We start from the raw sequence: 71,936 nt of genomic DNA, 5'->3' as shown, positions 1-71,936 counted from the left end.
GTGGTGAAGATGGAGCATAGCCAGACTATATGATTTTGTAGGGATAACTTTCTTTGGCCTTGTTATTTTGAGAAGACATGATTGCTTTATTAGTAGGCTTGAAGTATTATTATTTTTATGACAAATGATAGACTATTGCTTTGAATCACTCGTGTCTTAATATTCATGCCATGATTAGACATATGATCAAGATTATGCTAGGTAGCATTCCACATCAAAAATTATCTTTTTTATCATTTACCTACTCGAGGACGAGCAGGAATTAAGCTTGGGGATGCTGATACGTCTCCGTCGTATCTATAATTTTTGATTGTTCCATGCCAATATTATTCAACTTTCATATACTTTTGGCAACTTTTTATACTATTTTTGGGACTAACATATTGATCCAGTGCCCAGTGCCAGTTCCTGTTTGTTGCATGTTTTATGTTTCGCAGAAACCCCATATCAAACAGAGTCCAAACGGGATAAAAACGAATGGAGCTTATTTTTGGAATATTTGGAAAATCTGCGAGAAAGATCAACACGAAACGGTGTCCGAGGTGGGCACGAGGTAGGGGGCGCGCCCCTGACCCTCGTGGTCCACCCGTAAGGCGGTTGATGCCCTTCTTCGGCCGCAAGAAAGCTAATTTTTGGTAAAAAATCACGGCAAAGGTTTCAGTCCAATCGGAGTTATGGATCTCCATATATACGAAACGGTGAAAGGGCAGCAGAGGAGAACGCAGAAACAGAGAGAGACAGATCCAATCTCGGAGGGGCTCTCGCCCCTCCCACGCCATGGAGGCCAAGGACTAGAGGGGAAACCCTTCTCCCATCTAGGAAGGAGGTCAAGGAAGAAGAAGACGAAGGGGCCCCCTCTCCCCTTCTCTTCCGGTGGCGCCGGAATGCTGCCGTGGCCATCATCATCACCACAATCTTCACCAACAACTTCACCGCCATCATCACCAACTCTTCCCCCCTCTATGCAGCGGTGTAACCTCTCTCTTACCCACTGTAATCTCTACTTAAACATGGTGCTCAACGCTATATATTATTTCCCAATGATGTATGGCTATCCTATGATGTTTGAGTAGATCCGTTTTGTCCTATGGGTTATTTGATGATCAAGATTTGTTTGAGTTGCATGTTTTATTATTGGTGCTGTCCTATGGTGCTCTCCGTGTTGCACAAGCGTGAGGGATTCCCGCTGTAGGGTTTGCAATATGTTCATGATTTGCTTATGGTGGGTGGCATGAGTGACAGAAGCACAGACCCGAGTAAGTAGGCTGTTTGCGTACGGGATAAAGGGGACTTGATACTTTAATGCTATGGTTGGGTTTTACCTTAATGATCTTTAGTAGTTGCGGATGCTTGCTAGAGTTCCAATCATAAGTGCATATGATCCAAGTAGAGAAAATATGTTAGCTTATGCCTCTCCCTCAAATAAAATTGCAATAATGATTACCAGTCTAGTTATCGATTGCCTAGGGACAAATAACTTTCTCGTGACAACAAACTCTTTACTAAAACTAATTTAGTTGTGTCTTTATCTAAACAGCCCCTAGTCTTTATTTACGTGCTCTTTACTTTCTTGCAAGCCTTTCCAAAAACACCTACAAAGTACTTCTAGTTTCATACTTGTTTCCGGTAAAGCGAACGTCAAGCGTGCGTAGAGTTGTATCGGTGGTCGATAGAAATTGAGGGAATATTTGTTCTACCTTTAGCTCCTCGTTGGGTTCAAGACTCTTACTTATCGAACGAGGCTACAATTGATCCCCTATACTTGTGGGTTATCAAGACCTTTTTCTGGCGCCGTTGCCGGGGAGCAATAGCGTGGGGTGAATATTCTCGTGTGTGCTTGTTTGCTTTATCACTAAGTAATTTTTATTTGCTGTTCTTAGTTGTTTTCTATCTTTAGTTATGGGTAGGAAACGCAAAATACCAAAAAAAATAGTTGTACCTACTGAACCAATGGTTGAAGAACCACTCAAAATCTATCACACTCCTAAAGCTTTTTACTTGGATCATCTTCGATCCCTTTGTGCTCGTGCTGAAACCCCAACTAGCTTAGTTGAGGGCAAATCTTTAGATGAGCATGCTTGTTATGCGCGACACCGAATATCTGAAAAAGGGAAAATTCTATTGGGTCAAATTCATCGTTTGCAATGCTATGCTTGGAATTTATGTTATATGTATGATGTTACTTGTTGTTCTGAAAACCCTAAGAAACACCTCCCCTACCAATGTGAGTTTATTGATAATGGAATCCTATCTTCGTATGCTAAGGGTGTTTATAATACTATGATATTCAACAAATTGAAGAATTTGTTGCTTTTAAGGGTGCTTATGAAATTGCTTCTTTGATTGAAACGTATGATGCTACTCTTTACAAATCTGAAAATTTTGACATACTTAAATATTGCTATGATAATTATGCTTCTAATGCCTATGTTGAACCATATATTGAGGACTACTCCGCTATCCAAGAAGAGACTAATATTTTGCAGGAGTCTATGGAAGAAGAAATTGATGAAACTGTGAGCTCATTGGATGAAAAAGATGATGAGGAGAGCGAAGAACAAAAGGAGGAAGAGCGGATTAGCTACCCGTTCCCACCTTCTAATGAGAGTAACTCTTCAACTCATACATTGTTTAGTTTCCCTTCGTGCTTACCGATGGATGATTGCTATGATGACTATTATGTTCCCGTTGATTCTCTTGAAATATCCCTTTTTGATGATGCTTGCTATGCTTGTGTCCAAGATGCCAATATGAATTATGCTTATGGAGATGAACTTGCTATAGTTCCTTATCTTAAACATGAAATTGTTGCTATTGCACCCACGCATGATAGTCCTATTATCTTTTTGAATTCTCCCGACTACACTATATCGGAGAAGTTTGCATTTATTAAGGATTATATTGATGGGTTGCCTTTTACCGTTGCACGCGATGATTTTGATGAATATAATATGCATGTGCTTGCTGCTCCTACTTGCAATTATTATGAGAGAGGAACTATATCTCCACCTCTCTATGTTTCCAACGCGATAAAATTGCAAGAAACTGTTTATACTATGCATTGGCCTTTACTTTGTGTGCATGAATTGTTCTTTTATGACATGCCAATGCATAGGAAGAGAGTTAGACTTCGTTGTTGCATGATATATGTTACTTTGTGCTCACTACTAAATCACAAATCATTGTTAATTAAAATTGGCTTGATATACCTTGGGATCCGGGTGGATTCACTACTTGAGCACTATATGCCTAGCTTAATGGCTTTAAAGAAAGCGCTGCCAGGGAGACAACCCAGAAGTTTTAGAGAGTCATTTATTTCTGTTGAGTGCTTTCATTTAGTTTAAAAACAACAAAAATAAAGAGGGGAACCCAAAACTTTTCCAAAAAAGAAAAGCGGAAGTGAGAAAGACAAGCATTGTTGAAGTGGGAGAGCTCCTTGAACTTTGTTCATGCTCATGGAAACTTTGTGAATCTTGATTACAGAAACTTTTCAACAAAAATAATTATTCCCTTGTACAATTCCATTGTATTATAAAAATAATGTGCCAAGGTTTGCCTTTAGGATGTTTACAATGCTTGTTGGTCTGTACGGTGCAGGACAGAAACTTTGGCTGTAGTGCGCGAATTTTAATTTTTTATTGGAACGTCAAATGGTTCCGATTCTTTTTGCATTGTCTTTCTATACAAATTTTTTATTTTCCCTAATTTTTGAAGAATTTTTAAAGTATCATAAGTATGGTGAATGTTCAGATTATTACAGACTGTTCTGTTTTAGACAGATTCTGTTTTTGATGCATAGTTTGCTTGTTTTGATGAAACTATCAATTTATATCAGTGGATTAAGCCATGAAAAAGCTATACTACAGTAGCTATAATGAAAAAACAAAATATTAATTGGTTTACAACAGTACTTAGAGTAGTGATTTGCTTTATTATACTAACAGATCTTACCGAGTTTTCTGTTGGAGTTTTGTGTGGATGAAGTGTTCGATGATCGAGAAGGTTTCGATGTGAGAAGAAGGAAGAGAGGAAAGAGCTCAAGCTTGGGGATGCCCGAGGCACCCCAAGTAAATATTCAAGGAGACTCAAGCGTCTAAGCTTGGGTATGCCCCGGAAGGCATCCCCTCTTTCTTCAACAAATATCGGTATGTTTTCGGATTCGTTTCATTCATGTGATATGTGCAAATCTTGGAGCGTCTTTTGCATTTAGTTTTCATTTTTCTTTTATGCACCATGCTGGTATGAGATGGTCCTTGGTTGATTTATAGAATGCTCTTTGCACTTCACTTATATCTTTTGAGTATGGCTTTATAGAATGCTTCATGTGCTTCACTTATATCATTTGAAGTTTGGATTGCCTGTTTCTCTTCACTTAGACAACCGCCATTTGTAGAATACTCTTTTGCTTCACTTATATTTGTTAGAGCGTGGGCATATCTTTTGTAGAAAGAATTAAACTCTCGTGCTTCACTTATATCTATTTAGAGAGATGACAGGAACTGGTCATTCACATGGTTAGTCATAAAACCCTACATAAAACTTGTAGATCACTGAATATGATATGTTTGATTCCTTGCAATAGTTTTGCGATATAAAGGTGGTGATATTAGAGTCATGCTAGTGGGTAGTTGTGGATTAGTAGAAATACTTGTGTTGAGGTTTGTGATTCCCGTAGCATGCACGTATGGTGAACCGTTATGTGATGAAGTCGGAGCATGATTTATTTATTGATTGTCTTCCTTATGAGTGGCGGTCGGGGACGAGCGATGGTCTTTTCCTTCCAATCTATCCCCCTAGGAGCATGCGTATAGTACTTTGTTTTGATACATAATAGACTTTTGCAATAAGTATGTGAGTTCTTTATGACTAATGTGGAGTCCATGGATTATACGCACTCTCACCCTTCCATCATTGCTAGCCTCTTCGGTGCCGTGCATTGCCCTTTCTCACCTCTAGAGTTGGTGCAAACTTCGCCGGTGCATCCAAATCCCGTGATACAATACGCTCTATCACACATAAACCTCCATATATCTTCCTCAAAACAGCCACCATACCTACCTATTATGGCATTTCCATAGCCATTCCGAGATATATTGCCATGCAACTTCCATCATCATCATATACATGGCTTGAGCATTTATTATCATATTGCTTTGCATGATTGTAAGATAGCTAGCATGATATTTTCATGGCTTGTCCATTTTTTTTGATGTCATTGCTATGCTAGATCATTGCACATCCCGGTACACCGCCGGAGGCATTCATATAGAGTCATATCTCTGTTCTAGTATCGAGTTGTAATATTGAGTTGTAAGTAAATAAAAGTGTGATGATCATCATTATTAGAGCATTGCCCCAGTGAGGAAAGGATGATGGAGACTATGGTTCCCCCATAAGTCGGGATGAGACTCCGGACTTTACAAAAAATAAAAGAGGCCAAAGAAGCCCAAATAAAAAAGAGGCCAAAGAAGCCCACCAAAAAAATATAAAAAATATAAAAAAAGAAAATAAAAAAATGAGAGAAAAAGAGAGAAGGGGCAATGTTACTATCCTTTTACCACACTTGTGCTTCAGAGTAGCACCATGTTTTTCATATAGAGAGTCTCTTGAGTTATCACTTTCATATACTAGTGGGAATTTTCATTATAGAACTTGGCTTGTATATTCCGATGATGGGCTTCCTCAAACGCCCGAGGTCTTCATGAGCAAGCAAGTTGGATGCACACCCACTTAGTTTCCAGTTTGAGCTTTCATACACTTATAGCTCTTAGTGCATCCGTTGCATGGCAATCCCTACTCACTCACATTGATATCTATTAATGGGCATCTCCATAGCCCGTTGATACGCCTAGTTGATGTGAGACTTTCTCCTTTTTTGTCTTCTCCACATAACCCCCACCATCATATTCTATTCCACCTATAGTGCTATGTCCATGGCTCACGCTCATGTATTGCGTGAAAGTTGAAAAGGTTTGAGAACGTCAAAAGTATGAAACAATTGCTTGGCTTGTCATCGGGGCTGTGCATGATGTGAATATTTTGTGTGGTGAAGATGGAGCATAGCCAGACTATATGATTTTGTAGGGATAACTTTCTTTGGCCTTGTTATTTTGAAAAGACATGATTGCTTTATTAGTAGGCTTGAAGTATTATTGTTTTTATGACAAATGATAGACTATTGCTTTGAATCACTCGTGTCTTAATATTCATGCCATGATTAGACATATGATCAAGATTATGCTAGGTAGCATTCCACATCAAAAATTATCTTTTTTATCATTTACCTACTCGAGGACGAGCAGGAATTAAGCTTGGGGATGCTGATACGTCTCCGTCGTATCTATAATTTTTGATTGTTCCATGCCAATATTATTCAACTTTCATATACTTTTGGCAACTTTTTATACTATTTTTGGGACTAACATATTGATCCAGTGCCCAGTGCCAGTTCCTATTTTTTGCATGTTTTATGTTTCGCAGAAACCCCATACCAAACGGAGTCCAAACGGGATAAAAACGGACGGATCTTATTTTTGGAATATTTGGATAATCTTGGAGAAAGATCAACGCGAAACGGTGTCCGAGGTGGGCACGAGGTAGGGGGGCGCGCCCCACCCCCCTGGGCGCGCCCCTGACCCTCGTGGTCCACCCGTAAGGTGGTTGATGCCCTTCTTCGGCCGCAAGAAATCTAATTTTTGGTATAAAAAATCACGGCGAAGGTTTCAGTCCAATCGGAGTTACGGATCTCCATATATATACGAAACGGTGAAAGGGCAGCACAGGAGAACGCAGAAACAGAGAGACAGATCCAATCTCGGAGGGGCTCTCGCCCCTGCCACGCCATGGAGGCCAAGGACCAGAGGGGAAACCTTTCTCCCATCTAGGGAGGAGGTCAAGGAAGAAGAAGACGAAGGGGCCCCCTCTCCCCTTCTCTTCCGGTGGCGCCGGAACGCTGCCGTGGCCATCATCATCACCACAATCTTCACCAACAACTTCACCGCCATCATCACCAACTCTTCCCCTCTCTATGCAGCGGTGTAACCTCTCTCTTACCCACTGTAATCTCTACTTAAACATGGTACTCAACGCTATATATTATTTCCCAATGATGTATGGCTATCCTATGATGTTTGAGTAGATCCGTTTTGTCCTATGGGTTATTTGATGATCAAGATTTGTTTGAGTTGCATGTTTTATTATTGGTGCTGTCCTATGGTGCTCTCCGTGTCGCGCAAGCGTGAGGGATTCCCTCTGTAGGGTTTGCAATATGTTCATGATTTGCTTATGGTGGGTGGCGTGAGTGACAGAAGCACAGACCCGAGTAAGTAGGTTGTTTGCGTATGGGATAAAGGGGACTTGATACTTTAATGCTATGGTTGGGTTTTACCTTAATGATCTTTAGTAGTTGCGGATGCTTGCTAGAGTTCCAATCATAAGTGCATATCCCTCAAATAAAATTGCAATAATGATTACCGGTCTAGTTATCGATTGCCTAGGGACAAATAACTTTCTCTTGACAACAAACTCTTTACTAAAACTAATTTAGTTGTGTCTTTATCTAAACAGCCCCTAGTCTTTATTTACGTGCTCTTTACTTTCTTGCACGCCTTTCCAAAAACACCTACAAAGTACTTCTAGTTTCATACTTGTTTCTGGTAAAGCGAACGTCAAGCGTGCGTAGAGTTGTATCGGTGGTCGATAGAACTTGAGGGAATATTTGTTCTACCTTTAGCTCCTCGTTGGGTTCGACACTCTTACTTATCGAACGAAGGCTACAATTGATCCCCTATACTTGTGGGTTATCAAGTCCCGAGCTGCCCACGAGGGTGGGGGTGCGCCCACCCCCTAGGCGCGTGGGCCTGCCTCGTGGACAGCTCGGGCACCTCCTTGACGTGAGACCGACGCCAAAAATTCCTATAAATACAGAAACCTCGGAAAATTAACCTAGACCGGGAGTTCCGCCGCCGCAAGCCTCTGTAGCCAGGAGAAATCAATCTAGGCCCTCTCCGGCACCCTGTCGGAGGGGGCCATCATCACCGGTGGCCATGGAGGAGTATCCCAGAGAGGCCATCATCGCCATGAAGGCCAAGGACCAGAGGGAGAACCTTTCCCCATCTAGGGGGGAGGCCATGGAGGAGGAAGCACAAGGGGGAGAACCTCTCCTCCTCTCTCTTGGTGGCACAGGAGTACCATCGGGAGAGGAATCATCGCCGCGGTGATCGTCTTCATCAACATCACCATCATCATCACCATCCCCATCTCTTTTACGCGGTCCACTCTCCCGCACCCCGCTGTAATCCCTACTTGAACATGGTGCTTTATGCCACATATTATGATCTAATGATGTGTTGCCATCCTATGATGTTTTGAGTAGATATCCTTTTTCTTTGGGTTGATTGATGATCTAGATTGGTACGAGTTGTATGTTTTATTTTGGTGCTGTCCTATGGTGCCCTCCGTGTCGCGCAAGCGTGAGGGATTCCCGCTGTAGGGTGTTGCAATGCGTTCATGATTCGCTTATAGTGGGTTGGTGAGTGACTGAAACACAAACCCGAGTAAGGGGGTTGTTGCGTATGGGAATAAAGAGGACTTGATGCTTTAAAGCTATGGTTGGGTTTTTACCTTAATGATCTTTAGTAGTTGCGGATGCTTGCTAGAGTTCCAATCATAAGTGCATATGATCCAAGTAGAGAAAGTGTGTTATCTTATGCCTCTCCCTCATATGAAACTGCAATAGTGATTACCGGTCTTGTTAACAATTGCCTAGGACAATTCCGCACACTGATCCACCATTATTCCAAACTCACTATTTATAATACTTAGTAATATATTCTAACTTTATGATAACAACACCTACTTTTATATTTTAGCTCTCCGATATCATACAAAGTTATCCTCTTCATACCCACAACGTAGTTTTATTTCTCGTTTCTAGTTGGAAGCAAACGTTCGGTGTACGTAGAGTCGTATCAGTGCCAGATAGGGCTTGAGAGAATATTGATCTTACCTTTAGCTCCTTGTGGGTTCGACAGTCCATACTTATCACTTCCACCTTTGGAAATTGCTACGATGATTCCCTGCATTTGGGGATTATCAGTGCTCAATGACGAGGCCATGGACAAGGTGCGCCCCATGCTTGCCTCCAGTTTCAACGAATGGGGAGAGACGGTGGCTTGGCCCGCGTCTCGCACTTGCATGGATCGGGCAGCCACTGAGGTCCCGATCTTCATTGATGCCCTCTGGGCTGGCCTGATTCCTCCCTTCTCCGCCTTCTTCAACGCGGTGCTTGAGCATTATCAGATCCACATGCTTCACCTCGACCCTCAATCTATGACCCTTCTTGCCGTCTTCGCCTTCTTGTGCGAGGCCATGGTGGGCATCGCTCCTTCCGTGGCCCTCCTCCGCCATTTCTTCTCATTGCATCTGACCGGTCCCCGGCAGAGCTCGGGGTGCGTGGGCTTCCAAGCCGTGGCCGCGACAGCGGGCGCGGGGATTGACTTCAAGCTTCCTCCATCCACAAGCGAGTTCCGTATACGATGGGTGTTTGTTGACGCCGGCGTGCTCAGCCCTCTGCTCCAAGTTTCGGCGGGGCCTGCTGTTCCAAACTCTGGCTGGGGCCATCAGACGCTCACGAGCCCCCGCCTTGCCCACGTCTGGGCCAGGCTGAGGTGGTTGAAGGATCGTGGCGTGACTGCGCCCATGGTGGTGAAGGAGTTCGTCAAGCGTCGAGTCGCTCCACTTCAGCGCCACTCCCGCCCGATGTGGGACTTGCTCAGCAGCCAGGACCATATGAGGTTTCAGGAGAAGGGGCTTCCTCTTGCGACGCGGCAAACGGTGCTCATGGTCCTATCGGGTGTCCCTCTGCCGAACGAGATGCCCAGGAATAGCTGCCTGCTGTACCGCTGCGAGAACAAAGCCGCATTTGCCGCGAGCATGCCTTCCTTTGATGAGTGGGGGCTGCGCCCAATCGGCCTGGTGGGGTCCCGCGAGAACCCCGTCGTCGTGGTTCCCTTCCTCGCTGCCGGTGCCGAGCTCGCCCCAGGTGAAGGTGCGGGAGGGCGAGCTCCGACGGGGGCCGGTGGCTCAAGTGCTGAGGAGCATATGCCGAGTGGTGATCCTGGGGCGTCGTCCTCGGGGGCCTGCGACCCCCCTCCTGAGGCGTCGGTCACTGAGGGGACGCGGCATGCGGCTCCCGAGGCCAAGGCTCCAGGAGCCTCGGGAGGTTGTGGTGAGACGGCGCTCGGCTGTTCGCCGCAACCGGGCACCCCTGAAGCCGTCCTTCCCAGCTCTTCTTCGGCCCCGCCGCGCACCAGCTGTCACGTTCAGTGCTTCGGTCGTCTTTGCATGGACTTCGAGGAGCTCCGTAAGAGGAAAGGATCCCCTAGTAGCAGCAATATCTTCGGGCCGTTGAAGCGACGAAAGTACATCGCCATTGATGCGTAAGTATCTTATTGTCATGGCTTCTTGCGTGTAGTCTTCTTATCCTGACGTCACTCCTTCAGGGCTCCTTCCGTTGAAGCTGTTGCGTCTTCTGAGAAGCGGCCTCCTCCTTCCTCAACTCCCCCATCGGCCTTGAGCATTCCTGGCCCGCCTGCCGCCCCCGGAGCAGGGTCGGTTGAGGGAGCGTTTCTCCCTCCGCGGCGCGTTGAGCCCGTGGCTTGGCCACCCCTCCCCCACAGTCTGGCGTGGAGCTTGGCGGGTGTGCCCAAGACTCCTCCTTTGCTCATGGACAGTTGCTGGCTGGCTTCGATCTTCGGCTCCTCTTCAAGCAGCGAGCCCCGATTGGCTCGGGCTCCTCGCGAGTACTGGCTGACGCCAGGTGCGGTGCCAGCCCCCAGCCCTCTGCCGGGAGGTGGTGCGCCATTTGGCGCCCCGCCCGCAGCCCCCGAGGTGGAGGACGAGGTGGGCCGAGCGTTCGAGCTCGAGCGCGGGCGGAGCGTAGTTCGTCACGAGCTCTTCCAGGAGGCGATGGGCGCAATGAGTCGACTTGGTGAAGAGCTCGTGGGTGTCGACTTGCGCCTTGAGGCTGAAGGTCTCCGGCTGGTGGAGGAGCGGCGCAAGCTGAGGGTGGCCATCAACCTCGGTCGCTATCAGCGTGACCTTGAGAATGCGAAGGCCGAGGCGTCCCTCAAGATTTCCCACGAAGCCCACTCGCGAGACTTGGAAGAGGCTCGCGAGGCTGACCGCCGTCGCGAGGCTGCGGAGAAGTGCGCGTGGGAGCTCCAGGCCTGGAGCGTGTCCCTTGAGCAGCAGGTGGAGGCGCGCAGGGCCGCTCTTGCATCGCTGAGGGGGACGCCCGCGGAGGAAGAGGAGGTCCGGAAACACGAGGAGGCGCTAGCCCTGAAAGCCGTGGAGCGTAGCCTCGAGCTCGAGCAACTGGAGACGAGGGAGAGTCAAGTTGCTCAAGCAGAAGATGCCGTCGGGGCTCGCGAGGCCAGAGTCGAGGAGGAGGTCGATCGCCGGGTGGCCGAGGTTCGCGCAGACCTGGAGGGTAGGTGCGACTTGAAGCTGAAGCTCGCGGGTGCGGAGGATGCGGGCAGGGCCGCTGCCCTTAGGCCCAGGTTGGATGAGGCCGAGAGGTGTACGGAGGCCACGGCCGCCGCCCTGGTTACGGCACAGGCGGACTTGGCCTCCGCCCGCGCCGAGCTGCTTTCTCTTCGGAGGCGGGTTGATGACGCTGAGGCCGTCGTGCGGCAAAACAGGGAGGAAGTGCTCCAACGACAAACGCTGGAGCGCGAGCATGCCCCCATGCTTCAGGATCTCCGGAACAGGGCCAATACCGCCCTGGGCCATATTTGCGACGAGGATGCACCGGCCCCTCACTCGAACGACTATGCCAGCCACCTGACCTTCTTCACCGAGGTGGTGATGCGCCTGGAGGCCCGATCTGACAGAGCTCGCCAGCTTGTGGAGGAAAGGGGTCGTGGCCTGCTTGAGCGCGCTTTCTCCCGTGTCTTCAGCCACCTTCTGAATGCCAACCCCGACTTTGATTTCGACGCCGCCATCGCCCCCGTACCCACGGCCGTCCGGGGCGACCTGGCACGTTGGGTTGAGGACAATGTGGACGCGTTGGTCAGGGCCTTCACTTCGGAGGACGACGCAGTGATGGTCGTCGCAGATGAAGGCGACATGGTCGACGACGGCGATGGGGGCGTTGCCAACGGCGGCGACGGTGCCGGCGAAGATGATGATGACGCGAGTGACGCGTCCGAGGGTGATGTAGCGAGTGACGTTTCTGGCTGACCCCATGTTCTCCTGTCGTTTCACCCTGTACACAAAACTCGGGCGTGGCCCTTGGAAAACTTGTAAGAGCATTTTGAGAGGGGGAGCCCCTCATGTAAGCAAGTTGCAGCCTTTACTTTCCTATGCGATAGCGAGTATGTGCCCTCGTGAACTCGTGAATCCAGGTGCGAGTTTTATGTCGTGGTTTACCTTAGTCAGTGCTAGCTTTGAGCTGGGTCCTGAGGCGTCGAGTTTCTGAGAATCCTGCGGAGCTTGTCGCCTCGTCAGAAGGGGCCCCACAAGAGGTGAGCACCAGTTGCAGCGCTGGCGCGCGCTTGGTGTGCGCGCGCTTCATGCAGTCCTGCTCGCAAGGAGCTCGTGAGGGGAAGGCGAAGGACATGAGTTCCAGACGAAACGAGATCCAGAAAGCAAGAAATTGCTCGAGCAAGAAAAGGCACCCCCCGCGCGCATCGACAAAAACTCGGCTTCAACTTAAATCCAGATCCAGAAAGCAAAGCTACATAAAGAGAGATCCAAAGCAAAAGGTCGCGTCCGGCACCTAGTCTAGTCTTTTGGTCTTCAAGTGTTCTCACCAGCGCGGAGCTAAGTGCTACCACTAGGCGTGGGTGGGAGCCCCAGGCCTGAGGCCGGCACCCCTGAGACTCCGAGGCGTGTACAGCCCCAACTCATTATTACGTGATAGTGTCATAGGCGGCGAGCTTCACAGGCATTGGGCCTTCTTCACAGGTACCGGCCTTGCTTCATATCGCCGGATGAGGGCCCCGCCTTGCGCCACCCTTGACCTCCTTTGAGCCGACCGGCTACCAGGACGACACAAAAGAGGGAAAGGGGACGCCAGCGGTACCCTCGGCGACCACATGTCCTCTGCCGGGGGAAGGGTCGTCGAAGCCTCCCCGGCAAAGGGCCTACCTCCGGGTGTCCCCTGGCTTCGCGCACCGTGGGGAGGGGCCTGGCTCCCGACCCCTCTCCTGCAGCCCCCAACGCGATCCCCCTGTTGGCAGGGAGGCCGCCGAGCTGGGGCCGCCGGCCGTTGTGGCGATCTGTTTCTCCTGCGACTCATGGTTAGCGTAAGCTTGCTCCTGAGGGATTAGGGGTACCCTGTAGTGATCGTTGCACACACGGTCGTGGTGGTCCCCCGGCGGCTCCTGGAAGGCTTCGACTCCTAGCGCCCCTTCTTCCCAATCTCCTCCAACGAACGAGCCGGGGTCGTCCTCCGGTGTGTACTCCTGGTCCGTCATGCGGGGTACGTAGGCTTCCGGGGCTGTTACCCCGAACACCTCGCCGTAGTGCCCCATACTCCATGTTGCCCGGCCCAGCGTGGCGTCCTGAGGATAGTACCGTGGCATCTCGCCGGGACCATGGGGGGCGACGCTTGTGCCCGTGCTTGTTGCGGGTGGTATGGGGGCGGCGGAGCCTCCGGCGCTGCCGGCCGCGCTGGTGTTGACGAAGCCCCCATGCGCGCCCGACGGCGCGTGGTTGCGGCGAGTCCCGCCATGAGTCTCCGTAACGGCCTGAGAAGGGAGTCGATAGCAGAAAGGCGGGGCCCCCGAGGCCGCGGCGTCCAGCAGCTCAGCAACGCGTTCCAGCAGCGCGTCCCGGCCGCTCTCCATCAGCCGGCACCGCAGCAGCTCCCTTGCCACGGTGAGTGTTGCCCACATGTTTCCCTGCTCTTGCCGCGAGTGCGGTGCCGTTGCCGCGGCGTGGCTTGCTGCCCTTGTAGCGGCTCGTACCTGTCATGGAGTGGGGGTGGACGACGCCTGGCCACGCCGCCCGCGCCCCGCAATGTTGGACGACGCCCGTGCCGCCTGGAGCGCGGGGCCGAGGTCTTCATGAGCGGGCGTCGTCGCCCGGGCCGGCCAGGCTGCCCAGCGGTCGGACTCAGCTCTTGGTCGCCGGACATCTTGACCGTGGAGCGTCGGCAAGTCGATTGGCAGGGAAGAAGCTCCGGCGCACCCCTACCTGGCGCGCCAAATGTCGGATGTGGGGTTCCGGCAAACCCTTAAGGTTCGAACACTGGGGTACGCGCAAAGTCTTTCCCTCCTACCGATCTACGCCCTAGCTCGCTAAGATTTCGCGGACAAACTCGACGAACTCGCAACACAGAAAGACACAAGATTTATACTAGTTCGGGCCACCGTTGTGGTGTAATACCCTACTCCAGTGTGGTGGTGGTGGATTGCCTCTTGGGCTGATGAAGAACAGTACAAGGGGAAGAACAGCCTCCTAAGGTTGAGGTGTTCTTGTGGCTAGGGTAAACTTAGCAGGTGAGAGCTGGATGAACTGCTCGATCCCCCCTACTGTGGTGGCTAGCTCTACTTATATAGGCCCTGGTCCTCTCCCCAAATATTGAGCGGGAAGGGAGCCAACAATGGCGGGCAAATTTGAAGGGGGACAGCTAGTACAAGCTATCCTGACAAAAGTGGTCTTCGCCTGCAAAAGGCTCTCGTGGTGACGCCGTCTTGGGCTCCACGATGACCTCCGTCTTGCCGTCCTTCTGGTCTTGGTCTCGTTGCACCGATATGGCAACCTTTGCCTGACGCCTCAGTACTCCTCGCCTGCACTGGCCTCCTTAGCACCAAAGAGGAAACAAGGACGCTGCGCGCGCTGGCGCCCGCCTGGTGCCGATCGTCATGGCTCACGTCACGAGAGCCTCGTGAGGTTTGCCTCGCCTTGATATCTCCGCTCCTCATGAGCCTGCGTGACTAGGCCACTCCTGAGGAGGTCTTGCGTCGTCCGCCTCGCGAGGCTTGGCCCCTCGCGAGGGTCTTGAATGCCTTGTTGATGAAGATGGGTCGTACGGCCTGCTGGCCTAGCCACGCCGTGGGCCAAAGGCAGACAAGTCTGGGGACCCCCATTCCCAGAACGCCGATAGTGCGTGAGTAATTCCATCGTAGGCTTGCTGGACGGTGATGGGTTGGATGAGATTTATCATGTAATCGAGTTAGTTTTGTTAGGGTTTGATCCCTAGTATCCACTATGTTATGAGATTGATGTTGCTATGACTTTGTTATGCTTAATGCTTGTCACTAGGGCCCGAGTGCCATGATTTCAGATCTGAACCTATTATGTTTTCATGAATATATGTGAGTTCTTGATCCTATCTTGCAAGTCTATAGTCACCTACTATGTGTTATGATCCGGCACCCCCGAAGTGACAATAATCGGGACCACTCCCGGTGATGACCATAGTTTGAGGAGTTCATGTATTCACTATGTGTTAATGCTTTGGTCCGGTACTCTATTAAAAGGAGGCCTTAATATCCCTTAGTTTCCATTAGAACCCCACTGCCACGGGAGGGTAGGACAAAAGATGTCATGCAAGTTCTTTTCCATAAGCACGTATGACTATACTCGGAATACATGCCTACATTACATTGATGAATTGGAGCTAGTTCTGTGTCACCCTATGTTATGATTGTTACATGATGAACTGCATCCGGCATAATTCTCCATCACCGATCCAATGCCTACGAGCTTTTTACATATTGTTCTTCGCTTATTTACTTTTCCGTCGCTACTGTTACAATCACTACAAAACCCAAAAATATTACTTTTGCTACCGTTACCATTACTTCCATATTACTTTGCTACTAAACACTTTGCTGCAGATATTAAGTTATCCAGGTGTGGTTGAATTGACAACTCAACTGCTAATACTTGAGAATATTCTTTGGCTCCCCTTGTGTTGAATCAATAAATTTGGGTTGAATACTCTACCCTCGAAAACTGTTGCGATCCCCTATATTTGTGGGTTATCAGATGCTCAAAACGCGACGCCTAACCGGCTAGAGGATTCACAGTCCTCAAGTGTAACAAGTCTTCAGGTCACGCGGACAGAAAGACTTCAGTGATGCCTAACACTCTTTGGCTCTGGGTGTTTTGGCCTTTGTCCTCGCAAGGATTTCTCTCTCTCAAAAGCTTCAGAGGTGGGTTGCTCTTAAACGACAAAAGTCGTGCACTAACTCTAAGCAGCCACCAATTTATGGTGTAGGGGGTGGGCTATTTATAGCCACTAGGCAACCCGACCTGATTTGTCCGAAATGACCCTGGGTCACTAAGGAACTGACACGTGTTCCAACAGTCAGATTTCAAACACACACGGCAGCTTGACTTGGGCTACAAGTAAAGCTGACTCATCCAGCTGTGGATAAGATTTGCTCTCATTGTCTTCACTCGAAGACATAGGATTTGGTTGAGCATCACTTCAGTCATTCTGACTTTGTTCACTTGGACCCCACTTAACAGTACGGTGGTTCCTATGACTCAACAAAGAAGAAAAGGAAACAGCGAAACAACTAAGTCTTCGCGCTCCATAGTCTTCATGCGATGTCTTCTCATGTCATAGTCTTCAATGTGAATATCTCCACATACCACCATTGTCTTCAATGTCTTCACACATTTTTAGGGGTCATCTCCGGTAGGTAAACCGAATCTATGAGGGACTACTACCTGTGTTATCCTGCAATTCTCACAAACACATTAGTCCCTCAACCAGGTTTGTCGTCAATACTCCAAAACCAACTAGGGTGGCACTAGATGCACTTACAGTTGGCCAGTCGTCGGCTTCTGCCCCCACGTAGGTAGTACGGGGGTGTTCGGGATGGAATCTAAACAATCTTGATCCAATTGTATGGTCCTTGAAGGAGTTGTTTAGCACAACGAACCAGGCAATCGGACTATGCGGCTTAAACGCCCTCACTTAGCCATAGGAGTTTTACAACAAAACATAGGCGCGACCCCTAGTTTTCGAACCAGAGTGCTATGAGTGTCTGATCGGGAAGTACCGACCCTTCGCATAATGCGGGAAAAAATCTCTAACGATTTTCAACCTCTCGAACAGCTAACCGGCTCTCGCCGTATCATGACAGTCAGTTTTCGGCTTTCTCTACTGAGGTGCTCCTTTGGATAAACCAGGGCACAATCGCAGTTGTTCTCCCTTTACTACCTTAGCCGATATAGCGGAATGTAAGGTAGCAAGCACAGGAGCCGGGCAACCCAACTATTGACCAAAGACATGATTCGAAGCCAATGCATATAATGCTAAATTCGGGATGCTGAACTGAAAAGTGTTCGGACTATTATCGCCATGTTGTGGGGTACTATAAAGCCCCTGGCAAATATGAAACGTACCAAAGCGTACAGGTGCGAAAAGATGAATTATTAAAGGAAAACAAAAAGAAAGCATAGGTGATATCTTGGGCTCTTAGACTTGAGCCACGAACTGTTTCCATTATAATTGGGTTAATGCGTCAAAGTGCACTAATACAAATAGTGCGATAAGCAGCCGGCTATTTAACACGCCATGACCAGAGGCGAGCTGCGTGTGGGTCCTGACAATAGGTAGAGTGACCTCTAGAACTTCCCCCATACGCCTGTGCTTCTTGCCATCCTGGTGTTTTTATCCTTTTACAAGACTGATAATTAGGCCGTCCAAGAGGGCCTATGTAAAAGAAACCTGAAAAGGGAAAAAGGAAATAGTAAAAGTATTTGTGTGCCCGGGATCAGTCAAGCCGAACTGTGGATCACAAGATTTCTGTGCCTCCATCGATGCCCATGGGATTTTGAGTGCGTAATTATGTACGCGTGGTACGAATGCCATTGCCTGATCGGGGCTGGGATGGAGGCCAAATTGCTAGTCGAGCTCTTGATGAGCCGCTCTGTCCTGGTGCAGCGTAGTTCGGACCCTCTTTATGATGTCCCGGGGCTCGGCAGCCAGATTACGGTTCTGCTTGAAAAGGCCGCTCTGGACTTCTGCTGCTAGGGCGGCGGTGTGCTCCTCTGTTCGGAGGGAGCGTTCTGTGTTTCCGTTGACCGTTATGACGCCACGTGGACCGGGCATCTTGAGCTTAAGATAAGCATAGTGCGGCACCGCATTGAACCGAGCGAATGTCGTTCGTCCGAGTAGTGCGTGATAACCACTGCGGAATGGGACGATGTCGAAGATTAACTCCTCGCTTTGGAAGTTGTCGGGGGATCCAAAGACAACCTCTAGTGTGATTGAGCCCGTACAGCGGGCCTCTACACCTGGTATGACTCCTTTGAAGGTAGTCTTCGTTGGCTTGATCCTTGATGGTTAATGCCCATTTTGCGCACTGTGTCTTGATATAGCAGATTGAGGCTGCTGCCACCGTCCATGAGGACTCTCGTAAGGTGGAATCCATCAATGATTGGGTCCAGACTAGTGCGGCTGATCCGCCATGCCTGATACTGGTCGGATGATCGCGACGATCGAAAGTGATCGGGCATGATGACCATGGATTAAATTTGGGGGTGACTGGCTCTATCGCATAGACGTCCCTTAGTGCGCATTTGCGCTCCCTTTTGGGGATGTGTGTAACATATATCATGTTCACTATTTTCAGTTGAGGGGGAAACTTCTTTTGCCCCCTGTGTTCGGCTGCCGGGGCTCCTCGTCGTCGTCCTCGCTTTGTGAGCCCTTTTCCTTGTTCTCGGCATTTAATTTGCCGGCCTGTTTAAAAACCCAACAGTCTCTGTTGGTATGATTGGCTGGTTTTTCTGGGGTGCCATGTATCTGGCACCGGCGATCGAGTATGCGGTCCAGACTGGATGGTCCCTGATTGTTCCTCTTGTATGGTTTCTTCCGCTGGTTGGACTTGGAGCCACTGAATCCGACGTTGACTGTAGTGTCGTCGGTGTTATCACCATTGCTTCGGTGTTTGTGTCTGTTACGTCGGAGCTTTCCGTTGTTGTTCTTAGCCTCGGAGGGGCCTGCCTCGCTGGCTATGTTTTTGCTGTGAGCCAACCAACTATCCTCGCCCGCACAAAAGCGGGTCATGAGTGCCGTGAGGGCTGCCATAGATTTTGGCTTTTCTTGGCCGAGGTGGCGGGCGAGCCATTCGTCGCGGATGCTATGTTTAAAGGCCGCTAAGGCTTCGGCATCCGGACAGTCGACGATCTGGTTCTTTTTAGTTAGGAACCTAGTCCAGAACTTCCTGGCTGACTCCCCGGGCTATTGAACTATGTGACTTAAGTTGTCGACATCTGGCGGCCAAACATATGTACCTTGGAAGTTGTCGAGGAAAGCTTCTTACAGGTCCTCCCAGCTGCCAATGGAATTTTCAGGCAAACTGTTTAGCCAGTGCCGAGCTGGCCCTTTGAGTTTTAGTGGGAGGTATTTGACGGCATGAAGATCATCCCTGCGGGCCATGTGGATATGGAGAATAAAATCCTCTATCCATACCGCGGGATTGGTTGTTCCATCATAGGATTCGATGTTTACGGGTTTGAACCCTTCTAGGAATTCATGATCCATTACTTCGTCAGTGAAGCAAAGAGGGTGCGCGGCGCCTCTATATCAGGCCGCATCGCGACATAGCTCTGATGGAGTCCGTCTGCGGCATTCGGCTCGGGCGTGAATAGGTTTGTCACGCCCGAATAGATAGTTGTCCCCGCGCCTTAAGTCACGTCCTCGCGATCCATAGATCGATCTTGTGTGTTCCGCTCTACTATCCAGTTCTTGGCGGAGGTCATATGTATGGCCCCGAGCTGACTTATACCTGCCTTTACGGCGGAGTGGGACAGTCTGGTTTTTGGCTCGGGTTGCAGTTTTATCCCGACCATGCGGTGGCCGATCAGCCGCGTTGCGTGATGCTGGTGCGGGATCTGGCGCCTCATCGTTGAACTGAGGTAGTAATCTGCGCTTCGGGTAGCTTTTGGCTGGGCGTTTAAGGCCGTATTCCTCGGCTGCCAGGACATCGGTCCATCTGTCATTGAGCAGGTCTTGATCAGCTTGAAGCTGCTGCTGCTTCTTTTTCAGGCTCCTCGCAGTGGCTATTAGCTGAAGCTTAAAGCGCTCCTGCTCCAGGGGTTCCTCAGGCACGATGAAGTCTTCGTTGCCGAGGCTCACCTCCTCCTCGGAGGGCGGACGGTAACTACTGTCCTCCGAGTCTTCTTCTATGGCCTGTTCGTCAGTGCTGGCATGCCCTAATTCCCGATTGTCTTGTTCGGCCGTTTGATCATTGGGTTCTTCTGTGTCTTCGGCACCATCCGGAGTGTTGTCGTCTCCTGTGCCGGTGTTGTTATCCCTGCTGCGGCGGGATTTAGAGCGGCGCCGCTGACGCTGGCGCTTTGGCTGTGTTTTAGGAGAGTCCTCCTTTGCTGGTTTTTCCTTGTCATCGCCGCTGTTATGTTTCGGCGTATCTACCATGTAGACGTCGTATGAGGAAGTGGCCGTCCATCGTCCAGTGAACGGCGGGTTTTGGGCCTCCTCGTCTCCAGCATCGTCGTCCATACCGTCGATGTCTTCAGAGTCATAGTCAAGCTCGTCGGTTAAGTCTTCGACAGTGGCTATGAAGTGGGTGGTGGGTGGGGACGAAATTCTCCTTCATCATCAGCCTCCAGTTCGAACCGGACATAATTCGGCTGTGATTCCCCCGCCAAGGACAAGTTTCTTAACGAATTTAGCACATCGCCCAAGGGCGAATGCTGGAAGATGTCTGCGGCGCTAAACTCAAAGATCGATAAGCGATCCAGCTCGGCGTCCGCGGATGCACATGGCTCGAAATTTATGACCAGAGACGAGTCCGGAGTTCCGGTGACAGTCTCTGTTTAATTTGCCGGCCTGTTTAAAAACCCAACAGTCTCTGTTGGTATGATTGGCTGGTTTTTCTGGGGTGCCATGTATCTGGCACCGGCGATCGAGTATGCGGTCCAGACTGGATGGTCCCTGATTTTTCCTCTTGTATGGTTTCTTCCGCTGGTTGGACTTGGAGCCACTGAATCCGACGTTGACTGTAGTGTCGTCGGTGTTATCACCATTGCTTCGGTGTTTGTGTCTGTTACGTCGGAGCTTTCCGTTGTTGTTCTTAGCCTCGGAGGGGCCTGCCTCGCTGGCTATGTTTTTGCTGTGAGCCAACCAACTATCCTCGCCTGCACAAAAGCGGGTCATGAGTGCCGTGAGGGCTGCCATAGATTTTGGCTTTTCTTGGCCGAGGTGGCGGGCGAGCCATTCGTCGCGGATGCTATGTTTAAAGGCCGCTAAGGCTTCGGCATCCGGACAGTCAACGATCTGGTTCTTTTTAGTTAGGAACCTAGTCCAGAACTTCCTGGCTGACTCCCCGGGCTATTGAACTATGTGACTTAAGTTGTCGACATCTGGCGGCCAAACATATGTACCTTGGAAGTTGTTGAGGAAAGCTTCTTACAGGTCCTCCCAGCTGCCAATGGAATTTTCAGGCAAACTGTTTAGCCAGTGCCGAGCTGGCCCTTTGAGTTTTAGTGGGAGGTATTTGACAGCATGAAGATCATCCCTGCGGGCCATGTGGATATGGAGAATAAAATCCTCTATCCATACCGCGGGATTGGTTGTTCCATCATAGGATTCGATGTTTACGGGTTTGAACCCTTCTAGGAATTCATGATCCATTACTTCGTCAGTGAAGCAAAGAGGGTGCGCGGCGCCTCTATATCAGGCCGCATCGCGACATAGCTCTGATGGAGTCCGTCTGCGGCATTCGGCTCGGGCGTGAATAGGTTTGTCACGCCCGAATAGATAGTTGTCCCCGCGCCTTAAGTCACGTCCTCACGATCCATAGATCGATCTTGTGTGTTCCGCTCTACTATCCAGTTCTTGGCGGAGGTCATATGTATGGCCCCGAGCTGACTTATACCTGCCTTTACGGCGGAGTGGGACAGTCTGGTTTTTGGCTCGGGTTGCAGTTTTATCCCGACCATGCGGTGGCCGATCAGCCGCGTTGCGTGATGCTGGTGCGGGATCTGGCGCCTCATCGTTGAACTGAGGTAGTAATCTGCGCTTCGGGTAGCTTTTGGCTGGGCGTTTAAGGCCGTATTCCTCGGCTGCCAGGACATCGGTCCATCTGTCATTGAGCAGGTCTTGATCAGCTTGAAGCTGCTGCTGCTTCTTTTTCAGGCTCCTCGCAGTGGCTATTAGCTGAAGCTTAAAGCGCTCCTGCTCCAGGGGTTCCTCAGGCACGATGAAGTCTTCGTTGCCGAGGCTCACCTCCTCCTCGGAGGGCGGACGGTAACTACTGTCCTCCGAGTCTTCTTCTATGGCCTGTTCGTCAGTGCTGGCATGCCCTAATTCCCGATTGTCTTGTTCGGCCGTTTGATCATTGGGTTCTTCTGTGTCTTCGGCACCATCCGGAGTGTTGTCGTCTCCTCTGCCGGTGTTGCTATCCCTGCTGCGGCGGGATTTAGAGCGGCGCCGCTGACGCCGGCGCTTTGGCTGTGTTTTAGGAGAGTCCTCCTTTGCTGGGTTTTCCTTGTCATCGCCGCTGTTATGTTTCGGCGTATCTACCATGTAGACGTCGTATGAGGAAGTGGTCGTCCATCGTCCAGTGAACGGCGGGTTTTGGGCCTCCTCGTCTCCAGCATCGTCGTCCATACCGTCGATGTCTTCAGAGTCATAGTCAAGCTCGTCGGTTAAGTCTTCGACAGTGGCTATGAAGTGGGTGGTGGGTGGGGACGAAATTCTCCTTCATCATCAGCCTCCAGTTCGAACCGGACATAATTCGGCTGTGATTCCCCCGCCAAGGACAAGTTTCTTAACGAATTTAGCACATCTCCCAAGGGCGAATGCTGGAAGATGTCTGCGGCGCTAAACTCAAAGATCGATAAGCGATCCAGCTCGGCGTCCGCGGATGCACATGGCTCGAAATTTATGACCAGAGACGAGTCCGGAGTTCCGGTGACAAAGGCGCCGTGTGACTTTAGGTCTGTGTTCGGCTCCAACGTCGTGAAATCTGCGGCCTCCGCGGTGAGGTTGAGCCTCCCATTTTCGGATGGTGCAATATGCTCCGGATCTACGGCCGGAGCAGTTACAGGAGCAATCTCTTGGATGCGGCCCGATGACAGATTTAGGTCATGTTCATCGGGGTGACTAGGAGCGGTTGCCGCGGTCTCGAATCCGGCGAAGATCAAATCTCCACGGATGTCCGCAACGTAATTCAAGCTCCCAAATCTGACCAGATGACCAGGGGTGTAGCTGTCGATCTGCTCCAGGTGGCCGAGCGAGTTGGCCCGCAGTACGAAGCTGCCGAACACGAAGATCTGTCCGGGGAGGAAGGTTTCCCCCTGGACAGCGTTGTTGACGATTTAAGGGGCCATCAAACCTTGTGAGGATGTCACAGTGGAACTCTCAATGAAAGCACCAATGTCGGTGTCAAAACCGGCGGATCTCGGGTAGGGGGTCCCGAACTGTGCATCTAAGGTCGATGGTAACAGGAGACAGGGGACAAGATGTTTACCCAGGTTCGGGCCCTCTCTATGGAGGTAATACCCTACTTCCTTCTTGATTGATCTTGATGAACATGAGTATTACAAGAGTTGATCTACCACGAGATCGTATTGGCTAAACCCTAGAAGTCTAGCCTGTATAACTATGGTAATGAGTATCTCTCCTTTCCGGACTAAGTCCTCCGGTTTATATAGACACCGGGAGGATCTAGGGTTACACAAGGTCGGTCACAAAGAAAGGAATCTACATATCGGGTCGCCAAGCTTGCCTTCCACGCCAAGGAAAGTCCTATCCGGACACGGGCGCAGTCTTCGATCTTCGTGTCTTCACGGCCCATCAGTCCGGCCCATGGCTAATAGACCGGTCGCCCGAGGACCCCTTAGTCCAGGACTCCCTCAAAAGGTGTGCAAGCTATTGAAATCTCTGTGTGTCCTGAAACAAGCGCCTAAGCAATGGCATGAGAAGTGCAATAGAACTTTGACATCTGTTGGCTTTGTTGTTATGAAGCTGACAAATGTGTATACTATCACCATGGTGGGGGCAAAGGAGTTATACTATGTCTATATGCCGATGACATGTTAATATTTGGGACCCAACTTAGAGTCATTAAGGAGGTCAAGACTTTTCTATCTCGTAACTTTGAAATGAAAGACCTGGGTGTGGCTGATGTTATCTTGAACATCAAGCTACTGCGATATACTGAGGGTGGAATTACACTTTTGCAATCCCACTATGTTGAGAAGATTTTGAGTTGTTTTGGATATTTAGACTGCAAACCTTCTACAACACCATATGATCCTAACGTGCGGATTCAAAAGTTTGAAGGCACAATTGTTGATCAATTGAGATACTCTCAAGTGATTGGTTCACTCATGTACCTAGCTTGTGCTACTCGACCTGACATCTCACTTGTTGTGTGCAAACTGAGCCGGTCTGTTCCCAATCCAGGAGATGTGCACTGGCATGCTATTGAGCGAGTCATGCGTTATTTGCAAGGTACTGTGAACTACGGAATTTACTATGTTGGGTACCCAATGGTACTTTAGGGGTATAGTGATTCGAATTGGATATCCGAAGCTGATGAGATGAAAGCCACAAGTGGTTATATGTTCACACTTGGTGGTGGTGTTGTTTCCTGGAAGTCTTGCAAGCAGATGATCTTAACAAGATCGACCATGGAAGCAGAACTCATGTCATTCGACACATCATGCGTCGAAGCAGAATGGCTTCGAGAGCTTTTGATGGGTTTGCCAATGGTTAGTAAGCAGTTCTGACTATCTTTATGAACTTTGGCAATCAGAGAGTGATTGGCAAGGCAAAAATTTCAAAGGACAACGTGCAATCCACAAAGCACATAAGAAGAAGATTGAAATCTGTTGGGCATTCAAGAAACTCCGGAGTAACAGCGTTGGATTATATCCAGACAGCTAAGAATCTAGCATATCCCTTTACAAAAGGGCTATCATGTATTATGATAGAAAATGCATCGAGGGAGACGGGCATTGAGACCCACGTAAGGTGCCATGGGGGTAACCCAACCTATGTAATCGGAGATCCCATGAATTAGCACCTGGGAAAACAATCCAGCGGTCAACTGATGAGAGTATCCTTACTAACCCACTCTGTTGAAGATGTTATGCTCTCGTAATCTGCAAGGCAAGTTGAATTTTGTCTTAATGTGTTCCAAAACTTGTGTAAGCAAGATGTTGTCCTACATATCATTCTTTGGAGGAGCACACCTATGTGAGCCCGACTGCTGGTCACATCTATGAGATAGGGTAATTTCTAGGAAGCTCATGAACAAGTTAGGAGTAATGACTAATAAGCTTCACCAGTGGGGTTTGCCTTTGGTAGCCACGTATCAACTAACAATAGGCAAAACTTTTGCATGCTAAACTGACAATTCAAGACATAGTCCATTGTTCAGTTGTGAAGAAGTCTAATCGTGTTGCTCTAGGTGGAAGTTCAACTTAACAATCTCCACTAAAAATTTTGGTATATCAAAACATTGTTTGGAACAGATGAAAAAACTAATGTGCCTCGAGATCTGGTGGGGGTTTATTGGATTATAGATGGGCTTTGGCCCATATAAGACAATAATCCATGGTTAATCTCTAAGCCCCATTTAGGTGCACGACAAGTGATGGGAAGTTTATTACCATACTACTAGTGGAGTTGAGAGTGAGACCCCTTCATCAGGGCTGCTCTACCATATGCCATTGGGAGCTTGAGAAGAGGAGCTGTACACGCGCGCTCCTCCTCCGCCGCCCGCCTCGCCACACCACGCCTCATCACGGGTTGCGGGAATGAGCCGAGCTGAGCTTAAACCTATGCGCTTTATTTTTGCCAGCCAGGAATGGTTAATTAATCATGGACACTGAAGTGCCACTGTCCAATATGTTGGACCGTGGGCTGTTCGCGGACACGGTCGTGGTCCTGAGCCCAGACCTATCTACCCGACGGCCTATATATTGAAGGAGTTGGCCAGTACGACCGACACATACTCACTCCCTCCTTGCGCAACCGTGGCTGCCATCTACCGTTCCTCTCACTGTGCTGCTTCCGGTGACCCCATCCCGACGACCGCGTGCATGGTTGGTTGGCAGAGCAGGTGCCTCCGGAATCCCGTCCTTTGAGGTGCCGCCTAGGAGAAGAGCGGGTTTTTTCGAGAGCGTATCGGCGCGACCGCTCTCGATCCGTCCCCATCTCCATCCGCCTCTGCTTCGACTACTTCCCCTGCATCGACTCCATGGCCACCGCTGCCGCCAAGAAGAAGGCCGCGGACGACGCCAAGGCTACCGCCGCCGCCGCATTGGCCTGGCCAACCAGAGGGTATGACTTGTTTATCCCCTATTTACCCGCTCATGTGCTAACCGCATACTCTGTGTTCATAGATGTTTCGTTTTTATGTACTTTATGTGCTCACATGCTTAGCTTTTGGTATGAGCTGCATACTGTGATTGCCATGTTTGTTATCTACTCGTGATTAGATTAATCGAAAAAGTGCTGATATTTCGAACAATTGTCTAGAAAAGGTTTGTGTGTTCCATTGAATAAAGAGGTGATCCTAAAAAAAAAGAATATCCAAAGAGGAATTCAGGTTGTTAGGCAAAAAGAGATTTAAAATCGTGACAAATAGCATGATCCGCCCCTGCGTGGGAATAGAGGCTAGATTCGGAGAGAGGGGAGGAGAGGGACGTATGTGTCAAAATATAAAGGAGCGGTGCCAATCAGCTCGCACGAGAATCCTAATCCACTTGAAAATCCTTCTTTTCTCTTGCGTTGAGAAGAAACCAAGAAGCGAAAATCGGCACCGTTCCCGTCGCCGCCTCGTCGCCTCCGTCGCCCGTCTTCCTTTTCCGCCGATTCGTGCCAAGGCGAGTCCGCGCCCACCACCACCACCACTCTCCTTCCCACTGGCTAGGGTTTTCGGTTTCTAGAACCTCACGCCCGCCCGCCCGCCCGCTCCATGCAAGCCCCGCCGCTCGCCGCGCTCGCCGGAGGCGCCTGGGCCTCCCATCGACCTGCCATATTAGCGGCGCCGGCGAGCCTCCGCCGTCCCAGGCGCGGCGCCCTCCGGCTGCCCGCGTGGAGGCCGGCCGGAGGCGGCCGGGCTCCGCGGCTCCCGGCCAAGGGCGCCGTGCTCGCCTCCGACACGGGGGCGGACGAGGAGGTCGCGGGGCCATCGCCCCTGCTCGACGTGCGCAGCGAGCAAGGTCTGCTGCTGCTCTCAAATGCATTTTTGACTCGCACATTTATTAAGTCTTGTAGAGGAGTGATCCCAGAAATCTCATCTCATCTCGTTCTTTTTCATTCATATGAAACCATCAGTTGCATGTGGTGTGCAGAGTTCGTTCTACGCGTCAGGAAGGAAGTGGAGAGAGGGAAGTTGCGTCCGGATGTTGCTGACAACTTTGAAAACCTGTACTACAACTACAAGAATGCGGTGAATATACTTCCTGTTTCCTGTCTGGTACAGTTAGATCCTTATTCACTTACTCATGACGTATATTCTGTGATTGCTTTGGCGTCTTCAGGTCCTACAAAATGGGGATCCAAATGCATATCAGATCATGCTTTCCAACATGATGGATTTATTTGACCGCGTTCTGCTGGATGAAGAGGTCCTATTTCTATGCCCGTTACCTTCCCAATTCGCTCTCACATTTTCTCTTTGTTCCAAGATGCACTTTTACACCAATCTTCGTGTTCTTTTGCAGAATCCATTTACGTTTCAGCCTTATCACAAGGCCATCAGAGAACCGTTTGACTATTACACTTTCGGTCAGAACTACATTAGGCCACTGGTAGATTTTAGGTAATGAAGAATCTGATCTGAGCACATATAAGAGGCCCTGTTTGGTTCATATAGTGTCATACGAAGTTTGCTGTACTTCTCATGGACATCTTCTGTGTGAACAGGAATAGTGATACATTATGCCTCATCAGACTCATTTGTTACAATATGATACTGCTTTCACAGGGTGCATATTAATTGTATTGCACATCTACTGTCACAGACCCTTACTTTTTTTTGTCATTCATGTCCCTTCACAGTCTATTGGACAAATACATATTTAATTTTCATGAATTATGATGAAAATTCTGGATGCTGTACACATATTTCCATCGTGCTGAAGAATTTATTTTGAAGATGATAATAAATCTGTGCTTTATATTGTAATGCACAGTATCTGATCTGCAATCTCCAGTTCCTGGAAGATGTATCTGCCTATTCTATTGCAACAAGTATTTATTTTATTTTTAACTAACATTAGTCATAATATATTTTTCGTGAACAGAACAGTGGTATTTGTTAACATACTCTAGTTTATTTTAATTACCATCATGTGGCAGGAGAGTTCCTACATTCATAATTTCATATGTATCCAAAATTGATCTTTGACCTATCAAACATGGTTTCCTTATGCTCAGGAACTCTTATGTCGGTAACATTTCTGTGTTCAGTGATATGGAGAATCAGCTTCGGCAGGTGAACTTGTCTAACCTTTGTCATATTTTCTCATGAAATGCCAATCACTAGCTTCTTGGGCGTCAAACCTTTTTAGTGTTCTAGTAAATGCAAACCATCATGATTTTTTAAGAAGAAAAGCAGAAACGCTACTATGAATGAGAAAATGGGTACCAGACTCCAAAGGTCACAAAATGATCGAGAGAGATGTTGCTTACTTGGTGAAATAGAGCAATGTAATCAAGTTTCCATATAGATGGCATCACCAGCCGATCCTTAAATTCTAGCAGAGAAAGCGTTTTAGTGCATCTTACCACATGGCACTCCCCAGCACCATATATTTATGTATCTAACTTATGTTACTCTTTCAATTCGCAATGTTAAATATTATTTACTGAACATGCATAAGCAAAATATTTTCTGATTTCTTATGTCATCGCAGGGTCATAATGTTGTTCTGATGTCTAATCATCAGACAGAAGCGGATCCAGCAGTTATTGCCTTGTCACTTGAAAGAAGCAATCCGTGGATTAGCGAGAACATAGTAAGGGAACTCTCTGAACGAACTACCATTTTCTTGTGAATCATCATAAGCTAACCGCATCGGTACCAAAAACCCCATTTGCTATAGGTTTATGTTGCTGGGGATAGGGTTCTTACAGATCCTCTTTGCAAGCCATTTAGCATGGGAAGGTCAGTTTGTATAATAATGCTAAATTGTTGTTTCTGCTTTCTTCTAATCCTGTTACCGGAAAGCATCAGCACCTAAACATTTTCTCATAACAGAAACCTCCTTTGTGTGTACTCAAAAAAGCATATGAATGATTTTCCTGAGCTAATTGAGATGAAGAGGAGGGCAAACACTCGAAGTCTCAAGGAAATGGCTTTGCTTTTACGGTACTATTTCCTTACAATAGGTGGTTATTTTCATCCTATTTTCCTGCCAGTAGCTAGCCTAATTGATGTGTATGTTTAACCACTACAAGTTAGTGACAGTGAACTCACTTTTAGTGTAAAACATGATATGAGTTTTGGTTTAAATCTAGTGCTGGTGCAGTGAAGATTGTTCAATTGCGCTCAAAGGCAAATAGAGTTAAGGAGATAACCACATGGGTACATAAGCAATATTGATTTCATGCTCACCATCATGGAACTGGCTTTGTTCTCTTTTAAGGGAAGACATGCTAGACTAGGATCACTTTTTGCATCAGAGGATAATGCTTATCTTTTATGATAATATGTAGTGGGGGTTCACATATAATTTGGATAGCTCCGAGTGGCGGTAGAGACCGTCCTGACCCTTTGACTGGAGAATGGCACCCGGTATGTTCTCTTCCCTGCTAGTCTATATGGTTTGGCTGTCTTATCATGTTACAGAGGTTGCTGTGTATGATTATGCATTTTTTCTTTCAATCCAATGACATTGTCATGACAAAGGAAGTGGGAGGGTACTATGAAAGAACCGCAACAAAGAGATTGATTTTGTTTTAGTTCCCCTTACCTTGACCTGTCTGCTACTTACAAAAACAAGGGCAGGCGCCATTTGATGCATCTGCAGTGGATAATATGAGGAGGCTTCTGGAGCATTCTGGCGTTCCTGGGCACATATATCCATTATCATTGCTATGCTATGAGATTATGCCTCCACCACAACAGGTATGGTTACTTGCCATATCTCGCCAGTTCAAATATTTTTACTCTTTTGAATTTTTGTTTTTATTTGAACAGATTGAGAAAGAGATTGGTGAGCAAAGAGTGATATCCTTCCATGGTGTAGGCTTGTCAGTAGCTGAAGAAATAAAGTATGGGGATGTTACTGCTCAATCTCGGAATGCTGATGTGGTTTGTATTCTTTCATGTTTCATTTCTGTATATCTATTGATATTCTTGCTCTAGTTTTTGTGAAGTGTTAGGCCTGTTATCGATAGGACCATTCTATATTGGTAGAACCATTCAATATTGGAAAAGCTTTTGGCGCCTGCAAATAGCTGGCTATACTGATACATTTGGGCTAGTTTGTAAGCTGCACATTCTGTTTGCCTTTTGCTTGTTTGCTGAGGCAGGGCATCGTTGCGGAGCCTCTAAACAATGTTCAGGTAGAAGAGTAATGTTAGATTAGCTTCTGTCGCTGTGATCGCCTTTGTACTGAGAACTACTGCTTACATCTAAACTCGGTAATGAGCCATTGTCAAAATTCATATACATAGTGTAGTCTATATGGTGGAAGTGTCTGAATATGTACGCTATTCATCAGTGATAGGCCCTTCCATTTGGAAGTCTTCTTAGAGTGAATAGGAACAAAGCTTTAAGTCATGAATGATTGGCTTGCTCTTGTTTTTGTTTGATGGGTGGGAATCAAGTTATTGTTGCGTTATTGCATAATTAGGTATTTGTTTCCACTGGTTTTTCTTCTGATTCTACATCACCAACTCTATCAATCTCCCTTGGGACTGGTGGATGCATTTCCATGTTGCAATGCGAATGTTGGTAATCTTGTGAATTTTAACTCCCGCTAGCCATTCTCTCTAGTCTGAAAATCTTGGTAAATAGAATCTGCAATCGGTGGCTTGTGCGACCCATGTTGCATGCGTCTGCAAAGGTTTATGATATATCATGAGCATCTGCAAAAATAGGATCATTGGCAACCTGTTCAGGACAAAAAAGCACTATGTGATAGTAACATGGTACTATTCACCTTTTTTTGTGCACGTTATAAGTAGTCATATTTTTGGTGAAATTTATACATTTCTTTTCCATACAGGGCACGGGATATACCATAACCTTTATACATGATTATTTTTCTTTTCTTTTGAAAATTCAAAAGGGCTGCATGCATTGTGGGTTCCTCATCCATCTGGTGGATAAAGATCTGCATTCCTGAAAATATCGTCCTGAAAATTATTGCACAGAAAACTTAGCGTAGTGCTTACAATTTCTTTAAGTTACTTTCAGCTTTTGCTCACTTATATTTTTTGTTGGACCTTGTGTTTCTTTGTTTAGTGTTTTTTCTTTGTTCCGGTGGGAAGAATGTTAAGTTGATTTATTAAATACAGGCAAGGGGGATATTCTCAGAGGCTCTGTACAATTCAGTTGTTGATCAATATAATGTCCTCAAGTCTGCTATCTTTAGAGACCGTGGAGCAGTTTCGTCAAACCCTGCCATCTCACTCTCGCAACCATGGCGATGAAACTAAGCTTTCTCAGGTTTGTTCTATACTGACCTGATCACCATCCGCTTCTCCCTCCATCCGGAATTACTTGTCGCTCAAACGGATGTATCTAGACATGCTAGATGCATCCTTTTCAGCGACAACTAATTCCGGATGGAGGTAGTATTTGTTTGTTGCATTAAACACACACATGCATTTATCCCAGTGCGACATTTGCCAGTTTGGTAATTTGACATACGTGAGTAGTTTGGGTTGGTGCAAAGTGCAATTTCACATGGACTTTTTGTGTACGTAGATTCCATTGCTTTATGTTTATGCTAGTCGATCAGCAAAGAAAGTGGAGCTCATAAATGCTGTAGCAGTTTTGCATATGCAGCTTGCATGAGAAATCAGAAGACCGTTGGTACCATGCAAGAAAATTGTGATTTCATATTTTTGTATGATGCATCTGATCTAGTAAGCGACCCCTGGAAAAGATAAACGATTGTAGTATAATGTATTGAACATAATAGCCATAGGAGTAACCGTTTCCATTCCTCATGTACTGCTCCATGTGTTGTTCCATTCCAAAGATGGTTTTCTTAGCTTAGAGGAAGTTAATTTGATGGATTGCATTTGCACAACAAATAATTTGCGGCTCCTTCAATTTTCAGGCCTGGATTTCTCATTTCTTTTCGATGGAGTAGATGAACTGCTATAGTGCAAAGTTGTGGGTTTTTGCTGGGAAGGCCTTGTTAAACTTTGATGTCGTCACAGTTACTAATCATGGATGAGGCTGCGACGGCGGCCCTGCAGACCCTGTAAGTTGTTGAAGTCGCGTGAAGGAAAAACCGTGTGATATGCTGCTGCCTACACCGTGCTCATGTGGTGACAAGAAGTCTGCGGCTATTGTCAGTCTAATCCTAAATAGCACGGCGGAACCCAGCAGCAGATGATGCATGTGTTCCATCTTTTGTGAAGAGCTACTGCTGTATGAGATGGCTATCATCTGGGCCAGATTGGTCCAGCAAATACAGATTGGTCCCTGGATCCTGGCAGGCAGTCGGCTCGATTTCCTTTTTGTGCTAAAAGTTAACTCGTCCTATTTTTTGATTAGTTTTGTGTACATATTAATTCTTTTGCTCCAAAATTTGGAGACACATGACATGATATATACATACAGAGCCCAATATGTGTCGCCTTCCTATTTGTCTTGGCTCCTAACTGTTGACCTTGCGTGGATGTAACCTGTGTTTTATCTGGAGGCGTCGGTCGCTCTCGTCTGAATTTATTACTGAAGCATTTGGATTTGGACGGCGACAGTAGGAAGATATGAATAGGTGTGGAAGAAAGATTATTTGTATGCGTGAGCGCGTTGAATTTTATAGGTCCAGAGCACGCGGTCGCAGGCAGGCAGGGCTCTGAAGACGCGGCAAGCCAACACAGCTGGAGTCTGAATCCTCCTGATCCTGAAAGAAGGAAGATTGATTAGGCGAGCATGGTTGATTTTCTCTTGCAACAAAGCTCGATTTCCTTCCTCATGGAATTCTGGCTGATCTTACAGTTGAGTTGGATCACCTGATGACACGATCACCAGGATTACGAAGACTATCATATCAGTAGATAATGAAGGATAATCAAATGATGACCACGCAATGTTAATAATTGCTGCTCTAATTGGTTAGCGTACGTGACCTTTGCCCGTCCAATTGGGTTTGCACCATTCCTTCCACCCACAGGAAGGCGAAAAGTAGAAGAGGGAAAACAGTAATCTAAAAAAAAAGAAAAAAGTAGTAGAAGAGGGAAAAAGGAGAAGTGGGGACGGAAGGAGCTCCAAGGTGGAATCCATTCCATCCTGAGACCTGAAATCCATCCATCACGCCCTTGGCCTTGGCAGCCGCAGCAGACGACTCGCCTACTCTGCGCCTGCCTGAGCCGGGGAAGGAGGAGGAGGAGGAGGGAGCCGCCGACGAATTGGGAACAAGGTGAGCCCCGACCCCGACCTCTGTCACCGCCGTCGTCGCTCTTCGCTTCGGGCTGCTGATTTATCCACCCTTCTCAGCCTGCCTACTCTTCTTCTTGCGCTTCCCTGCTACTAACACTGCTTCTGCCGCCGCCGCCGCCCCCAATCCCCATATCCAACTCAAAATTGTCCATCGTATGTATACTGCTCGTCTAAGCGCGATCAAACCACCACCGTCCCCCGATTTCCGTTTCTTTTCTTGCCAACTTGCGATGTGTTCCCTTCCCTTGTAAATCAATCGTACATACACAAAAAAAACTAAATACATAAACAAAGAGTACTACCTGTCCTGTCAGTCAACTTGTGTAGCAATCCATCTACGCGATACTTTACCAGTTCAGTTCAATCTCCACGGCCAAGAAATGGCCCTGCAAATTGCGTCGCCCCCCTTTTTTTTCTGGGCACCAAACAAGCAAGAAACCCTAGCTGTAGCATCACAAGGACAGGTTCTAGTTTCTGTCAGATATGCTCAAGAACGTAGGTAGGTTGTTCAGCTTCCGATAACCTCCCACCCGCAATCTACTACTGGCAGCTGTTCATGTTCTGGGCTGCTTGGATCCCCCTTCTTGGCTGATAGTGAATTGCAATTTTGGTGCTCGATTTCTTCTTTGCTATCTTGTCCTGATGTAGCACTTTACTTGCCTGCAGGATCACGCCAGGTATCGACTGACTGCCGGATCACTGTAACAAGATGAGCGACAATCTCATGGACAAAGTTAACGCCCTGGGCGAGCGCCTCAAGATCAGCGGCGCGGAAGTCAGCCGCAAGATGTCCACCGGCGTCACTAGCATGAGTTTCAAGATGAAGGAGTTCTTCCAAGGCCAGAACATGGCCGACAAGATTGTTGACGAGGCCACCTTGGAGACCATGGACGGCCCTGATTGGGCTACCAATCTTGAGATATGCGATATGGCCAACACCGAGAGGGTCAACAGCGTCGAGCTCATCCGCGCCATCAAGAGGCGAATCATGCTCAAGAGCCCGAGGGTGCAGTATCTGGCTCTTGTCCTCCTCGAGACCATTGTCAAGAACTGCGAGAAGGCTTTCTCCGAGATTGCTGCGGAGCGGGTCCTTGATGAAATGGTGAAGCTTATTGATGACCCGCAGACTATAGTCAACAACAGAAACAAGGCGCTCATGCTTATTGAAGCATGAGGGGAGTCAGGAGAGGAGCTCCGCTACCTTCCCGTGTATGAAGAAACATACAAGGTACTTATTGATGATCAACATACACGGAATGCTCTCTGGTTAAACTAGCTGATTTTACCGGAACACAGTGCTTTACTGCTGATCTGCCAAGAATCTGAGAAAGCTTATTTAGTTCCTTTTGAACTTTGGTTAATTGTGGATAACTAGATATTAAGTTACTTATGTTAATTGGAGGGATAATTAGGATGCATTTTCATAAACATTCCTTTAGTGCAGTTTACACTGCATCCATAGCACAATGTTGTGCCTGAAACTTGTATCATTAGACTGCCTGAAACTTATATCATTTGGTTTTCGTTGCAGAGCTTAAGATCTAGGGGAATTCGCTTCCCTGGCCGCGATGATGAGAGCCTTGCGCCAATATTTACTCCTCCCCGTTCAGTACCTGCAGCTGAACCATATTCTGATGCAGCACAGGAAGGGTATCAAGAAATTCCAGATGAAAGTTTTGCTCCAGTCCGTGCTGCCCCTTCTGTACAAGTCGACGAGGCTTTTGAGGTGGCTCGCAATAGCGTTGAACTTCTGTCCACAGTGCTATCATCATCTCCACAAAAAGAGGCTCTAGAGGTTAGTCTTTTCTTTTGCCAGTCAATTAGAAACTCCAGCTTAGGTGAGTAATTCATGTCGTTCAGCGTGGAATCTGTTATATAGGCAATGTGCAGTCTGTGATGTAGGCATCTCAAAAGGCAGGGTTGAAGTTTTGTTATCTTTATACATGACTATATGTTAAGGAAATTATATATTGGTTGCTAGCATTTTTTACATTTTAATCTTAATAGTAAATACAGCAACAATGGCCCTGGCCAATCAACCTGTTATCCCTTATTACCTCATCACAGTCTCGGTGCAGAGCAGTATCTGAAAGTAAGTAGTTAACTGACAGTTTGTTAAGAACTTCATTCTATTATTTTTATCTGCTATTCAGGTATCTAATTCAATATTGTATTAGTACGATGCTATCATCAACTCCCTGTCCTGATTTTCCACTGCACCTCACATACATGCAGGATGACTTGACTACCACCCTGGTCCAGCAATGCCAACAGTGTCAATACACAATCCAGAGAATCGTCGAGACTGCAGGTGATAACGAGGCTCAACTCTTCGAGGCACTGAGCATCCACGATGAACTCCAGAAAGTTCTGTCCAAGTACGAAGACCTCAAGGAGCCCATCGTCGCAGAGCCTGAGCCAGAACCAGCAATGATTCCAGTCACGGTGGAGCCTGAGGAATCCCCACGCGCTGTTGGCAAAGACACCCCCGCAAGGAAATCAGCTGGGTCCGGTGGTCGCTCTAGTGGCGGGGATGACTTGCTTCAGGATCTCGACGACATGATCTTCGGTAAGAAAGCCGGCACCTCCTCCCAGCAGGAAAGGACTCCCCGGAAGGAGAAGAAGGACGATTTCATCGGCTTGTGATCAACGGGTATATATGTATCTGTCCGGCTGAAACTTGTCATAAAGGTGTTGCGTGCTCAGTGCATTTCCAAACTATGATACAGCTTTGTGCTTGCGCGTCTATCTTCTCCTGTATCCCGGGGATTGCTGTACAGTGGTAGATGTCTAACGTGGCAGTGAGTTTCATGTGACATTCCTTTTCTTTCTGTGATTGTTATGCGGGCCAAATTATTGGAATGCTGGGGCTGCTCACATGCATCGCATGGGTAAGTATATAAGTTTGTACAACGTTCCAGTGGTACAAAGACGGGGTCTGCTCGTTCATCACAATTTTTGAAATCTGGAGTATATATTTTGTCACCAAGTTTCAGCGACGAACGAAGGCAGAACTATGCTTCTCTTCATTCATGTTCAGAATCGACAGGCTATAACATGACGCAGTAGCTCGCTTACAGGCCAGGAATAGCGCCCTTGGCACGCACAACAACGCCAACGGGCCTTCACGCTGATCACTGGCACCGGCCCATAGAGATTAGGTCGTCAGGGAACGACTAACTGGAGGCTACCTGTTTCCCACCCAAAAAAAAAACTGGAGGGTACCTTCCCTAAAAAAAAAGAAAAAAAATGGAGGTACCCCTTCGCGGGTGATCTCCAGCGGTCACTCGGGAGCGCACCGTGCAACATGTGGTGGTGCGTCCAGCTGCCGCCATGTGTCACACACTGAACGCACCCATAGAGAAGTTTTTTTTCACGTGTTTTAGAATTTCTTCTTCATTTTTTGGAGTTTTTCGATTTTGCATGGTCTTTTTTAATTTTTTTCTCGCATGAAGCACACTGCGTGAAAAACATAGACGTGCTTCATGATGAAGCACAACACACTTGTGTTCTACAGAAAAGCACAACCGTGCTTTGGTGTGAAGCACATTTGTGCTTTTCACAAGTGTATCTTTTGGAAAGTGAAGTACGGTTGTATTTCTCAAAAGTGGAGAATACAGTTCATAAAAAAGAACAACGGTGCTTGGCGTGAAGCACATATGTGCTTTTCAAAAAATGAAAAGCACAATTGTGCTTTTTGCTTCCCACAATTGTGTTTTCAAAAAGTGAAAAGCACAACTCTTCTCGTGAAGCACAATTGCAGTTGTGCTTCTCGCCGAAGCAGTTGTGTTTCTCGAAAAGTGAAAAGCACAATTATGCTTTAAAAAAAAGCATAGTTGTGCTTCAGGTAGCTGTGCTTCTCGCGGTCTCGAAAAATGAAAAACATAGTTGTGCTTTCAAAAAAGGGGAAAAGCATAATTGTACTTTAGGTTTCTTTTTTCCCGAGTTTCCTTTTGTCAGTCTTCAATCTTTTTTTGTGGTTTTTGTTTTTCGTGTTTTCATTTTTTTTATTTCTGGTTTTTTCTGTAAAAGAAAAACAGTTTGTTCAAACCTATTAATATGGGATTTACTTTCGAAGATCTTGACACAAGAAACACAACAGTGAATGGTTCATGATTTGGACGCACATTTAAGACATAAAACATTTTGGAAGAACAAATCAATGAAAAAGGTACAAAATTCCCAGGTTGCGACAAGGTCACACATGCATTGAGCTACTTGTCACCACAAGAGAGAGTGAGAGTGACCATTGCAAGGGGTACCCTCTAACTAATGATTTCGGGTCATCATAGTCGCCTACTAAAAGCATACAACCGGATCCCTCAAACCCTCCTTATAAATTTGGGCCGACGACCCGGTCACTTTTTTGCCACCCAACCGGACCCCTCAAACCGGCCCTATATATCCGGGACCCGCCATATCTAGCTCATATGTGGGACTCATATGGGGACGCCCAAACACGTCTGCCATGTTGAACTGGCGACAGGGGCCCACGCCAAAACCTATCATTTGAACGGGCGCCTCCTGTGGTTTTGTGAAGAGGCATTCATGTTGCCGCTCCGGCGGGCTCCCCGAGGGACCAAATCCGGCTATTTAAGCCAGATGGTGAGGCAACCCTAGCCAGCTAGCCCCGTCCCCATTACCATCCCTCTTGCCCGCACCACTGTTGCCTCTCCTCTCCCTCTTTCACTTACAATCTGACCTCACCGTTCGTCGTACGAAGAGAAATGACATTAACAAAATATTTCTCAGGGGGTGGGGGTGGGGGAGGGGGTTGGGTGGGGGAGTGTTGGAAAACGTAGTAGAAAACAAAAAGAATTCACGCCTATGCACACCCAAGATCAAAATGAAGATGCATAACGGGTTGGGATCACGATCGTTATCGTCACCGAGTTGCAGCGGAAGAAGAATGTGTCGGTGTAGATCGTACTTGGAGTCCCTCGAACCGTCGATGAACGATCCCGCGAAGTCCCCATTGTTGAGGATATAGACCTTAGAGTCACCCGCCAGGAGGGGCCGGGTTACTCGTATGGTCATTGCCAGAAGCCCGGAGCCAAGCTTGAAGACGATGGGCCAGAGATGGGCTAATACCCGGATATGGCTTAAGGCCCGTAATTACAATCATTGTTATGATAGAACTTGTAGTGTAAGGCAAGAATAGTTGAGAGTCCGAGCCGAACACTCTTATGAGCCGGCCGGGACTCTGAGAGCTGCAGGGCGTCAGCCTCCTTATATAAAGGGACGACCCAGCAGCGGTTTAGGGGCGACAACAATCTCATCGAGAGCCGGGCATAGCTGTTTAGCTCCCTGGTGATCGTAACCCTAATCAATACCACCTCAAACTGGACGTAGGCTTTACCTTCACCGTAAGGGGCCGAACCAGTATAAACCCTCGTGTTCCTTGTCCCGCATTAACCCCTTCAAGCTTCCTAGTTGCGATGGCTCCACGACGAAGTCCTAGCTCGAGGAATCTGCCGTGACAATTCCACGACAGTTGGCGCCCACCGTGGGGCCAGCGCACGGTGGATTTGAGTTCTTGAAGGGCAGCTTCGAAGGGCTCAAGGGATACGCTGTGGGCCGGATGACCAAGAGTCGTCGCGGCAAGCTCTACATCGACGATGCAAACTGGGGCCCCGACGCCGGCTCAATTGAGTACGGGTACCGGGTCCCCTTCGGCGGAATTCATGTTTTCATTGGCAAGATTGGTGAGCCGGGCCCTGAGCCGGGTCTCTGCGCTGATCTCATCGAGACGGCTCAGCTTGCGCGACCCGCCCAGGCCCGGCCTGCCTTAAGGCATGCTTTTGTGGGGTGCATCCATGGAGGACTCTCCGATCAATCTGGATCTGGTGATGAGATGGCTGCCGGCTCTGACGGCGAGTCGGCCACCGATGAGTCAAACTCGTTGTACCAACTTCAAGATGGCAGGCTCATGGGTTGTTCCGATGGTGACAGTATTCCGGACCTTTTTGAGCCACCAAGTCAGGTTGGAGTTTTTATGGCTGGTGCGCAGCCTGTTCAGAACCCCGCTGCTGGAGCGGGAAACCCGGTGCCTTCTCCGGCTCAGGTGCTAATGGATCTCACGGACAAGATGACGGCCCTGTTAACCGCCACGGTTGACCCGGCGGATCAAGCTCAGCATGATGCGGAGGTGGCACAGTTAAAATTGGATCTGATAAAAGCTAAAGAGGATCTTGCAGCGGAAGGGATCAGGCTGGCTGCGGAGCGGGCGGCTCTTGATGCCCAGACTCAGCTGATTCAGGCGCAGTCCTTCCAACTCACGATGGATCAGAACGCGGCCAATGAGGTCATGAGAAGGAGGCATCAAAAGGCCCAGTCTCGACTCCCACCGGTTTACGATCCACGCAACCTCTTCAACACGCCAGGTGCAGGGTCTAGTAACCCGCCAGGGGTCATAGCGCCCGGGTCTGGACCCCTTATTCAGCCACGAGTGATGGGGCCTCCCCAGGTGCCCCCTGCCCCGCCTCAGTATGTGCCAATACCCCCGGGTCATTATAATAACCCGCTGGAGAACATGGTCGCTGCGGCAGCACGGTTGGCGGCTCTCCCAGTTGACGGCGACTCTCCGACGGCTATTGAAACCCGCCGGGTCAGGGAACTCCTGCAGACGGCACTGGCACAGCAGGAGGCGTACTCCTACAGCCGGGATAGGATCCACTCGACCCCTCGTCCGGGGCAGAGCCCGAGTTACAGCCGGCACATGGTCTCAGCAACCGGCTCAAGTAACGTCCGACGCCATGACCCGCCCCCTGGCCATGGTCCGGCTCATAATGGAGCCTTTTATGCAGCAGAGCAGGACAAAGCGCGGCAAGAGGCGGAGCAAGTGCCTCAATTGACGGCTTACCAGACCCCCCCGGCTTATCCGACGACTTCCGTTGATGTGGGTATCCCTACCAGGACCGGGGGTGTCCCTTGTTTGGTGCCAGCTATCCGTAATGAACGTCTACCTAAGGACTTCAAGGGCCCTAGGAAGGTGCCTAACTACACAGCTGACTTACAGCCTGCAGCCTGGATCGAGAGTTATGAGATGGCCATGGAGCTACTGGAGGTCAGTGAGGCAGCCATGGCTAAGTACTTCACCATGATGTTGGATGGGACTGCCCGCACTTGGTTGAAAGGGCTACCACCGAACTCCATCGGATCTTGGGCTGAGCTGAAAGCCCGGTTCATCCAAAACTTCAAGGATACATATAGGCAGTCTACGTCAATTGTGGATTTGACTAACTGTAAGCAGCAGGAGGGTGAATCCACGACTCATTGGGTTCGCCGGGTCAAGGAGATCATACATTCATCAGATAAGATGGATGCCGGCTCTGCAGTCTTAATGTTGGAACAGAATTGTCGCTTCGTGCCCTGAAGATGAAACTCGGGCGGCTTAAGCGCGACTGCAGTGACATGGGCACGCTAATGGCGGCTCTTGTCAAGTATGCCGATTCTGATGGTACCAAGGATCCCCCTTTAGATGATGAAAGGGCAGGGAAGGGAAAGAAGAATGGCAATGGCAAGGGTCCCCAGCATAACCTGGGGAACCAAGGAGGAGGCAAGCGCAAGGCCGATGGCAGCCTAGAGTTTGTAGCCAACGCCAGCTCACAAGGTAATAACCAGCGACGCAAGGGGAGACCCCCTCCCCGCGGCGGCGGGTCAGGTCCGACGCTGGAGCAGCTGTTGAATGAACCTTGTCCAAGGCATGGCTCTAGAGAGAAGCCAGCGACTCATCTATGGAAGGATTGTGCAATCATGAAAGCCTTTAAAAACTAAAATGGCCCGGGCGGCGGCTCAGGCGCCGGCGGCTTTCATGGCCCGGGGGGCGGCTCAAATTTTGGTCCTCAGAGTGGTCAAGTGGGCTTTAATCAACAGTCTGGCCAGGGTCATCAACAACAGCAGGGGGGTTATCAGACCAATCCAAAGCAGCTTAGCGGTGGACAGTATCATGTGTTTACCACTAGTATGTGCAAGCGAGATCAGAAGCTTCACAAGAGGGCTGTGAATGCGGTTGAGCCGGCGGTCCCACGCTACTTGTGGTGGTCTGAGCAGCCTATAGTGTGGAGTAGGGAGGATCACCCTCCCCGGGTGGATAACCCGGGCCACTTGGCCTTAGTGGTGGCTCCTCAAGTGGGAGGATATAAGTTCACAAAGGTGCTCATGGATGGAGGCAGCAGCATCAACATCCTCTATTATGAGACCTTTCACCGTATGGGGTTGGTTGATAAGAACCTCAGCCAGTCAAACACCATCTTCCATGGTGTAGTACCTGGTAAGTCGGCTTATCCAGTTGGCAAGATCGAATTGGAAGTGGCCTTTGGTGATGAGAACAACTACAGGGTGGAGAAATTGACCTTTGAGGTGGTCAAGATAAGAAGTCCATACCATGCTATATTTGGACGGCCGGCTTACGCCAAGTTCATGGCACGGCCGTGTTATGTGTACTTACAGCTCAAAATGCCGGGTTACAATGGGACTATTACGGTTCACGGCAGCCGGAAAGTGGCTCTGGAGTGTGAGGAAGGCGACGCGGCTTATGCAGAATCTGTGTGTGCTACAGAGCAGTTGAAGTTTTACAAAGACAATGTTGACCCAACAGATATGACCTCTCTGAAAAAGCCAACCACAGAACAAGAGCCGGCAATGAAATTTAAGTCAGCTGATGAGACTAAACTTGTTGATTTTGTTCCAGGTGACTCATCTCAGCAGTTTAGCATCAGTGCAAATCTGGATCCAAAATAGGAAAGCGCGCTCATCGAGTTCATCCGTGAGAATAGGGACATCTTCGCGTGGAAACCTTCTGACATGCCAGGTGTACCTAGAGAACTCGCTGAGCATACTCTCAATGTTGATCCGAAATTTAAGCCGGTCAGACAGTTCCTTCGGCGGTTTAATGAGGAAAGGTGGAAAGCTATTGGTGAAGAAGTAGCTCGGCTCTTGGCGGTCGGGTTTATCGTTGAAGTTTTTCACCCAGAGTGGTTGGCTAACCCGGTGCTCGTACTCAAGAAGAACGGCACCTGGCAGATGTGTGTGGACTACACGGACTTGAACAAGGCGTGTCCGGCTGATCCTTTTGCCCTCCCCCGTATTGATCAAATCATTGATGCTACGGCAGGTTGTGCACGTTTAAGTTTCTTGGATGCTTATTCTGGTTATCATCAGATCAAGATGGCAGTTAAGGACCAGGAGAAGACGGCGTTCAGCACTCCCTTTGGAGCCTTCTGCTATGTGTCTATGCCCTTTGGACTCAAGTGTGCACAGGCGACTTACCAGCGTTGTGTGCAGAACTGTCTTCATAAACAGATCGGACGCAATGTTCACGCTTACGTGGACGATATTGTGGTTAAATCCATCAAAGAGGAAACCATGATAGATGATTTAAGGGAAACCTTTGATAATCTCCGGGTCTATAAGATGATGCTTAACCCGGCCAAGTGTGCCTTTGGTGTTCCTGCAGGCAAACTCTTGGGCTTCTTGGTTTCTGACAGAGGCATTGAGGCTAACCCGGAGAAGATCAAGGCCATCACCTCCCTGGCTAAGCCGGCGTGTATAAATGACGTTCAGCGCTTGGCGGGTCGCATCGTTGCGTTAAGCCGGTTTATAAGCCGTTTGGGTGAGAAGGCCATGCCCTTATATCATTTGATGAAGAAAACTGACAACTTTGTCTGGAATGATGCAGCTAATACCGCCTTTGAGGATTTGAAGAAGCAGCTGGCAGAGCCCCCAGTCCTTGCTGCTCCGATTGATAAGGAGCCCTTACTACTGTATGTGGCGGCAAACGCACGAGCCGTCAGTGTGGCTATTGTGGTGGAGCGCAAGGAGGAGGGTAAGGAGCATCCGGTTCAGCGGCCGGTTTATTATGTCAGCGAAGTGCTCATTGAGTCCAAGCAGCGGTACCCGCATTGGCAGAAGCTGGTATATGGTGTGTTCATGGCAAGCCGGAAACTTAAGCATTATTTTCAGGGTCATCCCATCACTGTGGTCAGCTCTGCCCCCCTTGGCGATATCATTCAAAACAGAGAGGCCACAGGGAGAATTGCTAAGTGGGCTATAGAACTTGGACCTCATGGTCTCAAATATGTGCCACGCACTGCTGTTAAATCTCAGGCCTTGGTGGATTTCATCAATGATTGGACAGAGTCACAAGTACCCGAGCAAAAGCCGGATAACACATATTGGACCATTCACTTTGATGGGTCCAGGCAGTTGGAGGGCTCGGGGGCTGGCGTTGTATTGGCTTCCCCTAAGGGTGACAAGTTCCATTATGTGCTACAGTTGATGTTCCCTTGCACTAACAATGCGGCTGAGTACGAGGCCTTGCTCCACGGTCTTCGGATGGCTAAGGAGATGAGCTTGAGCCGGGTAAGGTGCTTTGGTGACTCAGACTTGGTGGCTCAACAAGTATCAGGCAAGTGGGATTCTAAGGATCCTCTCATGGCGGCTTATCGCCACGAGGTTGATGCCATTGCTGGGCACTTTCAGGGCTACCAAGTGGAGCACATTGATCGCAGGAAGAACGAGGCGGCTGATGCTCTAAGCCGGCTGGGCTCTCAGCGAAAGCCGGTGCCGCCTAACACTTTCCTGGACGTCCTGTATAACCCTTCAGTTAAGTTGCCTACAGAGGAAGACTTGGCTATCCCTGACCCGGAGGCACGACTGGTGGCGGCTCTTCATGTCATACCAGACTGGACAATGCCATATCTGGCTTATATAACCCGGGGAGAGTTGCCTGAGGATGAAACTTTGGCCAGGCAAATAACCCGGCGGGCTAAGTCAATGATCGTTATCGATGGCGAGTTGCATCATCGCAGTGTTACAGGGGCATTTCAGCGTTGTATCTCCCCTGAGGAAGGTCAAGAGATCTTGCGTGAGATCCATGAAGGGGATTGTGGCCATCATGCCGGCTCAAAATCCCTTGTGGCCAAGGCTTTTCGTCATGGTTTTTATTGGTTGACGGCTCATGCTGATGCAGAGGACTTGGTCAGTAAATGTGATGGTTGCCAAAGGTTCTCACGACGGGCTCACGTGCTGGCTCAGGAGTTGAGGATGATCCCAATCACTTGGCCCTTTGCGGTCTGGGGGCTTGATATGGTTGGGCCTTTTAAAAGGTCCAAGGATAAGAAGACCCACCTCTTGGTGGCAGTTGATAAATTCACAAAGTGGGTGGAAGCTGAGCCAGTTAGCAAGTGCGATGCAGCCACGACGGTTCAATTTATGAAAAAGGTGATTTTCCGCTTTGGCTTTCCGCACAGCATTATAACTGACAATGGCACCAATCTTTCCAAAGGCTCCATGGAAGAGTTTTGTCAACGAGAGCATATCCGAATTGATGTTTCCTCAGTGGCTCATCCTCAATCCAATGGTCAAGCTGAGAGAGGTAATCAGGAGATTCTGAAGGGCATCAAGCCCCGGCTTTTGGTCCCTTTGCAGCGGACGCCGGGTTGTTGGGTGGAGGAGTTGCCCTCCGTCTTATGGAGTATCAACACTACTCCTAACATGTCTACAGGCTTCACGCCTTTCTTCATGGTTTATGGAGCAGAAGCAGTCCTTCCTAGTGACATCCGTCACGACTCACCTCGCGTGGCGGCTTACGTTGAGACGGATAATGAACAGGCGCGTCAAGATGCTCTTGACTTGTTGGACGAACAGCGTGATGTGGCAGCAGCCCGTTCAGCGATTTACCAACAAGACCTGCGCCGTTATCATAGCCGCCGGGTCAAATCCCGGGTCTTCCAGGAAGGCGACCTTGTGCTCCGGCTCATCCAGGATCAAACAGATGCACACAAGTTATCCCCACCTTGGGAAGGGCCCTTTGTGGTCAGCAAGAACTTGCACAACGGGTCATATTACCTCATTGACATTCGGGAGCACAAAGATTCACGTAAGTCGGAGGAAGAGACCCGTCGGCCGTGGAACATAGCTCAGCTTCGGCCTTACTGCACTTGAGCCACCGGCTCTCGTGGTGTACATATTTCTCTCAGCCATGTATATATTATGATAAGCAATAAAGCAAGACCTCTGTCCTTTTTTCTCCTCCAAATATGCACGTGTTGTTTACATGATGACTTAAAGGAGGATCCGGCTTATGATCGTATTCGAATCTAGCCGTAAGCGGTAAAGTCACTTGGGGGCTTCCTGTTCAAACATGGGTCGTATTCGAACCAAAGAGAACATAGCTGTCAATACCCATTTGATTGGCAAAGTGCCGAGCTCATTGGGAGGTTACTTTTGGTCATATTTGAATCATGGTTTACCCCCTCTAAGAACCGACGTGGATCGTATTCGAATCAGCGTCGTTAAACAATTCTAAAAGTCACTTGGGGGCTTCCTGTTCAAACATGGGTCGTATTCGAACCAAAGAGAACATAGCTGTCGGTACCCTCATGATTGGCATCGCCACACCCACTGGGGGCTATATGATCGTATCCGAATCTTGGCTTAACCCCTTTGGGCCGGGTCTCTGGTCGTATTCGAACCGGAAGCCCCTAAAGTTCCTCTGCTTTATCACAAGTTTACTCTGATTATGTCAAGGTGTGTACGGCCGGGTCTCACTTTACCGGCTTAACTTTGGTTTACAGTGTTCGTTGAACGCCATGGGTATCATTACGACAGGTAAATCGGAGTTAAGATACCAACCTTGTTACCCGGGTTATCTAAACCGGAAGTATGCTTACAGGCCGCTAAGTATATTATTACGGCTGTGTTAAGGATATAATTGAGGACCAGTCTTTTTTGATTCATATTCCGGGTTATCTATCCAAAACACCTGATTCTCAGGGCGGTAAGCTGCCTTGAGACTTGTGATTTGCCTTTCTATGCAGGTTATTTAAAGGCACCTCTTTGAGGTTGAGAAAAACAAAGGGATGGTTATAACCCGGAGAAATATCAAAGAGACAACTTCAAAGGACTTTCGCATTCAATACGTGCACGATGGCACGGCAGAAATGAACTGTTGCACCTATTCTATTACAAAAACTCATCAAGTCTAAGACGGGTGGAACATTGTTTGGTAAACCGCCAGCCGAGTCACGATGCCCGCTGAGTTGAAGTCTCCGGCTCGTTCTTGTCTTCTCCTCCGGCTGATCCCAACACCTGGAAGGTTGATGACTTCCAGTCGATGCCGCTGAGAGCTTCGAATTGGGCTTCCTCGTAAATTAACCCGGCCGGGTCAATCTCCGGGGCGAAGGTGTGCTGACGAGCCGGAGGGATCAGGTTGAGGGCTTCATAGCGAGGGGTTGGAATCCTCTGATTCTCCGCATCATAACCCGGCTGGTACTTGGTCAGATCCGTGTTGTTCCCGATAAGGGTGGCCACCGGGCGTACAGCCTTCACGCACGCTGCGAAGTCCTTCTGGTCGAAAATTGAGCCGTCCTCCTTCAGACTTGGATAGCCAAGGGCGATGTCCGCCGGGTCTAACTCCGGCAGGAATGCCTTGGCCCGGCTCAGCGCGGCGATCGCTCCGGCTCTCGCAGAGGCCCGTCGCAGCTCTTGGATCTGCTAAGGCAGAACGGCGAGCCGGCGCAGGACTTCTGCCAGGTGAGTCGGCACCTCGTTGGATAGGGCCACCACAGCTAAGGCGCGCTGTGACCCGGTGTAGAGCTGCTCCACCAGGGTGTACACGGCCTTTAGCTTGGTGACCACGCTCTGGTTGAGGTTGGCACTTCTGGGACCTGTTTAACAGAATCAGATAAGCCGGCGACAAGGATGAATCATGAGATGTAAACATTCTAACATGGATGAAAGCCGGTGAGGCGACTTACCGAAGATGGCGGCCACCATTTGGGAAACCTGGCGCTTTAGGCCGGAGAGCTCGGCGGTCTTCTCAGAGAGAGCCTTCTCCGCCTGTTCTGCCCGGGTCACCAGTGCGGCCTTCTCTTCGGCCCAGGCTTTTCTCTCAGCATCAAACTCGGTCTTCAACTTTTCTTGCGTGGCAATGCTGGATACAAACTTGGCGTTTGCCTTCCGGGTCTCCATCTCCTGCATCTTCAGCCGGCTCTTGAGATCCGCAAGGTCCGCCTCTAGCTTCTTGCCCACAGCCTGTATAAATTTCTGGGTTATGACATGAGCAGTTACTATATAAGTCCCAAGCACTTTCCAAGCAAAGACACTTGGCACTTGGGGGCTAATGCATATTGAACGTATCTATCTACATACTGCCGGCTCAATTGAGTAAGCCGGAACCTAAGTCTACAACATATTCAAATCATAAGTCGTCGACTTGGGGGCTAGCATGGCAAAGGTAACTATGCAGTAAGTAAGAAGATAGCAGAAGGATACCTCAGATTTTTGCTGGATCTAGTTTACCATGGCGACCTCGGCGTCCCGACTCTTGTGTACTTGGCTGATGTAGCCAGAGACGAGCTCTCCAATGCTCAGGTTGCTGTAGTTGGAGAGGTCCAGATTCGCCCGGTGGGGCTGCAGCAACTCCCCCTTAGCGGAGCACTTGGCCAACACGGTCGGTCTCCCCGGCTCAACAAACTCTGTCCGGGTGATTACCACGTCCGGATCGTCTGCTGGTGGAGCTGAGCCGGAGGCCTCCGGGTTAACCGAAGCTTCGGTCGTTGCCTTGGTAGTTGGGGCAGTGGCTTCAGGTGCTGTGTCCATTGGAGTGGTAGCTTCGGGGGCGGAGGCAGCTGGTGGTTCTTGAACCGTCACATCCGGCTCAGGCAAATCCGGCACTCCGGCTGATCTGGTCTTCTTTGCTCTTTTGGTGAGTTTTGCCTAGGCACTGAAAAGACAGAAGTGTTAAGCACACAAAGAGTAAGTACAGACAAAGATAATGTAAGATGGTTGTCATTACCCGGGCGCGGTCTTGAAAGTCGGAAGACTCGACTGCATAGAGTCGCCCGAAGAAGGGGAGGTCTCCTGATAATTGGAGTCAGAAGAATTGAGTGGCTGACGGATAACACCCGCCAACGGATGAAAAGGGTACAAGTGAGAAAAAACCTCAGTTCGACGCTTCCTTGTTGCGTCGGGTAACCCGGCGGAGAGATCGGTGTCCTTGTTGGTCCGGGTGTGACGCCGGCTTTCATGAACCTGTCGCTTCAAAGTAAATTGAGGGTCTTGGTAAGCTAAAGGATGTGAAAAGCTTACTTTCCGAGTTACCCTTCGGACTTTCAGCTGTGGCAAGGGCTCCGAGTCGGAGGAAAGTGACATTACCTCTTCAACCACCGGGTTACTGGCGCCGGTGTCATCCTGTCAATGAGCAAGTGTTGATAAGGAAAACAGCAACAAATAACAAGTACAGCAAGAATTTAAAGGCTTGGGGGTTACCTCTGACTCGGAGCTGTCGCTTAATTGCATCAGCTCCGAAGCAGTAGGCCTGCTTCCTTTTTTGCGAGGGGCGGCTTTCTTGGCGGCTTTCTTCGCCTTCCTGGCCTTCTTGGCCGCCTCATGGTCATATTTGACCCGCCAGAACTTATCATCAGCCTGAAAAATACAATGATGAATTATCAAAACGGTTCAGATGCAGGTTATATGCAGAAGGAGATAAAACATGAAAGTCAGCGGCTTACCGCTGGGGCTGGGTTGGTCTTGCAGAAGGGGGCTAACCCAGTCCTTCCGCAGTCTGCCAGGCTCTCATTTAAAAGAGCCTTGGTCATCTCCTCTGCAACGACTTCTGGAAGATCATTGCGGCTGTGCCTCTGAGGGTCATCCTTTCGTCCGGTGTACTCACACATTAAGCCGGGGCGGCGGCTCAATGGGATCACCCGCCATGAGATCCAGACCCGGACCAGGTCGATTCCGTTCAGACTATTACCCAGGAGAGCTTTGATTTTGTTGATCGTGGGGAGCAGAGGCTGGCGCTCCGCTTGAGTCAGCTTGTCCGACAGTGGGTGAGTCGGCTCCAGACGTGTTGGGCGAAAGCCGGGCAGCGGGCTTTCGTCAGCCGGGGATGTATCTTGGCAGTAGAACCAAGTCATGTTCCAATCCTTTGGGTGGCTCGGCGGCTGTGCGTAAGGGAAAAGACAGTCCCTACGCCGCTGGATGGAGATGCCACCTAACTCCAGACTTGGCCCATTGGCACACTCATTCTGACGGTTTAAGTAAAACAGCTCTCTGAAGAGCAGCAGACTCGGCTCTTCTCCAAGGTAAACCTCGCAGAAGACTTGGAAATTTCAGATGTTGGACACTGAGTTGGGTCCTATGTCTTGGGGCCGCAAGTCGAAGAAATTGAGCACGTCCCTAAAAAACTTTGAGCCGGGCGGTGCAAAGCCCCGGCTCATGTGATCTGCAAAATCACTACCTCCCCATCCTTTGGCTGTGGCCTTTCTTCTGACGGGTCAGGGGCACGGTAGGACATGATGTCTTTCTTGGGCAGATATCCCGACTTAACAAAATCAGCTAGGGTCTCGTTGGTCACGTTGGACCTCATCCAATTGCAAGTGATGGGAGCCTTGGGAGGCATGGTGAAAGTTGGCAGTCTATGACAAAAAGGAAAATGTCCGGGTTAATTATAAGCCGGAGATCTACAGTTCCAAACTAAGGTGGCGGCTTATGAAGGGGACTAATGATATATACTCAGGTACAGTGGGTTACTTAAGCCGCAGGGGCATTCAGAATAAGTTGATTATCTACGGCCTTATCACAGTTAAGCCGGAGGAATCTACGAAGCATGGTTTTCTTTAAACCGGAGGATTCTACAGCGCGTGGTTTCTTTAAACCAGAATTATAAGCCGCCAAGATTCAATGGTTGCAGTTTTTACTAAGTGTGGTAAAACAGGTTTCACATACTGCAGTAACTTTTTTGGATCAAAATGGTCGGTCCAAAGAAAATTTTCTAGACCTAAAATACGGGCACAGGGGATGTTCTTGAGCTCGAACGAAGCATTCATGCAGTAGAAAGAGATCTACGGGCATTTGAAATGAGTCCTAAACAACTGCCGCACTAGTTCTATACAAGGCTAAAGATCAAACAAGGGCAGTGACTAGGAGAACTACCGAAGCTTGTGGCAATGGCGAAGAACACGGACGAACCCTATGGTAGATCTATCCTACAGGACAAGCAAGACTTACCGGAGCTGGAGAGCCGCGGAGGTTGTCACGTTTCTCTGGTCCGTTCAGGGTGATGCAGCGGCCTGAGCTGGTGACGACGAGGAGACCCGCGGCGGCGACGGCGGCGGAGCTCGAGCAGCACGGGACAGTGAGAGGAGGAAGATGACAGAGAAGGGAGCGTGAGAAGAGCCCGTCGGGCCGGCCTATTTATAAGGCAAGGTCATAAGTGGGCGCGAGATTCAAGGAGACCACGGCGTGGTTATCTCCCCACGGAACGCCTCGATTTTCGGGATGACAGTAAAGAGAAAGATCCGTTGCGGATCTGGCGGAGTAAAAAACGGACTTAATGGAGGATGACGTCACGGCGGATTATCCGGAGTCCAGAGGATGACGTCACGCCGGGTTATGGCCTTCACATGAATGGTAAGCCGGAGATTTTTTCTGTCAGAAGAGTTGAAGATTGACATGAGCCGGCTCAAATCAATCTGGGGCCTAATGTTGAGGATATAGACCTTAGAGTCACCCGCCAGGAGGGGCCGGGTTACTCGTATGGTCATTGCCAGAAGCCCGGAGCCAAGCTTGAAGACGATGGGCCAGAGATGGGCTAAGACCCGGATATGGCTTAAGGCCCGTAATTACAATCATTGTTATGATAGAACTTGTAGTGTAAGGCAAGAATAGTTGAGAGTCCGAGCCGGACACTCTTATGAGCCGGCCGGGACTCTGAGAGCTGCAGGGCGTCAGCCTCCTTATATAAAGGGACGACCCAGCAGCGGTTTAGGGGCGACAACAATCTCATCGAGAGCCGGGCATAGCTGTTTAGCTCCCTGGTGATCGTAACCCTAATCAATACCACCTCAAACTGGACGTAGGCTTTACCTTCACCGTAAGGGGCCGAACCAGTATAAACCCTCGTGTTCCTTGTCCCGCATTAACCCCTTCAAGCTTCCTAGTTGCGATGGCTCCACGACTAAGTCCTAGCTCAAGGACATCTGCCGTGACAATTCCACGACACCCATGAACAGTCCCTCGAACCAAAGACCGAAAACACGGCCTCTATACTTGGTTGCAAACGTGCAACCTTCACAATCCGGCAGCGCTTCGCCGTCTAGAGCTAATTGTCGCCCGGAGAATTAGAGGCAGGAGATTAGAACCTCACAGGGCTTCTAATTACGAGGACAAGAGGATTAGCCTAGCTCTAATTAGTCAACTAGGACCAACTACAACTAGAACTAGAAGAACTAGAGGAGGCTCCAAAACTTGTGTGTCGAAAGGGTGGAAATCCTCTAGTATATATAGGTTGGAGGGGAGAGGAGGGGCGCCACAAGAGGAGGGAAAGTCCCTCCCCTTTGTCGGCCAATGGAGGAGGAGTTGGACTCCTCCCCCACTCCAATTCGAAAGCTCCTAACGGGCGCCTTTAGCGCCGGTTGGTAGTTCGGGCGCCCACGCGGGTGTGAACTGGGCCGGCCCACTTGCCTCCTTCGCTCCCTTGGGTCTCCTCGATCGCCTCCTTTGCCCCGCTCGATCGCCTTTCGCTCCCTTCGACCATGGTTGACCGGTCGACAGTTGGCTAGTTGACCGGTCAACCATTGACTTTTGACAAAAAAATCAAAGAAAATCTTGAATTAAAAAAGTTCATGAAATTTAAAAGAAAGTCCAGAAACTTAAATAAAGTTCATGAATTTGAAAAAAAATTCATCAAAAATGAAAAAGAATTCATCAATTTGGAAGAAAAAAATAAGTTCACCGATTTAGGAAAAAAGTTCATCAAAAATGAAGAAGAGTTCATCGAATTTTGAAAAATAGTTCGTCGATATTGAAAAAAGTTCATCGAATTTTTAAAAAGTTCATCGGTTTTTAAAAATGTTCATCGATTTTTAAAAAAGTTCATCAATTCTTAAAAAAGTTCATTGACTTGGAAAAAAGTTTATCGAGTTTGAAAAAAGTTCATCAATTAAAAAAAATTTAATCATTTTTGATAAGAAGTGTTGGGAAACGTTGCATGGAAAACAAAAAGTTTTCTACGCACACGCAAGATCTATCAAGGAGATGCATAGAAATGAGAGGGGGGAGTGTGTCTACGTACCCTCGTAGACCGTAAGCAGAAGCGTTTAACACGCGGTTGATGTAGTCGAACTTCTTCGCGCTTCAACCGATCAAGTACCGAACGCACGACACCTTCGCGTTCTGCACACGTTCAGCTCGGTGACGTCCCTCGCCTTCTTGATCCTGCAAGACGTCGAGGTAGTAGATGAGTTCCATCAGCACGACGACGTGGTGACGGTGATGGTGAAGTGATCTCCGCAGGGCTTCGCCTAAGCACTACGAAAATATGACCGGGGGTGTAAACGATGGAGAGGGGTGCCGCACACGGCTAGGCAATTGTCTGGGGTGTGCTAGGGCGCCCCCCACATATATATAGGTGGGAGAGAGGGAGGAGCAGCCATAGGAGGCGCCCAAGTAGGAGGAATCCTACTTGGAGTCCCTCCCAAGCCGCGCCCCCCGTGCCATGTTTTCCCAAGGGGGGAGGAAAGAGGGGGCGGGGGGGGGGGAGACGGAAGGAAGTGGGAATCCCAATCCACACTTTCCTTTCCCTTCTCCCCTTTCCTTCTCCTCCTTAGGCCGGCCCATATGGGGGACGCACCAGCCCCTTGTGGCTAGTGCGTTTTCCCTCTTGGCCCATAAGGCCCATATCTTTTGACGGGGGTGCCCGGAACCCTTTCTGGTGACCCGATAAGTACCCGGTACCCCCAAAACATTTCCGGTGTCCGAATACCATTGTCCTATATATCAATCTTTACCTCTAGACCATTTCGAGACTCCTCGTCATGTCCGTGATCTCATCTGGGACTCTGAACAACATTCGGTCACCAAATCACATAACTCATATAATACTATATCGTCATCGAACGTTAAGCGTGCGGACCCTACGGGTTCGAGAAATATGTAGACATGACCGAGACACCTCTCCGGTCAATAACCAATAGAGGAACCTGGATGCCCATATTGGCTCCTACATATTCTACGAAGATCTTTATTGGTCGAACTGTTATGACAACATACGTAATTCCCTTTGTCCATCGGTATGTTACTTCCCCGAGATTCGATCGTCGGTATCTTTATACCTAGTTCAATCTCGTTACCGGCAAGTCTCTTTACTCGTTCTGTAATACATCACCTCGTGACTAACTCCTTAGTTGTTTGCTTGCAAGCTTATGATGTGTATTACCGAGAGGGCCCAGAGATACCTCTCCAATACTCGGAGTGACAAATCTTAATCTCGATCTATGCCAACTCAAAAAAGACCTTCGGAGCTACCTGTAGAGCATCTTTATAATCACCCAGTTACGTTGTGATGTTTGCTAGCACATAAGGCATTCCTCCGGTATCCGGGAGTTGCATAATCTCATAGTCGAAGGAATCACGAGATCCAATCTAGAGGCCTTTTCCAACACTTTGCTAGAGGGGTCAACGATCACGGAGGGGTTCTTCATCATCACCCTTGCCTCTCCGATGATGCGTGAGTAGTTCACCATAGACCTACGGGTCCGTAGGCAGTAGCTAGATGGCTTCTTCTCTCTTTTTGATCTTCACTACAATGTTCTCCTCGATGTTCTTGGAGATTGATTTGATGTAATGACTTTTCGCGGTGTGTTTGTTGGGATCCGATGAATTGTGAGTTTATGATCAGTTCTATCCATGAATATTATTTGAGTCTTTGTTGAACTCTCTTATGCATGATTGTTATAGCCTCGTATATCTTCTCCGAAACTTTGGTTTGGTTTGGCCAACTAGATTGATTTTTCTTGCCATGGGAAGAGGTGCTTTGTGATGGGTTTGATCTTGCGATGCTCAATCTCAGTGACAGAAGGAGACATGACATGCATGTATCATTGCCATTAAGGATAAAAAGATGGGTTCTATTCCTACATGAATAGATCTTGTCTACATCATGTCATTGTTCTTATTGCATTACTCCATTTTTTCATGAACTTAATACACTAGATGCATGCTGGATAGTGGTCGATGTGTGGAGTAATAGTAGTAGATGTAGGCAGGAATCGGTCTACTAATCTTGGATGTGATGCCTATATACATGATGATTGCCTTGGATATCATCATAAATATTTGCTCTTCCATCAATTTCCCAACAGTAATTTGTTTACCCACCGCATGTTATTTTCTCGAGAGAAGCCTCTAGTGAAATCTACGACCCCCATGTCTATTTCCTATCTATTTTCAGATCTATTAATCCAAAAATCCAAAAATACCTTGCTTCACTTTTTCTTTACTTATTTTATTTTGTATTTTTGCTAGATATATTTATCGAATCTCATACAATTTAATCTATCTCAATACCTAGGAGGGATTGACAACCCCTCTTACGCGTTGGGTTGCAAGTTTTTGTGGTTTGGGTGCAGGTGCTGTTTACATAGTGTTGCTTGGTTCTCCTACTGGATTGATAACCTTGGTTTCATAACTGAGGGAAATACTTACCGTTTTTGTGCTACATCATCCTCTCCTCTTCGAGGAATTACCAATGCAGATACAAGCAATCAGGAAGAATTTCTGGCGCCGTTGTCGGGGAGTCATCATGAACATCTATCAGGTTTCTACGCACAAATTCTTATCTCCTTGCAATTACTTTATTTGCCATTTGCCTCTTGTTTTCATCTCCCCCACTTCTAAAGCGTTTTTGCAAAAATACAAAAAAAAATCGTTTGCCTTTTTTCTCGTTCGATCTTTTGTTTGCTTGTGATCTTGCTTGCCTATGTTATCGTTATGGCTACTTCTTCACCTACTATGTGTACCCCTGAGAACGAAGTTCTCAACTTTAAGCAAAGCGGAGGAGAGAATTTAAAGGATGCTTGGTATAGGATTTGCAATGCTCATAATAGATCTAGTTGTAAGCAATCCACTACAATTCTTCTTTGCAATTTTTATGTGGGCATTACCATTTGGTATAGATTTATTCTTGATACTATCACCGGAGGAAATTTCTATATGTGCCCCCTTTGGATGCTTTTAATGCTATGGGAAATTTAGTGGGATCACCTCCAATCATTATCAATGAAATGGTTTTAACTCTCGAACATGTTATTCAAAGGCTAGATGCTATTGAAAAGAAAATGCTCACGGAAGAACATATTGAAAATTTGGATAAAAGGCTTCATAATCTTGCTATTAAAACTGGGTCAAAGTTAGGAGATACTCTTAAATTACTAAGAGAGAAAGGACCCGTAGTTAACGAGAGGTTAGATGAGAGCCCCGCTGGAATTGATAAGTTGGAAGAAATTTTTAGTAATCTGAGTTCTGCTTTTTCTTGTGTTAAAACTACTAAAGATTCCTATTAGTAAGAATTTCAAGTCTACACATGTTCGTAAGAACAAGGGTGCCACTTATAGTAGCAACAATGAAGATCTTAAAATGATTAGCATTCACCCCAACTTTGTTGAAGTGATAAAGAACCCTGCTTGCAAAAGTGAACTTTTCAATTTTATTCCTAGGAGTGTAATCATAGAAAATATGCATACTAGATCTCTAAGGAATTATAGTTGTGTGATTGAGGAGTTGGAAACTAAAGATAACAATACTTGAATCTATGCATTATGCCTAGCTAGGGACATAAAACGATAGCGCTTGTTGGGAGGCAACCCAACGAATAAAATATTTTTTTCTCTTTTTCTTTATGTTTTTGTGTGTTGGCACAATTATGATACTGTTATGATTGTGTATTCATGTTTGAATTAGTGTTTGTGCCAAGTAAAGCCTTTAGGATCATGTAGGGTGATAGTTGATTTGATCTTGTTGGAAAACAAAAACTTTTGCGCCCAGTAGTAGAATTGTTAAAATACGACGGAGCACGATAAAATCCTGAGTTTTTTACACAATATTCATATACAAATTGCCTATGTTTTCCTATTTTTTTAAAAAAATTGGTGTTACGGAAGTATGGTCAAAGTCTAGATTACTATAGAATGTTCTGTTTTTGACAGATTCTGTTTTGGTTGCATTGTGTGCTTATTTTGATGAATCTATGGATTGTATCAGGGGGTATAAGCTTGGTAAAGTTAGAATACAGTAGTTATAATGCAATAATAAAATATGAATGGGTTTGCAACAGTACTTAAAGTGGTGATTTGCTTTATTATACTAACGGATCTCACAAAGGTTTAGTTTAGTTTTGTGTGATCGAAGTTTTCAAGTTTCGGGTGACATCACGATGGATGAAGGGATAAGGAGTGAAAAGATCCTAAGCTTGGGGATGCCCATGGAACCCCAAGGTAATATTCATGGAGAACCAAGCAACTAAGCTTGGGGATGCCCCAGAAGGCATCCCCTCTTTCTTCTAACGGCCATCGGTAATTTTACTTGGAGCTATATTTTTATTTGCCACATATCATGAGTTTTGCTTGGAGCGTCTTGTATTATATGAGTCTACATCAAGCCTACCAAGTACCTATCATAAACTCTCATCTCTTGCACTTACATTATTTACCATTTCCTCTCGTTTTGCCCTCCCCAGCTTCTAAGACGTTTTAAGAAAAATACAAAAATATTTTCCGTTTGCCTTTTTGTTTGCCTTTATGTCTTACTTGGTTTGTTTGCTTGTTTGCTTGCCATAATTGTGTATTTGTTCCAAGCCAGAAAGCAAAAGGTTTATGGATCCACTTAAATTTTTCTACTTGGATCATCTTCAATCCATATGTGCTCGTGCTGAAACCCCAACTAGTTTAGTTGAGGGAAAATCATTAGGTGAGCATGCTCATTTTGTGCGTCACCGTTTGCCTCAAAAAGGGGGACTCTTATGGAATAAAATAAATTGTTTGCTATGCTATGCTTGGAATCTATGTGAAATTTATGATTTTACTTGTTGCTCGGAAAACCCCAAAAAACACCTTCCCTACCTATGTGAGTTTAATGATAATGAAATCCTATCTTCTTATGCCAAAGGTGTTTATAGTTACTATGATATCAAACAAATCGAAGAATTTTTCGCTTTTAAGGGTGTTTATGAAGTTGCTTCTTTGATTGAGAAGTATGATATTACTCTCTACAAATCAGAAAATTTTGACATACTTAAATATTGCTATGAAAACTATGCTTCTAATGCCTATGTTAAAATTTTATTGAGAGAATGTCCACTGCTTTGGAAGAAAATAATGATATGAATGAATCTATAGATAATTATGATTTCGTTGATTTGATTGAAACACCACCTTGATGAACATGATGCTTGCTATTCTTATGGCCATGATGCCAATATTAATTATGCTTATGGAGATTAACTTGCTATAGTTCCTTATGTTAAACATGAAATTATTGTTATTGCACCCACACTTGATAGTTCCTTCAATGAAAAGCATGATTGCAATGATGTTATTATAAATTCTATTAATGTAAATTGTGGTAATAATATGCAAAATCCCAAGCTTGGGGATACTAATTTTGCTATGTCCACTACTCATTGCAATGATCATGATTAGGGTGATTCTTCGTATGATCTTGAAAATCTATTTAAACCTCATGATAATAGTGTTTGCAATAATATTGAAAGTGGGTTTGGAAGAGTGTCCACTCTAGGTATTAATGACCCCATTAGTTTGGAGAATGATCAATCTCATGAAATTTTTGATAAAAGTGGGTTTGGAGAAGTCATGACTTTATTAGATGATAATCCCACTATTTTGGAAGAGTGTCAACTTTGCATGCATGTGGATCATGAAGAGAATATTTTATGTGATAGCTATATTGTTGAATTTGATTATGATCCTATATGTAATTATTATGAGAGGAAAATATGGTTGTAGAAATTTTCATGTTACTAAATTACCTCTCGTTATGTTTTAGATTGCTAGTGTTTCTTTCTTCTTCCTTGCATATGCTAGTTTTTGCTTGTCTTGATAATTTGTTTGCTTATAAAATTCCTACTCATAGGAAGTATGTTAGACTTAAACTTGTTTTTCACATGCTACATGATGCTCTCTTCATGTTTCAATTGCTATCTTTCATGTGAGCATCATTAAAATTATCAATGCCTAGCTAAAAGGCTCTAAAGAAAAGCGCTTGTTGGGAGACAACCCAATATTTTTCTTTTCTGTTTTTATGTGTTTACACATTATTACTTCTGCAGTAATTGTGATTTAGTGTTTTAGTTAGTGTTTGAGCCAAGTACGACCTTTGGGATGGTCTATGGTGATAGTTGATTTGATTTTGCTGAAAAACGGAAACTTTTGCGCCTTGTAGCAGAATTGTGTGATAAAATTCTGAATATTTTACAAAAGATTGATATACAAATTGACTAGGTTGTCCTAATTTTTCAGAATTTGTGGAGTTACAGAAGTATACAGAATTTCCAAATTACTACATACTGTTCTGTTGATATACTGTTCTGTTTTGACAGATTCTATTTTCATTGTGTTGTTTGCTTATTTTGATGAATCTATGGGTAGTATCGGGGGTATGAACCATGGAGAAGTTGGAATACAATAGATATAACACCAATATAAATTTAGAATGAGTTCACAACAGTACCTAAAGTGGTGATTTATTTTATTATACTAACGAAGCTTATGAGTTTTCTGTTGTGAACTTTTCAAGTTTTGGGTAAAGATTTGGCGGACTATGGAATAAGGAGTAGCAAGAGCCTAAGCTTGGGGATGCCCAAAGCACACCAAGGTAATATTCAAGGACAACCAAGCATCTATGCTTGGGGATGCCCCGGATGGCATCCCCTCTTTCGTCTTCAATCCGTCGGTAAATTTACTTGAGGCTATGTTTTTATTCACCACATGATATGTGTTTTGCTTGGAGCGTCTTGTATTATATGAGTCTTTGCTTTTTAGTTTTCCACAATCATCCTCGATGTACACACCTTTTGAGAGGGACACGCTTTAACCTTGAATTTATTAGAATAATCTATGTGCCTCACTTATATCTTTTGAGCTAGGTAGTTGCTCTAGTGCTTCACTTATATCTTTTTAGAGCACCGCGGTGGTTTTATTTTGTAGAAATTTATGAACTCTCATGCTTCACTTATATTATTTTTAGAGTCTTAAAATAGTATCGCAATTTTCTTAGGTTATGAATTTAGTCCTAATATGATGGACATCCAAGAGGGATATAATAAAAACTTTCATAAAGAGCATTGAATATATGAGAAGTTTGATTCCTTGCATTAGTTTTGAGATAAAAGATGGTGATATTAGAGTCATGCTAGTGAGTAATTGTGTATTGGTAGAAATACTTGTGTTAAAGTTTGTGATTCCCGAAGCATGCACGTATGGTGAACCGTTATGTGATGAAGTCGGAGCATGATTTATTTTTGATTATCTTCCTTATGGGTGGCGGTCGGAGACGAGCGATAGTCCTTTCCTACCAATCTATCCCCCTAGGAACATGGTATTTGTACTTTGTTTCGATGGCTAATAAAATTTTGCAATAAGTATGTGAGTTCTTTATGACTAATGTTGAGTCCATGGATTATACGCACTCTCACCCTTCCACCATTGCTAGCTGATACGTCTCCAACGTATCTATAATTTTTTTTGACTGGGAACTGTAGGGGAAACCCCCACAGCATATCAAAACTTTATTGAGAGTATCTATAATTTTTGATTGTTCCATGCTATATTATATTCTGTTTTGGATGTTTAATGGGCTTTATTATACACTTTTATATTATTTTTGGGACTAACTTATTAACCGGAGGCCCAACCCAAATTGCTGGTTTTTGCCTATTTTAGTGTTTCGCAGAAAAAGAATATCAAACGGAGTCCAAATGGAATGAAACCTTCGGGAACGTGATTTTCGGAACAAACGTGATCCAGAGGACTTGTGATACGTCTCCAACGTATCTATAATTTTTGATTGTTCCATGCTATTATATTATCTGTTTTGGATGTTTATGGGATTTATTAAACACTTTTATATTATTTTTGGGACTAACCTATTGACCCAGAGCCCAGTGCCAGTTCCTGTTTTTTCCCTTGTTTTAGTGTTTCGAAGAAAAGGAATATCAAACGGAGTCAAAACGGAATGAAACCTTCTGGAGAAGTTATTTTTGAAAAGAAAGCAACCCGGGAGACTTGGAGTGCACGTCAGGAAAGCAACGAGGGAGGCACGAGGCAGGGGGCGCGCCCACCCCCCTGGGCGCGCCCTCCACCCTCGTGGGCCCCTCGTGGCTCCCCTGACGTATTTCTTCCGCCTATATATATATCCATATACCCTAAAACCTTCGTAGAACAGAATAGATCGGGAGTTCCGCCGCCGCAAGCCTCTGTAGCCACCAAAAACCAATCGGGACCCTGTTCCGGCACCCTGCCGGAGGGGGGAACCCTCACCGGTGGCCATCTTCATCATCCCGGCGCTCTCCATGGCGAGGAGGGAGTAGTTCACCCTCGGGGCTGAGGGTATGTACCAGTAGTTATGTGTTTGATCTCTCTCTCTCTCTCTCTCTCGTGTTCTTGAGGTGATACGATCTTGATGTATCCAAAGCTTTGCTATTATAGTTGGATCTTATGATGTTTCTCCCCCTCTACTCTCTTGTAATGGATTGAGTTTTCCCTTTGAAGTTATCTTATCGGATTGAGTGTTTAAGGATTTGAGAACTCTTGATGTATGTCTTGCGTGGGATACCCGTGGTGACAATGGGGTATTCTATTGATCCACTTGATGTATGTTTTGGTGATCAACTTGCGGGTTCCGCCCATGAACCTATGTATAGGGGTTGGCACACGTTTTCGTCTTGACTCTCCGGTAGAAACTTTTGGGCACTCTTTGAAGTACTTTGTGTTGGTTGAATAGATGAATCTGAGATTGTGTGATGCATATCGTATAATCATACCCACAGATACTTGAGGTGACATTGCAGTATCTAGGTGACATTAGGGTTTTGGTTGATTTGTGTCTTAAGGTGTTATTCTAGTACGAACTCTATGATAGATTGATCCGAAAGAATAACTTTGAGGTGGTTTTGTACCCTACAATAATCTCTTCGTTTGTTCTCCGCTATTAGTGACTTTGGAGTGACTCTTTGTTGCATGTTGAGGGATAGTTATATGATCCAATTATGTTATTATTGTTGAGAGAACTTGCACTAGTGAAAGTATGAACCCTAGGCCTTGTTTCCTAGCATTGCAATACCATTTACGCTCACTTTTACCACTTGTTACCTTGCTGTTTTTATATTTTCAGATTACAAAAACATATATCTACCATCATTATTGCACTTGTATCACCATCTCTTCGCCGAACTAGTGCACCTATACAATTTACCATTGTATTGGGTGTGTTGGGGACACAAGAGACTCTTTGTTATTTGGTTGCAGGGTTGTTTGAGAGAGACCATCTTCATCCTACGCCTCCCACGGATTGATAAACCTTAGGTCATCCACTTGAGGGAAATTTGCTACTGTCCTACAAAACTCTGCACTTGGAGGCCCAACAACGTCTACAAGAAGAAGGTTGTGTACTATACATCAACTTGGAGTCTACGTAAAGCAATCAATGTGGAGAGCACGAGGCAGGGGGGCGCGCCTACCCCCCCAGGCGCGCCCTCCACCCTCGTGGGGCCCACGTTGCTCCATCGACGTACTTCTTCCTCCTATATATACCTACGTACCCCCAAACCATCAGAGGCATCCATGAAAACCTAATTCCACCGCCGCAACCTTCTGTACCCGTGAGATCCCATCTTGGGGCCTTTTCTGGCGTCCTGCCGGAGGGGGCATTGGTCACGGAGGGCTTCTACATCAACACCATAGCCTCTCCGATGATGTGTGAGTAGTTTACCTCAGACCTTCGGGTCCATAGTTATTAGCTAGATGGCTTCTTCTCTCTCTTTGGATCTCAATACAAAGTTCTCCTCGATTCTCTTGGAGATCTATTCGATGTAATCTTCTTTTGCGGTGTGTTTGTCGGGACCGATGAATTGTGGGTTTATGATCAAGATTATCTATGAACAATATTTGAATCTTCTCTGAATTCTTTTATGTATGATTGGTTATCTTTGCAAGTCTCTTCGAATTATCAGTTTGGTTTGGCCTACTAGATTGATCTTTCTTGCAATGGGAGAAGTGCTTAGCTTTGGGTTCAGTCTTGCGGTGTCCTATCCCAGTGACAGCAGGGGCAGCAAGGCACGTATTGTATTGTTGCCATCGAGGATAACAAGATGGGGTTTATATCGTATTGCATGAGTTTATCCCTCTACATCATGTCATCTTGCTTAAAGCGTTACTCTGTTATTATGAACTTAATACTCTAGATGCATGCTGGATAGCGATCGATGTGTGGAGTAATAGTAGTAGATGGAGATTCGTTTCGGTCTACTTGTCACGGACGTGACGCCTATATACCTGATCATACCTAGATATTCTCATAACTATGCTCAATTCTATCAATTGCTCGACAGTAATTTGTTCAACCACCGTAATACTTATGCTATCTTGAGAGAAGCCACTAGTGAAACCTATGGCCCCCGGGTCTATCTTCCATCGTATTAATCTTCCAACACTTAGTTATTTTTATTGCCGTTTATTTTACTTTGCATCTTTATCATAAAAATACCAAAAATATTATCTTATCATATCTATCAGATCTCACTCTCGTAAGTGACCGTGAAGGGATTGACAACCCCTTTATCGCGTTGGTTGCGAGGTTCTTATTTGTTTGTGTAGGTGCGCGGGACTTGTGCGTGGTCTCCTACTGGATTGATAACTTGGTTCTCAAAAACTGAGGGAAATACTTACGCTACTTTACTGCATCACGCTTTCCTCTTCAAGGGAAAACCAACGTAGTGCTCAAGAGGTAGCAAGAAGGATTTCTGGTGCCGTTGCCGGGGAGTCTACGCACAAGTCAAGACATACCAAGTACCCATCACAAACTCTTATCCCTCGCATTACATTATTTGCCATTTGCCTCTCGTTTTCCTCTCCCCTACTTCACCTTTGCCGTTTTATTCGCCTTCTTCTCGCGAGATCTATTGTTTGCTTGTGTTACCATGTGCCTTCTATTTGCTTGCATCTTTGCTTGCTAAAAATCTATTGTTATGGATCCTCATTCTCTTGCTAATCTTTTTAAGATATCCAATTATGATGAACCAATTTCTAGTGATTTGAGTGCACTAGATTATCTTTATGAGGTTTTGCTTCAAATTCGTGAATCTAAAAATTGTGATGAAGAAATTTATGAAGAGATTCACTATAGCTCCTTGAATAAAAAGCATGATTGCAATGATTTTACTATAAATGCTCTTGATGTCAATTGTGCTAATAATATGCAAAACCCTAAGCTTGGGGATGCTAGTTTTGCTATGTCTACTACTTGTTGCAATGATCATCATTGGGGTGATTCTTCTTATGATCATGAAAATTTATTTAAGCCCCATGATGAATATGAGATTGATAATAGTGTTTGCAATAATATTGAAAGTGGGTTGGAAGAGTGTCAACTTTAGATCCCACATATTTAGAGAATGTTTAATCTTATGGTATTTTTGATAAAAGTGGGTTTGGAGAGGTCATGACTTTAGCTAATGTTAATCCCACTATTTTGGAAGAGTGTCAACTTTGCATACATGTGGATCGTGTTAAGCATATGTTTTGTGATAGCTATATTGTTGAATTTTCTTATGATCCTACATGTAATTATTATGAGAGAGGAAAATATGGTTGTAGAAATTTTGATGTTGCTAAATTACCTCTCGTTATGTTGAGATTGCTATTGTTTCTTTCCGCTTCCTTGCATATGCTAGTTTTTGCTTGCCTTGATAATTTGTTTGCCTATGAGATGCCTATGCATAGGAAGTATGTTAGACTTAGATGTGTTTGTCACATGTTTTATGATGCTCTCTTTGCGCTTCAATTCTTGTCTTTCATGTGAGCATCATTAAGATTATCAATGCCTAGCTAAAAGGCTTTAAAGAAAAGCGCTTGTTGGGAGACAACCCAATATTTTTCCTTACTGTTATTGAATAAATAATCCATATAGCTTCTGTTTAGATGTGGTTTTGTGTTTTAGTTAGTTTTTGTGCCAAGTTAAACCTATAGGATCTTCTTGGATGATAGTTATTTGATCTTGCTGAAAATTCCAGAAACTTTCGGTTCACGAAAACAATTGTTTAAAATCACCAGAACGTGATAAAATACTGATTCCAATTGCAGTAGATCAATAAACAAATTTTCTAGGTCGTCCTATTTTGGTAGAAGTTTTTGAGTTCAGAAGTTTGCGTTAGTTACAGATTACAACAGACTGTTCTGTTTTGACAGATTCTGTTTTTCGTGTGTTGTTTGCTTATTTTGATGAATCTATGGCTAGTAAAAGAGTTTATAAATCATAGAAAAGTTGGAATACAGTAGGTTTAACACAAATATAAATAAATAATGAGTTCAATACAGTACCTTGAAGTGGTGTTTTCTTTTCTTTCGCTAACGGAGCTCATGAGATTTTCTGTTAAGTTTTGTGTTGTGAAGTTTTCAAGTTTTGGGTAAAAGATTTAATGGATTATGGAACAAGGAGTGGCAAGAGCCTAAGCTTGGGGATGCCCAAGGCACCCCAAGATAATCTAAGGACACCAAAAAGCCAAAGCTTGGGGATGCCCCGGAAGGCATCCCCTCTTTCGTCCTCATCCATCGGTAAATTTACTTGGAGCTATATTTTTATTCACCACATGATTCGGAATTTATTAGAATACTCTATGTGCTTCACTTATATCTTTTGAGCTATATAGTTTTTGCTCTAGTGCTTCACTTATATCTTTTAGAGCACGGTGGTGGATTTGTTTTGTAGAAACTATTGTTATCTCATGCTTCACTTATATTATTTTGAGAGTCCTACAAAACAGCATGGTAATTTGCTTTAATTATGATAGGCATCCAAGATTAGTATTTTTTTTCTTATGAGTGTGTTGAATACTACGAGAAGTTTGATGCTTGATAATTGTTTTGAGATATGAAGATGGTGATATTATAGTCATGCTAGTTGAGTAGTTGTGAATTTGAGAAATACTTGTGTTAAAGTTTGTGATTCCCGTAGCATGCACGTATGGTGAACCGTTATGTGATGAAGTCGGAGCATGATTTATTTATTGATTGTCTTCCTTATGAGTGGCGGCCGGGGACGAGCGATGGTCTTTTCCTACCAATCTATCCCCCTAGGAGCATGCGCGTAATACTTTGCTTTGATAACTTGTAGATTTTTGCAACAAGTATATGAGTTCTTTATGACTAATGTTGAGTCCATGGATTATACACACTCTCATCCTTCCACCATTGCTAGCCTCTCTAATACCGCGCACTTTCCACCGGTATCATAGACCCACCATATACCTCCTCAAAACAACCACCATACCTACCTATTATGGCATTTCCATAGCCATTCCAAGATATATTGACATGCAACTTACCACCGTTCCATTTACTATGACACGCTCCATCATTGTCATATTGCTTTGCATGATCATGTAGTTGACATTGTATTTGTGGCAACGCCACCGTTCATAATTCTTTCATACATGTCACTCTTGATTCATTGCATATCCCGGTACACCGCCGGAGGCATCCACATAGAGTCATATTTTGTTCTAAGTTTCGAGTTGTAATTCTTGAGTTGTAAAGATAATAAAAGTGTGATGATCATCATTATTAGAGCATTGTCCCACGTGAGGAAAGGATGATGGAGACTATGATTCCTCCATAAGTCGGGATGAGACTCCGGACTAAAAAAAAGAAAGGCCATAAAAAAGAGAAAAGGCCAAACAAAAAAATGAGAGAAAAAGAGAGAAGGGACAATGCTACTATCCTTTTACCACACTTGTGCTTCAAAGTAGCACCATGATCTTCATGATAGAGAGTCTCCTATATTATCACTTTCATATACTAGTGGGAAATTTTCATTATAGAACTTGGCTTGTATATTCCAATGATGGGCTTCCTCAAAATGCCCTAGGTCTTCGTGAGCAAGCGAGTTGGATGCACACCCACTTAGTTTCATATACTTATAGCTCTAGTGCATCCATTGCATGGCAATCCCTACTCACTCACATTGATATCTATTGATGGGCATCTCCATAGCCCGTTGATACGCCTAGTTGATGTGAGACCAGCTTCTCCTTTTTGTCTTCTCCACAACCACCATTCTATTCCACATATAGCGCTATATCCATGGCTCACGCTCATGTATTGCGTGAAGATTGAAAAGTTTGAGAACACCAAAAGTATGAAACAATTGCTAGGCTTGTCATCGGGGTTGTGCATGATTAAATACTTTGTGGCATGAAGATAGAGCATAGCCAGACTATATGATTTTGCAGGGATAACTTTCTTTGGCCATGTTATTTTGAGAAGACATAATTGCTTAGTTAGTATGCTTGAAGTATTATTATTTTTATGTCAGTATTAAACTTTTATCTTGAATCATTCAGATCTGAACATTCATACCACAATTAAGAGAATTACATTGAAAATTATGCTAAGTAGCATTCCACATCAAAAATTCTGTTTTAATCATTTACCTACTCGAGGACGAGTAGGAATTAAGCTTGGGGATGCTTGATACGTCTCCAACGTATCTATAATTTTTTATTGTTCCATGCTATATTATATTCTGTTTTGGATGTTTAATGGGCTTTATTATACACTTTTAACCGGAGGCCCAGCCCAAATTGCTGTTTTTATGCCTATTTGAGTGTTTCGCAGAAAAAGAATATCAAACAGAGTCCAAACGGAATGAAACCTTCGGGAACGTGATTTTCGGAACAAATGTGATCCAGAGGACTTGGAGTCTACATAAAGCAATCAACATGGAGAGCACGAGGCAGGGGGGCACGCCTACCCCCCAGGCGCGCTCTCCACCCTCGTGGGGCCCACGTTGCTCCACTGACGTACTTCTTCCTCCTATATATACCTACGTACCCCCAAACCATCAGAGGCATCCACGAAAACCTAATTCCACCGCTGCAACCTTCTGTACCCGTGAGATCCCATCTTGGGGCCTTTTCCGGCGTCCTGCCGGAGGGGGCATTGATCACGGAGGGCTTCTACATCAACACCATAGCCTCTCCGATGATGTGTGAGTAGTTTACCTCAGACCTTCGGGTCCATAGTTATTAGCTAGATGGCTTCTTCTCTCTCTTTCGATCTCAATACAAAGTTCTCCTTGATTCTCTTGGATATCTATTCGATGTAATCTTCTTTTGCGGTGTGTTTGTCGGGACCGATGAATTGTGGGTTTATGATCAAGATTATCTATGAACAATATTTGAATCTTCTATGAATTCTTTTATGTATGATTGGTTATCTTTGCAAGTCTCTTCGAATTATCAGTTTGGTTTGGCCTACTAGATTGATCTTTCTTGCAATGGGAGAAGTGCTTAGCTTTGGGTTCAATCTTGCGGTGTCCTTTCCCAGTGACAGCAGGGGCAGCAAGGCACGTATTGTATTGTTGCCATCGAGGATAACAAGATGGGGTTTATATCGTATTGCATGAGTTTATCCCTCTACATCATGTCATCTTGCTTAAAGCGTTACTCTGTTCTTATGAACTTAATACTCTAGATGCATGCTGGATAGTGGTCGATGTGTGTAGTAATAGTAGTAGATGCAGAATCGTTTCGGTCTAGTTGTCACAGACGTGATTCCTATATACATGATCATACCTAGATATTCTCATAACTATGCTCAATTCTATCAATTGCTCGACAGTAATGTGTTCACCCACCGTAATACTTATGCTATCTTGAGAGAAGCCACTAGTGAAACCTATGGCCCCCAGGTCTATCGTCCATCATATTAATCTTCCAACACTTAGTTATTTTTATTGCCGTTTATTTTACTTTGCATCTTTATCATAAAAATACCAAAAATATTGTCTTATCATATCTATCAGATCTCACTCTCGTAAGTGACCGTGAAGGGGTTGACAACCCCTTTATCGCGTTGGTTGCGAGGTTCTTATTTGTTTGTGTAGGTGCACGGGACATGTGCGTGGTCTCGTACTGGATTGATACCTTGGTTCTCAAAAAACTGAGGGAAATACTTACGCTACTTTACTGCATCACCCTTTCCTCTTCAAGGGAAAACCAATGCAGTGCTCAAGAGGTGGCACTAGCCTCTCTAGTACCGCACAACTTTTGCCGGTGCATTAAACCCACCATATACCCTTCATCAAAACAGCCTCCATACCTACCTATTATGGCATTTCCATAGCCATTCCGAGATATATTGCCATGCAACTTCAACCGTTCCGTTTATCATGACACGCACATCATTGTCATATTGTTTTGCATGATCATGTAGTTAGCATAGTATTTGTGGCTTGGCCACCGTTCATATTTTTATACATGTCACGCTAGATCATTGCACATCCCGGTACACGGCCGGAGGCATTCATATAGAGTCATATTTTTGTTATAGTATCGACTTGTAATTCTTGAGTTGTAAGTAAATAAAATTGTGATGATCATCATTATTAGAGCATTGTCCCATGTGAGGAAAGGATGATGGAGGCTATGATTCTCCCACAAGTTGAGATGAGACTCCGGACTTAAAATAAAAAAGAGGCTAAGGAGCCCGAAAAAAGAGGCCAAAGAGCCCAAAAGAAAAAAATGAGAGAAAAGAGAGAAGGGACAATGTTACTATCATTTTTCCACACTTGTGCTTCAAAAATAGCACCATGTTCTTCATGATAGAGAGTCTCCTATTTTATCACTTCCATATACTAGTGGGAATTTTTCATTATAGAACTTGGCTTGTATATTCCAATGATGAGATTCCTCAAATTACCCTACGTCTTGGTGAGCAAGCAAGTTGGATGCACACCCACCTAGTTTTCTTTTGAGCTTTCATACACTTATAGCTCTAGTGCATCCGTTGCATTGCAATCCCTACTTACTTGCCTCGATATCAATTGATGGGCATCTCCATAGCCCATTAATTTGCCTAGTTGATGTGAGACTTTCTCCTGTTTGTCTTCTCATCACAACCACCTTCTATTCCACCTATAGTGCTATATCCATGGCTCACGCTCATGTATTGCGTGAAAGTTGAAAAAGTTTGAGAACATTAAAAGTATGAAAACAATTGCTTGACTTGTCATCAGGATTGTGCATGATAAAATACTTTGTGTGATGAAGATAGAGCATAGCCAGACTATATGATTTTGTAGGGATAACTTTCGTTGGCCATGATATTTTGAGAAGACACGATTGCTTTATTAGTATGCTTGAAGTATTATTTTTATGTCAATATTAAACTTTTCTTTTGAATTTTATGGATTATATGCATTCCACATCAAAAATTCTGTTTTTATCATTTACCTACTCGAGGGCGAACAGGAATTTAGCTTGGGGATGCTTGATACGTCTCCAACCACTGGTACACGTCGGTGCTATACAAACGGTTTTTAACCCCTTTCCGCGACGGCATTTGGGACCGTCGCCAAGTGAGTGTGTGCGATAGGGAGTCCTTCCCACACGACCCAGAAACCGTCGGGGATATGGAGCAGTGATCCAGAGGCCTTCCAAAATGTAATCGTGTGCGATGCAACACACACTAAATTCTTTCGCACGTGTGGTATCGGTTATTAAGCGTTTCTAATGACGCAGTGAAACCATACGGTCTGTCGTAATGAACCGTTTGGGAAACAATATGTAAGGCGCACGGGCCAACATATGAACTGTGTGCGATTTGTGCCCCATCGCACACGAGTTTTCTGCGTAACCCGTCTGCCATGCTAGACTCCATCGCACACGTTTGCCAACAATTACCGTCTGCGATAATGTTCTATCACAAACGGTTTAGGAGCCCCTTCGCACACATACAAGTGCTGCAGACCATTTGTGATTTGTTGGGTATCACTGACGGTTGCCGCAAGAGTGACGTGTGCTTTTCGTTTGGGATCCCACACGTTTCCTGAAAAAATTACGACTGAGATTGTATTTTGCATTGGGAACGGTTTACTCCCAGTTCTCGTGTGTGATATCGCGATATCACAAATGATTCCGGAGACCCTACGCACACGTAGTAGAGATGCAAATTGTTTGCGATCTGCTGTGTATCACCGACGGTTCAGCTAAGATTGACGTATGCTTTCCGATGTGGATCACACACACTCATTTAGCTGGACCGTGTGCGGAGCAATTGCCAGGTAAAAAAAATCCCATTTTGAATCGGCACGCAAAAAGCAAATTCGCCACAATATTCAATTGAACAAATAAAAAAATATCCCATTTTGAATCGGCACGCAAAAAGCAAATTCACCACAATATTCAATTGAACAAATAGTGTCCACATGAAGAACATTCATCATATTTCACAGCAATTGCAATTGAACATATGGTAGCTAAATTCCAATGATTTGTCCACACATATATGCATTACATAATTAATCATAGTGTACGAAATACGAAGACCTCATCAGATGGAAGACAATGGATCCATGCGTTATATGTTTAGCGGCTAACTTTTACTCAATGTTTCAGGAGAACGCATGCTGAAATCTTCATTATCACCAGTGGGTTGATGTAGTGATCAAGGAAGAAGTCGCTGATAAATCTCCAAACCATCAGCAATTCACTAGCCAGGAGCGGTTCAGGGGTCCTCGGTTTTAAGATGAGCTGCAGTATTTTTAAGATCAGAATGTGCCATATGAGTGGAGTAGAAGATATTAATTAAGATAGACTTACTGGTACTAATTTGCGAGGATCGTCACAACTATCAGCAGATTTGCAGATGGAGATCATGTGTCTGCAAACATAGTATCCACAAAGGTTGGTCTCTGCTTCTTGCTGAGGACACTGAAATTTTTTGTACAAAATTAGTCATGTATTTGTCCTGTTAGGAACAACCTAACCGGTGTTAGATGTATTATTTTTTCTTTGGACAAAATAGAAAGAGGTTTATTTTGAAGCTTGAACATTTGAATAGCGTAAGGAAAGGTAGTTGCAGACTGTTGGATAAATTTTCTGAAAATAACGGATTTCGGTGTGTTACCGGAGAAACGATCTCGTGCTGCAGAGGTAGTTCCCTCTTGAACAGGTTCCCCGGTTTAGTTTTCCACAATGCGAGCACACTGCAAATGATGATGAATTTTGAAAACATCAATTATTAAACCAGATATGAATGCAAATTAATTTCAACATCATAGAATTCAATACCTATCCATGAATTGTTGGAGATGCGTCAGATCCTGAGCGTTTGTTGACTCTCTGAGAGAATCGATGTAGTAAACTGTGTTCTTGTTTGGAACAATGAATACTAATATCCAGTGATCACTACATATTAAGAAAGCCATGAACTTACGAATTATGTCGAAATCTGAAAGACAATAAGTGTATGCGTGGTTGTTTACTTGACTTACCAT

The 71,936-nt window shown here is 46.3% G+C and overlaps 1 protein-coding gene and 1 pseudogene across 5 annotated transcripts; both read left to right on the top strand.

Annotated features, from left to right (window-relative positions):
- The first annotated feature begins 26,697 nt into the window (after positions 1-26,697).
- LOC123181483 (glycerol-3-phosphate acyltransferase, chloroplastic) lies at positions 26,698-32,784 on the top strand. Of its 4 annotated transcripts, none has more exons than XR_006491746.1 (13): positions 26,698-27,174; positions 27,307-27,404; positions 27,496-27,582; positions 27,679-27,776; positions 28,394-28,451; positions 28,873-28,974; positions 29,062-29,123; positions 29,217-29,327; positions 29,675-29,753; positions 29,967-30,086; positions 30,208-30,232; positions 31,484-31,634; positions 32,254-32,784. XR_006491746.1 is itself a non-coding variant. In XM_044593749.1 (13 exons), the coding sequence occupies exons 1-13, from the start codon at positions 26,928-26,930 to the stop codon at positions 32,284-32,286; spliced, it is 1,320 nt and encodes a 439-aa protein (XP_044449684.1). In that variant the 5' UTR covers positions 26,698-26,927; the 3' UTR covers positions 32,287-32,784. The 4 variants fall into 4 exon arrangements, 2 of the variants coding, with proteins under 2 accessions (XP_044449684.1, XP_044449685.1); XR_006491745.1 differs by having other exon boundaries at positions 30,208-30,272; XM_044593749.1 differs by having other exon boundaries at positions 30,159-30,232.
- A 540-nt stretch (positions 32,785-33,324) lies between these two features.
- LOC123181484 (TOM1-like protein 1) lies at positions 33,325-36,402 on the top strand (annotated as a pseudogene). Its single transcript, XR_006491747.1, has 4 exons — positions 33,325-33,564; positions 34,251-34,812; positions 35,116-35,379; positions 35,820-36,402. The product of XR_006491747.1 is annotated as a TOM1-like protein 1 (transcript).
- The last annotated feature ends 35,534 nt before the right edge of the window (positions 36,403-71,936 follow it).

This window comes from Triticum aestivum, chromosome 1D, assembly GCF_018294505.1.
Source record: "Triticum aestivum cultivar Chinese Spring chromosome 1D, IWGSC CS RefSeq v2.1, whole genome shotgun sequence".
Lineage (NCBI taxonomy): Eukaryota > Viridiplantae > Streptophyta > Magnoliopsida > Poales > Poaceae > Triticum > Triticum aestivum.
Note: the sequence above shows the minus strand (reverse complement) of the source record. Positions and strands in the feature narration are given on the sequence as shown.

Coding starts and splice junctions, on each gene's coding strand:
- LOC123181483 (XM_044593749.1), top strand. CDS start 26,928: ATGCAAGCCCCGCCGCTCGCCGCGCTCGCCGGAGGCGCCTGGGCCTCC. Junction 30,087..30,158: donor TTATGCCTCCACCACAACAG/GTATGGTTACTT, acceptor TTATTTGAACAG/ATTGAGAAAGAGATTGGTGA. Junction 30,233..31,483: donor TCAGTAGCTGAAGAAATAAA/GTATGGGGATGT, acceptor TATTAAATACAG/GCAAGGGGGATATTCTCAGA.